At 43.4% G+C, this 71,775-nt stretch overlaps 1 protein-coding gene across 3 annotated transcripts; it reads left to right on the top strand.

Moving 5' to 3' along the window:
- The first annotated feature begins 21,410 nt into the window (after nt 1-21,410).
- On the top strand, nt 21,411-49,342 carry MAP3K8 (mitogen-activated protein kinase kinase kinase 8). Of its 3 annotated transcripts, none has more exons than XM_019035605.3 (8): nt 21,411-21,862; nt 26,408-26,766; nt 35,292-35,459; nt 37,763-38,024; nt 39,138-39,244; nt 45,602-45,754; nt 46,763-47,009; nt 48,215-49,342. In XM_019035605.3, exons 1-8 carry the CDS (start codon nt 21,439-21,441, stop codon nt 48,343-48,345), a joined length of 1,851 nt encoding a protein of 616 aa, XP_018891150.2. In that variant the 5' UTR covers nt 21,411-21,438; the 3' UTR covers nt 48,346-49,342. The 3 variants fall into 3 exon arrangements, with proteins under 3 accessions (XP_018891150.2, XP_018891147.1, XP_063566310.1); XM_019035602.3 differs by lacking the exon at nt 21,411-21,862 and adding an exon at nt 21,876-22,232; XM_063710240.1 differs by lacking the exon at nt 21,411-21,862 and adding an exon at nt 22,239-24,898.
- Nucleotides 49,343-71,775: the final 22,433 nt, after the last annotated feature.

Here is a 71,775-nt window from a genome sequence, read left to right as displayed (position 1 = left end):
TTTTTTTTTTGAGATGGTGTCACGCTCTGTTGCCCAGGCTGGAGTGCAGTGGCACAAATCTAGGCTCACTGCAACCCCTGCTCCCTGGGTTCAAGTGATTCTCATCCTTCAGCCTCCCAAATACCTGGACTACAGGTGTGCACCACCATACTTAGCTAATTTTTGTATTTTTAGTAAAGGCAGGGTTTCCCCATGTTGGCCAGGCTCGTCTGGAACTCCTGGCCTCAAGCGATCCACCTGCCTCGGCCTCCCAAAGTGGTGGGATTATAAGCGGAAGGCACCATGCCTGGCCAAAAGCTTATTTTAAAATCATATTTTCTTTCATTTAATCTTTATGAGTGGATTGTAGAAACCATGGAATTGCTTAAGATTGACATGTTTTCTGAACTAAAATGAGTGAAATGTGTATATTCATCATCTGACAAGCCAGTTGTTTAATGTAGTCAACATGCTTGTTATGTAATCACTTCTGGTTGTATTTCTAAATTCTGGGCCTCCCAACTTCTCTAGCAGGTCCAGCGAGGAGGCCTTTCATGAACTACATCAGCATGCCAATCCCAACCATTCACTAAGATTCACTCTTAGATTTTGCTGGGAAATATAAGATACAAATAAAATTGCCAAAGTGACTCCTCATGGTTATATTATGCAGAGAGATAGACTGTTGTTATGTTGTTTCCTTAGAAATCATTACAAGCTGCTTCATGTGTGTGTGTGTGTCACAGTATATTACATGTGCAATATATTAAAAGATACAGGTTGGTCACTGTGGCTCACGCTGTAATCCCAGCACTTTGGGAGGCTGAGGCGGGTGGATTACCTGAGGTCAGGAATTCGAGACCAGCCTGGCCAACATAGTGAAACCCTGTCTCTACTAAAAATACAAAAATTAGCCAGGCGTGGTGGCACACACCTGTAATCCCAGCTACTTGGGAGGCTGAGGCAGGAGAATCGCTTGAACACGGGAGGCAGAGGTTGTAGTGAGCTGAAATCACACCACTGCACTCCATCCTGGGCAACAGAAAGAGACTCCATCTTAAAAAAAAAAAAAAAAAAAAAAGATTAGCAGGGCCCATTATCTCTTTCCTGAACTTTGTCTGTATCAAATTATTCAAGAATCTCGTGGCCTGACACAGTGGCTCACGCCTGTAATCCCAGCACTTTAGGAGGCCAAGGCAGGCAGATCACCTGAGGTTGGGGGTTGGCAACCAGCCTGACCAACATAGAGAAACCTCATCTCTACTAAAAATACAAAATTAGCCAAGTGTGGTGGCACATGCCTGTAATCCCAGCTATTCGGGAGGCTGAGGCAGGAGAATCGCTTGAACCTGGGAGGCAGAAGTTGCGGTGAGCCGAGATTTTGCCGTTGCACCTCCAGGCTGGGCGACAAGAGCGAAACTCTGTCTCAAAAAAAAAAAAAAAAAAGAATCTCGGTCACAGGCTTTGGCCATCCAAATGGACAGTCCTGTTAACAAACACCAAAGAAAGAACTGATAAATCTGGTCATTTCTGACAACACGTGTTTTCTGCCACTGCTATTTCTATTATGGCCACATGGAGTCACTGTTGAAAACTGTCCAATGCTTTCTCACCCAATGCTAGGATGAAGCAATGCCCTGCCGTTTCAAACGTCCTCATAAAAATAGCTTACATTTACTTTGAACATACTGTGTGACAGTATTGTGTTGTGTCTAATTACATCACAATATGCCTGTGAATGTTGTTATTATCCCCATTTTATGGATATGAAAATTGAGAAAATTAAGCAAAATGACCAAGGTCATAGAATAAGTGGTGATTCCAACACAGATTTGACTGACTTTCTAATTATTGTGATTATAGGTCCATCTCTTAAACTTGTTCATGCTTTTTGATCTAGTAATTCCATTACTAGAAATCTATCTGAATTAGGGATGCACATGAAGGTACATACAGGACTATTCAATGCCATATATGTAGGAAAGTTAGAAGCAATCTACAGTTCCAATGTGAGGAGGGGACTACTTAATTTGTAATCTATCCACAGATTAGAATACTATTAGATTATAAATATAGATCTCTATTTATACATGTTACATATAATTTATAGTATATGTAATATATAATATGTATTATACTACATATTTATATTATATATAATATGTATTATACTACATATTTATATTATATATAATATAATTTATATGTAATATATGTAAATATAGATCTCTATTTATATATGTTACATATATGTATACATCATATGTATATATCATATTTATGTTACATATGTTATATCGTATTTACATGTGTTACATCTGATATATATTTTATGTAACAATATATAAACATGTGTAATATGTAAACATGTATATTATATATAACACATATATATGTATTACATTGTATGTAACACATATGAAGAGATCTAAGTTTATACATATATCACATATATGTATATTTACATATATACACACATATATACACATACACACACACATACACACACACACACACACACACACACACACACATATATATATATATTTTAGAGACAGGGTCTACTATGATGCCCAGGCTGGAGTGCAGTGGTTGTTTACAAGCACAATCATAGGTCACTGTGGCCTAAGACTCTTGGGCTCAAGTGATCCTCCTGCCATAGCCTCCAGAGTAGCTGGAGCTACATACATGCCATCATGCCCAGCTAACATATTACATTTATTAAGTGATTAATATTAATATTAGCCACTTACAGTTCTAAGCATTTTAGGTATATTGGCTCAGTTAACACCCACAAAACCCTAGGATACAGGTATTAATAGAATATTTTATCTAGCATAAGAAATCATCATTATGAAACACTTCATTATTTTGGCCAGGTGTGGTGGCTCACACCTGTCTGTAATCTCAGCACTTTGGGAGGCTAAGCCAGGGGGATCACTTGAGACCAGGAGTTCGAGACCAGCCTGGCCAACATGGCAAAACCCTGTCTCTACTGAAAATACAAAAATTAGCCAGGTGTGGTGGTACGCACCTGTAATCCCAGCTACTTGGGAGTCTGAGGCATGAGAATCACTTAAACCCAGGAGGCAGAGGTTGCACTGAACCAAGATCACGCCACTGCACTCCAGCTTGGGCGACAGAGCGAAACTCCATCTCAAAAAAAAAAAAAAGAAGTAGCATTAATAATTTTCTTATTTCCTCTGTGATTTCTTTTTCTAAGCCATTGTTGCTATGGAGACCATGAAGGATCAGTGAGACTGAAAGTCATGTACCAGTGCCCATAGGCAAATGTTTTAAAGTGTGAACATTGGATTTTGGAATCTGACACTAATGTTCTTGCAGTTTGGCTTCGTATATTCCCAAGTAAGTTTTCTTTCTGTTTTTGGGAGACTATAGTTTCTAAAGTTGGTCCAGGGAACTGATTCGTGAGTCAGAAGTATTTGGTGAGCTTACTAAAATATAGATTTCTGGGCTGCACCCTTAGAATTACTTCATCAGAATATCTAGAAGTGCGATTCAGGAATCTGTATTTTTTTTAAAACAAGGTTTAGCATTTATAAATGGTTTTAGCTAAAGCATGAGAACCATTGCTGAAGACCATCACTGGATGTGCGCCAATAATTCATGGAATTCTAGATTTACTTTTTAATTTACTTTTCTTTCTTTCTTTTTTTGAAACAGAGTTTCACTCTGTCACCCAGGCTGGAGTGCAATGGTGTGAACACAGCTCACTGCAGCTTTGAACTGGGTTCAAGCGGTCCTCCCCCGTCAGCCTCCCAAGTAGCGAGCCTCCATGTCTGGCTAATTTTTGTATTTTATGTAGAGACAGATTGTCTCCATGTTTCCCAGGCTGGTATCAAACTCTAGAGCTCAAGAGATCTTCCAGTCTTGGCTTCCCAAAGTGCTGGGATTATAGGCATGATCCACTACACCTACTCTTTGTATTTAATTTTCTGAAAAGGATATGGTTTTCTTTTTCATTTTATTTCATTTTATTTTATTATTTTATTTTTATAGAGACAAGGTCTACCTATGTTGCCCAGGCTGGCCTCGAACTCCTGGGCTCAAGGGATCCTTCTGCCTCAGCCTCCCAACGTGCTAAAATTACAGGCATGAGCCATAACGCACAGTGCTAAAGAGTATGTTTTACCACATGAAAAACATCTCATCGAATCCAGTTATTGCTGGAGTTAAGCACTTTTCTCCATGCAGACCAAGTGAATGCTTTTTTTTCTATGTTTGCTTCCATATTAATTTTTGACTTAGATTTCAGAGAGTTTTATTAATTTACTTACATGTGATTTTCAACTGTGATCCCCTCTTTAGTAATAAGTTCTCTGAACTTAGACCCCAATAATTCCATGAATTCAGATGCACAGTCACCGTACAAGTACAGCATTACTCATTTCTATTATTTTGTTTGTTTGTTTGTTTGTTTGTTTGTTTGTTTAAGATGGGGTCTGACTCTGTTGCCCAGGCTGGAGTGCAGTGCAGTCTGGAGCTCCCAGGCTTAAGTGATACCCTCATCTCAGCCTCAAGAGTAGTTGGCACTACAGGTGGATGCCACCATGCCCAGCTAATTTTATTTATTTATTTATTTATTTATTTGTAGATACAGCATCTCCCTGTGTTGCCCAGGCTGGTCTTGAACTCCTGGGCTCAAGCAATCCTCCCCACTTGGCCTCTCAAAGTGCTAGGACTACAGGAGTGAGCCACTGCACCTGGCCCACTATTCCTGCCACATTTAGTACTAACTCATGTCTTCTTTTCTTCCGAATAAGAAAGGAAGAAAGAAAGTATCCTTGGAAGAGACAAGAGAGGAGATTGCTGTCCCGTGTTTCTTTCCTCTGCAGGCTGTTGTATCCTGTCAGAGCCATCTGTCACTGGATCTCTTAGGAAATGCTACTGCTGCCAGACTGTCTTGTGGGCAGAAGTGCCTGTACCTGCCAGTGGTTGCAAGGCAGAGGAAACAGCCTCTAGTTGGATGGGGACCAGCATCTGGGAAATACTCTGACTCCGCTCCTGGGGATAGAACCCATGTTTTCTTCCTGGGTCAAGCCACTTCTCGTTGGTCTATGGCAATCCAGCTGGGTTAGGAAAAGAAAAGCCCGCCTGGGCAGCCGCATAGCTAAAGGCTCAGGACATTAAACACTAGGCTTGCTCTTCTTTGTCCCAGTGTATTAAAAAACAAACACTCCATGTAGTTCCCTGAGACACAAAAACAGGCGTTTAAACTGACCTTTCTAAAGAAACTGTTAGTTGGGCACGGTGGCTCACACCTGCAATCCCAGCACTTTGGGAGGCCGAGGCAGGCGGATCACCAGAGGTCAGAAGTCCAAGACCAACTTGTCCAACATGGTGAAACCCCATCTCTACTAAAAAAAAAAAAAATTAGCGGGGCATGGTGGCAGGCGCATGTAATCCCAGCTACTCAGGAGGCTGAGGTAGGAGAATCGCTTGAATCCAGGAGGTGCAGGTTGCAGTGAGCCAAGAACACGCCACTGCACTCCAACCTGGGTGACAGAGCTAAATTCTGTCTCAAAAAAAAAGAAAGAAAGAAGGAAGGAAGGGAGGGAGGGAGGGAAAGAAAGAGAGAAGAAAAGAAAGAGAAAGGAAGGAAGGAAGGAAGGAAAGAAAGAAAGAAAGAGAAAGAAAGAAAGAAAGAAAGAAAGAAAGAAAGAAAGAAAGAAAGAAAGAAAGAAAGAAAGAAAGAAAGAAAGAAACTGTTGCCAGGGGAGGTGACTCAGGCCTGTACTCCCAGCACTTTGGGAGGCCAAGGTGGGCAGATCACCTGAGGTCGGCAGTTTGAAATCAGCCTGACCAAAATGGTGAAACCCCGTCTCTACTAAAAGTACAAGAATTAGCCAGGCTGTGGTGGCGCACACCTGTAATTCCAGCAACTAAGGAGGCTGAGGCGGGAGAATCGCTTGAACCCTGGAGCTGGAGGTTGCAGTGACCCGGGATTGTGCCACTACACTCCAGCCTGGATGACAGAGGGAGACCCTGTCTCAAAACAAAAGAAAAGAAAAAAAAAAAGAACCTGTTAAGATCTCCTAAAGCCTCTGCAAACTATGTCAAACATTCAATAGTTCCTTAGTTGGGTATTTTCTTAAAATTTTCCTGTTTCTTATCAATGTTAGATATTTTTCCAAGAACTCAAGGGAGATTTGCAGTGGGATAATCCAGTTCACATGGTAAAAATGAAACCACTACCACATAGCTTGTGATGCAATAAAGTAAGTGAAATAAAAGAGGCACAAAAGGAAACCGGAAGTTTCCATATCTTAAAAAGAAAAGCCACAGTGATAAGGCTTCAACCTGCTGAGTCGGTTACCCAGGTTTCTCCAGGCACTGGAGAAACCTCCATGTGGGGTTTCTGTTACTAACAGAGCCCTATTGAGTTGAAAGAAAAACCCATCCACCACCAAGCGCTACTCTGTTTCTCTGGCATCAAGAAGGTTAACTTTTTTCACTCTATTTATGCCTTTTTTTTTTTTCCTATAATCAAGGAAAGTAAAGCTCAAAGGGATTAAATAGCTTTTCTAAATCAACAGCTAGTATCAGGCCAAAAAAGAAAAAAATTGGCATCTGGATGTTATATAACACTAAAGCCCATATTTTTTTCTTTTACCTCAGACTTTCCACCAGGGATGAAAACAGGTTCAAATACTGGGTAATTGATTATATTTGGACTAAAACAGGTTCAAATACTGTGTAATTGATTGTATTTGATTATGGTGTATTTATGGGGACTATGTAAAGCAACATTTCTTTATAATATTATTTTCTTTTCTTTTTTTTTGAGACCGAGTCTTGCTCTGTTGCCCAGGCTAGAATGCAGTGGCAAGATCTGTCCATATCAATTAATAACAAAATTGAAACACAGACTTAAGTGACAAATGTTTATTCATCCACAGTGACTTTTGACTCATACCAGGTTGCTATAATCTAGAACATTATGTTTATGTGAGCGTCACAGTCTCAGAAATATTCTCCCTGACCTAAGTTCTAGTCCCAAAGTATCTCTCCCCATCCCATTCACTTCCTTCACCTTGTTCATTTCCTCTTGAAAAGTGTCATAAATTGTGCACTTACGTGTATTTATTTATTTGTCCAGTGCCTCTCTCTCTCCCTGACTAAACTCTAGACTCCATGAAGGCCATTGAGTTTTGTGCACTGCTGCTCCCCAGCACCTAAAACTGTGACTGGCATATACTACACACTCAAATATTTGTTGAATGAACGGATAAAGGAGCAGAATTGTCTTTAAAACGATATAGTGGTTATTCTTCTCTTCTCAATTGCAAAGCTGATTTTAGAAGCAGGTGTCAGAGATAAAGGTTACAAAATCTTAATATCTGTGTTTTACAAAATCAGAACGATGTTCACTAAAATGTTGACAGCAATTATTGTTGATCTGAGTGTTGGGATTGGTGGGTAAATTTCATTATCCCTATTTTCTAGCAAGTCTTTAGTAAACAGGAATTGTTTTGAAATCAGATTTAAGCTTTTAAAAAGTATAAACTCTTGGTATGCTCTCTAATTTGCTGTTCTTCTGAGAGCAGTTAGAGCTATAATCTGTGCATCAGGATGGGGAGCATCTGAAGTTTCCCCAAATGTAACTAACTAGAGCCAAGAAGGTACATCTCAATATTCCAGTATCTCCTGCCAGGAGGTCTCTGCACCCAGACTATGCTCTGTGAATCTTGGATCTGAGAGATCCGACTGGGCAGCAGTTGACTTAGCTAGAACCACTCATGGTGGTGGGTTTCAGCAAACAAGGATGTGGGAGGCAACTTGGTGTCAACTGAGGACTGCATGCAGAAGTGAGGAGGGCTGGCCAGTGGCTTCGTGGTTGACAGCAGCCCATGAGTAATGTGGGCTGTACCTCCAATACCTATAGCAATCCCTGGGGCCCACTGATGTGCATAAGTGTCTTTTGAGTGAGTGGGTGACCTAGCATCTGCGAAGTCCAAGAATATAATAACCTAATGGCTATATAATTTTGAAGGCAATATATTTGAGTTAGAATTTTGGCCATGTGTATTATAAGTGATCTTGGACAAGTTACTAATCTCCAAATTTCAGATCCCTCAAATACAAAACAAACCTTGTAACAGCAACTTTCAGGGTCACTGCATCAGGGATATTAACTGAGTAAATGAAAGTATGTTTTTCAAAAACATTTTAGTACAGTATAAATACATGCAGTACATGATTTCACTTTTCTCCTATGGTTAGAGCTGTAGGTTAAGAGGTTTTGATATTATGAAAAGTAAAATGAAAACAGGATAGCTTTTCTTTTTTCCGTTATATAATAAAGAAACCAAAGCTCTACGAGTTTAAGTGACTTGCCCAAGGTCACATGGACAGAAAATGGGGAAGCAGAGATTTGAATTTAAAAAGTGTTCTTTCCACTTGGTTAGTATTTCCAAGGAACAGTCCCTTCTTGCTTTCTGAAGTTCAGATTTCAGGGGCCCAAGCCTACCTCTACTGAATGAGAATTTCCTAGGTGATACTTATAAGGCAAATGGGAATCACTGGTCCTAAAACCAAGCCATCATCAGCATGGAGTTAAGATTCTGAGTGAATGTGCCCCTTCACTGCCCCCCTGTGACAGGCTGGCCATGCCCATGAGGGACTATCCTAAGGCGACAGCCTGCCCCTCAAGACAGATGATGGATAATCTCCTCTTCCCTTGATTATGTTGTTGGAATAAGGATGGAGCTACAGTAACTAATGAATTGAGGCCACAGTCACCATTTATTGCCTGTGATTTTGCTACACAGATAGAAGGAAGGTAGGCAGATGTGCTATTAAACATTAGAAAAGGGCCAGGTGGCTGGGCACGGTGGCTCACGCCTGTAATCCGAGCACTTCTGGAGGCCAAGGCGGATGGATCACCTGAGGTCAGGAATTGGAGACCAGCCTGGCCAACATGGTGAAACTCCGTCTCTACTAAAAATACAAAAATTAACCGGGCGTGGTGGCTCATGTCTGTAATCCCAACACTTTGGGAGGCCAAGGTGGGTGGATCATGAGGTCAGGAGTTTGAGACCAGCCTGGCCAACATGGTGAAATCCCATCTCTACTAAAACAAAAAGTACAAAAATTAGTCGGGCATGGCGGTGGGCACCTGTAATCCCAGCTACTTGGGAGGCTGAGGCAGGAGAACTGCTTGAACCCAGGAGGCGGAGGTTGCAGTGAGCCGAGATCGTGCCACTGTACTCCAGCCTGGGTGATAGAGCAAGACTCCGTCTCAAAAAAATAAATAAATAAAAACTAAAAATAAATAAATAAATATACAAAAATTAGCTGGTTGTGGTGGCAGACACCTGTAATCCCAGCTACTTTGGAGGCTAAGGCAGGAGAATTGCTTGAACCCAGAAGGCAGAGGTTGCCGTGAACCGAGATCGAACTTAAAGGCAGGAGAATTGCTTAAACCCAGAAGGCAGAGGAGAATTGCTTAAACCCAGAAGGCAGAGGTTGCCGTGAACCGAGATCGAACTTTTTTTTTCTGTCTCAAAAAAAAGGGCCACACTTTGGGAGGCAGGAGGATTGCTTGAGGCCAGGAGTTTGAGACAAGACTGGGCAATGGAGATCCTCTTCTCTAAAAAAACTGTAAAAAAAAAAAAAAAATAGCAGGGCGTGGTGGTACGTGCCAGTAGTCCTAGCTGCTTGGGAGGCTGAAGACAGTGGATTGCTTAAGCCCAGGAGTTTCAGGCTGCAGTGAGCTATGATCACCACAGCACTCCAGTCTGGGTGACAGAGTGAGGCCTCGTCTCAAATAAATAAATAAATATTAGAAAACATAAAGTAGGTCAAAAGTACCAGAAAATACAAACTCTGCCCATTGGCAGTGGTGTGCTAGTAAATATTTAAGAATCAGCTTTCTGAAAGCCCTGCCCTGATGTGCAGTATTTGCTGATTTCTGTGATGTAAATTCTCCCACCACGACGTATTTCAAGTTACCAATGCGAGGCCACAGAATGCAATGTTGGAAAGAGAAGTACGTCATTATGCAATGTTTCCACCACACAGATATGACAGACCTAACTAACCTGGAGAGCCTCGAGAAGGGACAAATGTAACACAATTATCAGGAAGTGGTGAGTTTTTTGTATTTATTATCTTTGTCTTTAATATATACTTTACTTTTTTGGAATTTTTAAATTTTATTTTATTTATTTCTGAGACGGGTTCTCACTGTGTTGCCCACGCTGGAGTGCAGTGGTGAGATCTCAGCTTACTGCAACCTCTGCCTCCTGGGCTCAAGCAATCCTCTTACCTTAGCCTTCCAAGTAGCTGTGACCATAGGCATGAGCCACCACGCCTGGCTAATTTTTGTATTTTTTGTAAAGACGGGTTTTCACCATGTTGCCCAGGCTGGTCTCAAACTCCTGAGCTCAAGTGATCCACCCACCTTGGCCTCCCAAAGTGCACCCAGCCAGGAATTTTATTTTTAATAACGGCTATGTTTAACAACTCATTCTCACAGTTCCCTGAAAAGTTTAATGCTGGCTCTGGTTAAGGCCTTAACAAGGGATTGCAGCAGGCCACTGCCTTTAGGAGTCTCTGGGCAGGTAACTGTTGTTGTAGGGAAAGTGTGGGCCTGGAAGACTAGGATTTGTGCTAGATCTGGCTGGGCAAATGGGAAAGATGCCTCCCTCTCCCTCAAACATTCTTGGGAACACCGTAGAAATAGGCCTGAAGCCCCAGCAATACCTCCTCCCACCTCCTATTGTCCCATCCAGAACTTCCTCAGCATCTCTGGATGAGAGGAGGCAGCACGTCTCTTTGTGTTCCTGCAAACCTGGAGAAATTAAGGCAGGACTACTTTAAGGGTGAGCCCTATTTCGAAGGTGTCCTGAGCTCAGCCCTCCCTCACATCCCTACTCCCAGGAAATAGCTGAAATTCCTTGACAGCCCCTCCCCTGAGTTAGAGATCAAAGATTAAAACATTAGACCTGCAAACTGCCTGAAACTCATTCACATCTTCAGCCCGCATAGGAAAGAAGCTGGGCTGGGAGAGCAGGCTGAGGCATTTCACAACCGGCGCATGGCAACCCTGTTTTCCTCCAATGGGCACCAACAAACACCAGCTGCATACAGAGTTGCCTTTGCTGCAGGAGGCAGAGTCCCTGCCCGTAGATGCAGGAAGTTGTTTGTTTGAGTTTAGAGTCAGCCAGACATGGATTAGAATCGGGTTTCCCTGGACACTTAACCTCTTTAAACTCATGTAAATCCCACGCGTAAATGGAGAGAATAGGACCCACCTCAGGACTGTCGTGACAGTCAAAGGAGATAATCCATCTACAAGGCTTAGCAGAGTCCCTGGAACACAGTATGTGCTCAAAATGCAGTTGTTATTAATAGTTTTCAAAAAATTTTTATTTATTTATTTATTTTTTAGATGGAGTCTTGTTCTTGTTGCCCAGGCTGAAGTGCATTGATGCAATCTCAGCTCACTATAACCTCTGCCTCTTGGGTTCAAGCGATTCTCTTGCCTCAGCCTCTTGAGTAGCTGGGATTACAGGCGCCTGCCACCACACCCGGCTAATTTTTGTGTTTTTAGTAGAGACGGGGTTTCACCGTGTTAGCCAGGCTGGTCTCAAACTCCTGACCTCAGGGGATCCGCCCACCTGGGCCTCCCAAAGTGCTGGGATTACAGGCATGAGCCACCACGTCCAGACTTAATATTATTTCTAATACAGTCAGAGTGTATGATGATGCTTCATTATTACAAAATTGATCAATCGAAGCATCTAAATATTAAGGAAAAAATCCTTCTGGGCTGAGTGCGGGTGGCTCATGCCTGAAATCTCAGCATTTTGGGAGGCCAAGCAGGAGGATTGCCAGAGGCTGGGAGTTCCAGACCAGCCTAGCCAATATAATGAGACCCCTGTCTTTAAAAAAATAATAAAAATTTAAAATATTGTTTTAAAAAGGAAAAAAGTTCTGATGGGCATTACTCCATAGATTTAATTTAAAAAGGCAAGCAATCTCCCCTCACCACACTAAAGAAACTGAATTTGCTGGCAATTGCTTTTAGTACTGCAGCATAACTGCTATGGTTTGGATATGTCCCCTCCAAGATTCAGGTGTTGCCAATGTGATAGTGTTGCTGGAAAGAGGTCCCAGTCCAGACCCCAAAAGAGGGTTGTTGGATCTCATGCAAGAAAGAATTCGAGACAAGTTCATAGAGTAAAGCGAAAGCAAGTTTATTAAGAAAGTAAAGGGGCCAGGCATGGTGGCTCACATCTGTAATCCCAGCACTTTGGGAGGTCGAGGTGGACAGATCACCTGAGGTCAGGAGTTCAAGACCAGCCTGGCCAACATGGTGAAACCTGTCTCCACTGAAAATACAAAAATTAGCCTGGCGTGGTGATGCATGCCTGTAATCCCAGCTACTCTGGAGGCTGAGGCATAAGAATCGCTTGAACCTGGGAGGCAGAGGTTGCAGTGAATTGAGATCACGTCACTGCACCCCAGCCTGGAGGATGAGACTCTGTCTCAAAAAAAAAAAAAAAAAAAAAGTAAAGGAATAAAGAATGGCTACTCCATAGGCAGGGCAGGGGCTCAAGGAAGGATACCTATAGTTATTTCTTGATTATATGGTAAACAAGGGGTGGATTATTCATGAGTTTTCGGGGAAAGGGGTGGGCAATTCCATAACTGAGGGTTCCTCCGCTTTTTAGACCATATAGGATAACTTCCTGCCATTGCCATGGCATCTGTAAACTGTCACGGTGCTGGTCACATGGTGCTCTTAACATGTGAATGCACTGTAATTTGCATATAATGAGCGGTGAGGACGACTAGAGGTCACTTTTGTCACCATCTTGGTTTTGGTGGATTTTGGTCAGCTTCATTATTGCAACCTATTTTATCAGCAAGGTCTTGTGCCAACCTCCTATCTCATCCTGGAACTTAGAATGCCTAACCTGTGAATGCAGCCCAGTAGGTCTCAGCATTATTTTACCCAGCTGTATTCAAGATGGAGTCGCTCTTGTTCAAAAGCTTCTGACAACAGGATTAAGAGGTGGGACCTTTAAGAGGTGATTAAGCCATGAGGGCTCTTCCTTTGGGAATAGGATTAAAGCCCTTATAAAAGAGGCTTCAGGGAGCAGCGGCTCCATTGTCCTTTGACAATCCATCATGCAACAAGGCACCATCGTGGAAGGGGAGAGCAGCCCTCACCAGACAACCAAATATGCCCAACCTGCCAGTGCCCTGATCTTGTACTTCCCTGCCTCTAGACCTGTTCTTTATACATTCTCCTCTTTATAAATTACCTGGTCTCAGGTATTTTGTTATAGCAGCACGAAAAGGGACTAAGAAAGGAAAAGTCAAGGAACAAAATGTGTTTAGCTCAGCTTAAAACAAAGTCTCACATGAAGATAAGCACACCACATCCTTTTAAATCCGTTTCCCAAACCATTGCATGGGGAAAACACCATTTCAAAAAGACTAATAAATTATTTTTGAAGGGTATAATATTCTAGTTTTATTTTGTTCGTTTTTTTTTTTTTTTTGATAGAGTCTTATGCTGTTGCCCAGACTGAAATGCAGTGGTGTAATCTTGGCTCACTGCAACCTCTGCCTCCCAGGTTCAAGCAATTCTCCTGCCTCAGCCTCCCAAGCAGCTGGGATTACAGGCGCATGGCCCCACACCCGGCTAATTTTTATATTTTTAGTAAAGACAGGGTTTCATCATGTTGGCCAGGCTGGTCTCAAACTCCTGACCTCAAGTGATCTGCCCGCCCCGGTCTCCCAAAGTGCTGAGATTACAGGTATGAGCCACTGCACCTGGTCACGCATGTTCTTTTTTTTTTTTTTTTTTTAAGACAGAGTCCTGCTGTGTCACCCAAGCTGGAGTGCAGTGGCCTGATCACAGCTCACTGCAGTCTCGACCTCCTCAGCTCAGTCGATCCTCTCACCTCAACCTCTTGATTAGATGGGAGTACAGGTACCCCCACCACATAGGCTAATTAAAAAACAAATTTTTTTTAGAGATGGGGTCTCACTATATCGCCCAGGCTGGTCTCCTGGGCTCAGGTGATTCTCCCAGCTCAGCCTCCCAAACTGTGGGATTACAGGGTGAGCCACCATGCCCAGCCCTTTTTTTCTGTTTTTATGTATTTACACTTGCATGTACAGGATGGGGATCAGATTATATATATATATTTTTAACCAATTCCTCTCCCTGCCCAAACAATATGTTGACAGCAGTTCCCTCCCTTCACAGGCAGAGCCTTCACTGTGCAGTATTTTCAGGCCCTGCATTGTACTGGGGGGAGAGAGGACTGTGAGGTTAATATGTAAAGGAGTGAGAGGAGGCACTTAAGATTGCATATGGGAAATCTCCACCAGCTCAACTGGGGCTACACAATAGCATTTAGCCCTAGGCAGTTTAAGGAGATAGGGAGTTGGAGAGAGCATGATTGCTGAGCCTTTCTCCCCCTTTAAAAGTTTAGCAAGTGAGGCCGGGTGTTGTGGCTCATGCCTGTAATCCTAACACTTTGGGAGGCCGAGGCAGGTGGATCATTTGAGGTCAGGAGTTCGAGACCAACCTGGCCAACTTGGTGAAACCCTGTCTCTACTAAAAATACAAAAAATTAGCCAGGCGTGGTGGCACATGCCTGTAATCTCAGCTACTCGGGAGGCTGAGGCAGGATAATTGCTTGAAACTTGCAGGGGCAGAGGTTGCAGTGAGCTGAGATCACACCACTGCACTCCAGCCTGAATGACAGAGCAAGGCTCCATCTAAAAAAAAAAAAAAAAAAAGTGTGGCAAGTGAAAGCTACTGCATGCGCATGAGGACACAGCCTTGCACAGTTCTGGGTGCTAGCAGTCCTATGCCATGTGGTCATTTCGGAAGGCCATGATCAAGAAACGCTGCACAAGGAGTTTCCATTTGGGAGGTGGAACACAGGAGCACAGACCAATAGTTCTGTTTTTAAAGTGCAGTTCGAGAACCTCAAATTTGGGGAAGCCACAACACTAAGTAAGTAATAAAATTCTTAACATTTAGCATACAGAATAATGCTATTTAGGCCCTTTGAGAGACCTACATTTTAGTTTTCTGCACATGAGAACAGATGGTCTTGGTTCATATACAGGCCCAATTTACACCCAGCCTTCAAGATAAACAACAGCCACAGCTGAGTGAATTTAGGAACTCCCCTTCCTTTCCCAGGGTTACCGGGGACTTCTCTCCCCTTCCCCCACGGGAGGACCTCATCTCTGCCTGGGGCCCCATTTCCCTTGCTCAGTTGCTATTTTCACTTTACACAGGAAAGGCAAAAGCTGGTGAGCTACCTCCCAAAGGGGAGGAGAAGGAAAACGGAAGGAGGAGGATGGAGAAGACTGTCCCTTTCAACCTTGTCTGCATTCCTCCCCCATAGTCCTAAGGTGGATGTGAAGGGAAGAGGGTTGTAAGAGCTGAGGGCATAGCCTTGCCTATTGCTGTACCATGAATGCATTATAGATACTCATCTCTATTCCTTAAGGCAGGCAGGTGGGCTTGTGGCTCCAGGGCCTGGTGTCTTTCCAATCTCACCTGGGTTGTCTTAGAGGGCTGCTGGGGGACAGCAGAATCTAATGAAGCACCCTGTGGTCCCCACAGGTCTGATGGATGGCTCTGCTCCACCTCAAGATGCTGAGGCTGAACAGGTTCTCATGACTGCATGGTCATGAATAGAGGGCCTAGCCTGTGTTAGAGGAAGGAGTTTATGTTTTAGGTATTGGAGCAGATGGCCATAGTCCAAGGAGCAGTCAGTGGCAGAGGTGAGGCATGGGGTGGAGCTGTTCGTTCCCACAGTGGAAAAGGCAACCCTAAATCTCTACCTCCATTGCATACTTCATTCTTTGGGCCGATGTGCCTTTTCGGTGGTATCCAAGGTAACTGCTCTAAGGATGCATGCATTTTCTGCATGTTACTTTGTCATTTTGAAAATCCCGCCCCTCTTTTTTTTTTTTTTTTTTTTGAGACAGAGTCTCATTCTGTCACTTAGGCTGCAGCACAGTGACATGATCACAGCTCACTGCAGCCTCAACATCCTGGGCTCAAGAAACTGAGGACCAGAGAGACCGATATGGAGAAGAGGAGGATTGTTTATTTTAGGTATGCACCAGCTCAGTGGATTTGCATCCAAAAAGCTGAGCATTGAACAAAGACTGAGTGGGGTTTTTATAAGCAAACCTACAAAAGCCAAACAAAAGCAATTAATCATACAGTGACAGGTCACATAATCTATAGCATAACTGTTGACTTAGCATAACTTGTGGCCTTGCATAGCTAGTGACCTTATAGCTGCGTCAAAAGAAAAATAAGAACTGGCTAAATACAGAGATTTGTAAAACATAATCATGCTTAAGAAACCAGGGAAAGGAGTAACAGTAAAAGAATTTGTCTTTTTCTTCTTTTTTTTTTCCTTCAACCTTTCTCTGGAGGGGGGTGTTGTCTGGAGCCCATTCCTTTGTCCTTGGCTTTCTGGACAGCATTATCTTATAACTGTTCTTGAAGTGAGCTTGCTAGGCAGAGGAAAACTTGAAACTTGTTCTTTTCTTTTTAACCTTTGCCGTGCCTGTTACTTTTCTTACAGTGAATGAATGCATATTTATTTTTAAATTTCTGCCTCATCTCAGCCTTCCGAGTAGCTTGGACTACAGGTGTGTGCCACCATGGCCAGTTAATTTTTAAAATTTTTTTTTTTTTTTTTTGTAGAGAGAGGATTTTGCCATGTTGCCCAACCTGGTCTTGAACTCCTGGGCTCAAGAAATCCTCCCCTGGCCTCCAAAAGTGCTGGGATTACAGGTGTGAGCCACCATGTCCTGCTTGAAACTCTTAATATAAAAAAAAATTGCCAGGTGTGGTGGCTCACACCTGTAATCTCAGCACTTTGGGAGGCTGACGTGGGTGGGTCACTTGAGGTCAGGAGTTTGAGACCAGCCTGGCCAACACGGCAAAACCCCATCTCTACTAAAAATACAAAAATTAGCCTGGCATGGTGGCATGCACCTGTAATCTCAGCTCCTCCAGAGGCTGAGGCAGGAGAATCGCTTGAACCCGGGAGGCAGATCTTGCAGTGAGCTGAGATTGTGCCACTGCACTCCAGCCTGGGCGACAGAGTGAGACTGTGTCTGGAAAAAAAAAAAAAAGAAAGAAAGAAAAGGGAAAAAAAAACAGAAAAACTTTAATTATTTTTATTGTATTTTTTATTTTTGAAATGGAGTTTCGCTCTTGTCACCCAGGCTGAAGTACAATGACATGATCTCAGCTCACTGCAACCTCTGCCTCCCAGGTTCAAGTGAGTCTCCTGCCTCAGCCTCCCAAGTAGCTGGGAGTACAGGCATGAGCCACCACACCTGGCTAATTTTTGTATTTTTAGTAGTGACGGGGTTTCACCATGTTGGTCAGGCTGGTCTCAAACTCCCGACCTCAGGTGTTCCCACCTGCCTCGCCTCCCAAAGTGTTGGGATTACAGGCGTGAGCCACCACGCCCGGCCAGAAAAACTTCAATTATATCTGAAATCCACTCACATTATCATAAGAAACTTACACATATCAATGAAAAAAAAAGAGATACTAAATTTTTAGAATCCAATTTCAAATTGTTTACAATTTAAGACAATAATAATAGTTGTAAATGTATTACCTACGTGTCTGTACAGCTTCTCACCTGAAAGTTATTATCAAAAGTATAAAGAAGTTGTTGTTGAAACATCTTAATCTGTATAGCTGTTTCAACATGAAACCATAAAGAAAAAGTTATGATCATGAAATCAGGCTCAAGTTCCTCTTAACTTTAAAAATATCTCATTTAAAGCTTTATTCAAATTATCTACCTTCAATACTTTGTATTTTATTGTTTTTTTTTTACAAAAAAGAACATATTTTCACCAAGTGACCTATAGCTATGCTCCCAATTTATTGCAGTTATTTTATTCACAAAATTTCATATTTTATGAATATAAAAATCTGAGAAACAATGCCCCATATCATATTAATTAATCTAGAGCACAATTGTGGTTACATCGGTTAATGGGCCAACAGGGTTACCTACCCATTGTTAATAATTTTCTTTCTGTGAGTAAAATAATTTGGATTTCCAAACTACAAATTACAAACCCATTAATGTCCCAACCTGTGAGATGGAGCAAGCTTCTTCAGGTAAACTGCAATCGGTTACAGCCTCATTTGCAAATGCATTTTGCTTGCTTCAAACAGCTTCTAGAGAGCTGTTTCGTAATGTGCTTTAGGATCACTTCCAGAATAACCCCCTATGGTTGTGTGCACTGTGGCTCAAGGCACTTCTCATTGGTAGGTTTAAAACTCACTTAGCTCGCCCCTAGAAGAGCAGGATTGTTTTTGTAAGCCTGCATAAAAAACAAAAAGCCAGACCAGAAAAATGCAAGGAGTCCAGGCAAGGTGGCTCACGCCTGTAATCCCAGTACTTTGGGAGGCTGAGGCGGGCAGATCGCTTGAGCTCAGAAATTTGAGACCAGCCTGGGCAACATGGCAAAACCCCGTCTCTAACCCTACCCAAAATACAAAAATTAGCCGGGTGTGGTGGCATGCGCCTGTAGTTCCAGCTATCTGGGAGGCTGAGGTGGGAGGATCACTTGAGCCAGGGAGGTGGAGGTTGCAGTGAGCTGAGATCGCCCCACTGCACTCCAGCCAGGGCGACAGATCCAGAACCTGTCTCAAATACATCATACATACATACATACATAGATACGTATATACATAGATACATACATACATACATACAGGGAGTCCACAAACTTTTTCTTTCTTTTCAGTTGCTCTCTCCCTTTTGGCCTCCTTGTTAAAAACTTTACATATGTTTTCAAGTAAAACCTTCTAATTTACCCCAACAGATGAACCTGCTCTGGATTAAGCCAGAAGCAAGAGAGAACCCTGCTAGACCAGCCATTTCACCAGCTCCCTAAAATGCAGCTATATTTGGGAGACTTGTGTGTAGGAAGTAAGACTAATAATGCAGTTCCCAGAAGATTAGGTGTGGTTTTAATGAGCTCACTCAAGGCGGGTGGGGAGGGGAGTGGTTCCATGGTTCTATTTTTAAAACTCGTGTAAAGATCATCCTTTGTTGTCTAAACACGGCAGTAGAGAAAGAGACGTCTCTGTTTCTCACGTTACAATCAGAGGTAACAACGTGTGCTAACCTGGTTTCCAGCGAAAAGGCCAAAAGTGTACTGATAACTTCGGCTTCAGCTGAGACTGGGATAACCCGCTTGAGCCAGTGCCAAATTCCACCCATCCGGCGCGCAAGCGAGCGGGGCTTCTCCTCCCCAACCCCGGCCCAGGCTGCTTCTGCCGGGTCAGTGCTGCCGGGTTGGTGGAAGCTGCCTTCCCTCCCTCCAAGATCAGAAAGGCGGAGGGTTCAGGAAGGGGTTCTCCTCTAGGTGCAAGGGACTGCCTGGATATTTGGAGGGAATGGCAAACGCCCTGCTTCATGAGGTGAATGAATATAAATTAAATCGCTCTCGTATTTAAAATAACTTGACGGATGACAGTGCCCATTCAGTCAATCGGCCCTCGACGCTGGATTTGCTACCTGGGCTTGTTGTCTGCGAGTTAAGGTCCTGCAAAAAGCCCCTGGCTTGTCACCTCAACTAACCTATCTCCTCCAGCAATTCTCTCAATACATCCTCGGGTTGTATTGTAATCATTTTCCATAGCAGAAATGTGGAGGGCTCTAGAGAAGGTACAAGGCAAATTTTTTAAAAAAATTTTATTTTTGGTTGGCCGCGGTGGCTCACGCCTGTAATCCCAGCCCTTTGGGAAGCTGAGGCGGGCGAATCACCTGATGTCGGGAGTTTGAGACCAGCCTGACCAACATGGAGAAACCCCATCTCTACTAAAAATACAAAATTAGCCGGGCGTGGTGGCGCATGCCTGTAATCCCAGCTACTCGGGAGGCTGAGGCAGGAGAATCGCTTGAACCAGGGAGGCGGAGGTTGTGGTGAGCACAGATCGCTCCATTGCACCCCAGCCTGGGCAACAAGAACGAAACTCAGTCTCAAAAATTTTTTTGTTTTATTTTTTAAATTTGAGACAAGGCCTCGCTCTGTCGCCCAGGCTGGAGTGCCATGGCGCAATCATAGCTCACGGCAGACTCGAACTGCTGGGCTCAAGGGATCCCCCTACCTCAGCTTCCGAGGAGCTAGGATGACACGCGTGAGCCACCATGCCTGGCTAATTTTTAGATTTTTTGTAGAGACGGGGTAGCTATGTTGCCCAGGCTGGTCTCCAACTCCTGACCTCAAGTGATCCTCCCGCCTCGGCCTCCAAAGCGCTGGGATTACAGGCGTGCGCCACCGCGCGGAGGCAATCTAGAAACTGCAGAGGGAGCACGGACCTGGGCACTGGGAAGAACAGGGCGTGGACTTGGAGTGTGACCGCGTTTGAATCTGGGTTGTGCCTGGGACACCCCACCTCCTGGGCCGTAGGGCAGAGAGAGAGAGAGAGAGAGAGAGAGAGAGGATGTCGACCTCACACGGTTCCTAGCTCTCCGCGCTCTAGCCGAATGCCTGGCTCCTAGTGGGTGCTTGATACGTGGGAAATGTAGGGGGAGGGGGTGGAGGGGCATTGGGAATGTCCCGCAGAGTGGATTTCGGGAGAGCGGCGCTTTTCTCTAGAACTCTCTTCCGGTTACACCTGGAGTAAAAGCTTGACACTCAAGAAGGAAAACCCCAGATGAGCAGCTAGGACTGAGGGTTAGCGGTAGGCGGGAGCGGGGAGATAGTACAAGCACGCTTCCCAATGAGGCGGTGCCGCAAAATAACCAATTTTAATAAAGACTGCAAAGAAGAAAACCAGGTTCTGCTGGCGGAGTGCACAGGCTCCCAGCCGAGCGCCCAACAACCAGGTTCCGGGCCCACCCTGCCGCAGCCTCTTGGAAATCTCTAAGCTGGAATGTGTGCGTGCGCACCACGGGTCACTGCCCTCTTTGTGTGTGAACTTGAAGCGAAATCTGGGCGAGGCGGGGCCGTGCTACTAGCAATCGGACCCACAGTCGCGGTTCCAAGAAGCCCCGAAGCTTCCCCGGCTTTCCGCAGCACTGCTGGGAGGGCACACGGCGCCTCTGTCCCCACCCCAGAGCGTGGGGCGCGCGGAAAAAGGTCTGGTGACCGCCCTACCCGCCGCCCCCCGGGAGCGTGCCCTCCCGCCGGTCCCTGGGACTCCAGAGAAGCGCGGAGGGCGCGAGTACACTAAGATATACGACCTTCCCTGGGGACCGGGAAGGGCACAACCACCTCTTGCAACTCCGCCACTAAGACGCCTTGGGTCACCAGGCCCGGGGGAAAACTCGTCCCCGTCCCAGGCTCTCGATTCGGGCCGCAGCTCACGTCCCGCGCTCCTCCCAGCGCGCCGCTCCGCTCCTCCCTAGTCCCGCCTCCAGCTCCGCCCGGGCGCCCAGAGGGCAAATGAGGGGCGGCGGGGTGGCGGGTCGGGGGGAGACGCGGAATTTCCCAGCGCGGGGGCTCTGGCTTACCCTGCAACCGGGCAGTCTCTTTCTGTTTACGGAGAGAAAGGGGAAATGGAAAAGTCGGGGAGGCGGTGGCTGGCGTCCGCTGCGCCGCCCCTGGGCAGGCTCAGACGCCGTGAGTCAGGGGCAGAGCAGGGCGGTCTGGGCGTGCGGGCGACGCGGGTCTCACTCGTCCGCTCCGCTCTGGACTGCGCGCCACGCTCTGGGGTCCGGCGCCCTGGCTCCTACTTCTGCCGCTGCCGCCGCCGGATCCCAGTGGCCCGGCGTGCCCGGCTCCCACAGGCCTGCAGCCAGCATCGCACCGAACCTTCGGGGGGCCGCGGCTGGAGCGCTCGGCCGGCGTGGGAGCGCCAAGGCCGCAGGTAATCCAGGGTTGGGGGTCTCCGGCGTGTCTTTCGGGTCGCGTCCCGCCTGGGTGCCCCGGGGATTCCCATGCAGAAATGGAGGGTGCCCCCAGCAGAGGGGAAAACTCTGGCGTGGGAAGAGGTGGGGGCGTGCCCACAGCTGCGCTCGCGGGTCGCCGGCTGCACCAGGCACAGCTGGAAAGCACCTTGCGCAAGGGTCTCACGGGGTGCAGACTCGCGACTCCTCCCCCTTCCTCCTCCTTCCCGTATCCGCAGCGCCAGGGCAGTGCTGGTCTGGGCAGTGCGCGGGGAAGCGGGGACCCGCTGTCACTGCGCCTCCCGCTGCCGACGCCGCCTGGACGGCCGCACTCTCCCTGCCCGAGACCCGGTGAGTGCAGCTCGGAGGCTGGAGGACCCGATCCTCCCAAATGCTGGGTGCTTTGATAATTTATAAGCCTTTTAGGCTCCCTTGACTTAGAGAACCAGGAGGAAAGGAGTGGGAGTGTGGGTTGGCGGAGCCCAGAGACTTGTGAATGGCTGGAACTAAATTCAAGTTTGTAACCCGGACTCTATCCCATGACTAAAGAGGTCATAGCAGAACACGAAGGCTGGGCTTTTGGTCTAAGAAAGAATACTAGGAGAAAAAAAAAGTTATTTTCACGGAAGTTGTTTTCGAGCGATAGTGCATGATCAGGACTCTGAAATTTTTCTGGCTCTGGGCGGAGAAGGACGCCTAGGGATTGTCTCCATAGTTAACAGGGGAAGGCCACCGGCTGCCTTTAAGAGAGAAACGTTGCAATGCTTGTCTATTTCACTTTTGGGAAGACAAGATTAAAGGCTGCTCTTGATAAAAAACAGGGACAGAAAGGCTCTTGCAGTTGCTTTACATACCTGTGGCCTGAGTCGTTTGTGCCAAGGAGAGTGTAATCCACTTCCAGCTGACGCCCCCAGCTCTCTGCGACGGATTGAGGTTTGTGTGCAGGACGTCTGGCATACGGCCCATGAGGACTTTGTCGTGTAAAGCAAATGGGAACGTTGAGGCATGTAGAGGTTTTGAAGCAGAGTGTCGGTCCTTCCTTCCATACGCCTGAAACGCATAATCCGGGGCTTTTTGAGAGCAAAAACATAGTCAGAAATGTGCCCTGAGGGAAAATGTACTATTTTGGCACACATATGTATATATGTATATATAATTTTTTAATTTTTTTTTGAGAGGGAGTTTCACTCTTGTCGCCCAGGCTGGAGCGCAATGGCGCGATCTCGGCTCACTGCAACTTCCACCTCCCGGGTTCAAGCGATTCTCTTGCCTCAGCCTCCCGAGTAGCTGGGATTACAGGCGCCCGCCGCCACGCCCGGCTAATTTTTGTAGAGACAGGGTTTCACCATGTTGGCCAGGCTGGTCTTGAACTCCTGACCTAAGGTGATGCACCCTCCTTGGCCTCCCAAAGTGCTGAGATTACAGGCATGAGCCACTGTGCCCGGCCTAAAAAAATATTTTAAATGAGAAATAACACAAGTAATAGTCATTATTTGTTAGGCAGAAGCATATGCTGTTACGCTGGCCATTTTCATTCACACTTGCCAGGAAACACTCACATTTTGTTTATGTATATGGAGGCAGCCAAGAGTATTATGTTAATGTTTAGGAAGAGAATTTCCTCGTGATTTTATTGCTGATTTCTGAAATAATTCAGTGTAACTAATTTTGACTGTATTTGCACATCTCTCCAATTCCAAAAGCTGGCATAATTTTCTGTTCGGTTAGGAAGTAGGAATTTTATGAGGACTTTTATTGTAAACTGTGTCAAGGGAAAAATCATCTTATACTAAACGTCTTTATTGCCAAACTAGAATACTTTCACAATCTGAACTTTCTCTAGATGGGCACAGATCATGAATAACTCAGAAACCATTAGCATATTGTGTGCTTAATTAAGGCTGGAAAGTGCTGAGGCTTTTTGCAGGCGCAGTTAGCAGGCGAACTGGTCAGCAGGGTTTCTGGGGAACATAGATTTGCGTGACAGGGGCCCTGTGTTGCTAAGGAATTAATGCAGGCACTGAGAAAAGTCTCAGCGTCAGACACTCCTCCACCTCCCGGGTCCTGCTTCCCTCCCTCTCCCCTTTCCAGGCAACTCACAGTTTAGGGGTGTGGTTGTGTGTGTTCAAGCTCTTGGGTTTTACATATAAATGCCTGAGACTTTTCTGCAGGGTTTAAAAACTAACATCTTGTGTTACAGCTCTTTTAGGATTTGTCTTTTAGAATCTCCAGTCCTCACAGGAAAACCCCCCAATTAAAAAAATAAAAGAATAAAGAATAAAAAGAATACCACTACTACTTTAAAAAAAAAAAAAAAAAAAAACCTCTAAAATTTGTCTTCCCAGATCAGCAGAGTGAATTTGAACTGTGTGGACTTTTTTCCTCTTTCTTTCTTGAGTCATGTTAGTACTGAGAACTTTTTTTTTTCTGTCAAATCATCTGTTTGATAAATAAGTCCAGGAGACTTGGATCCTTTCAACCCCTGAGGCCCTAAATTAGGCTGTTTTTTTTTTTTAACTTCTGTGTTTCCAGTAAATTCGACAAGCAGAAACTGCAACTAAACGGCTCAGTAAAACCGAAGTCAAATGTTCCTCCATTAATCTAAGAAGTTCCACTCCTAACTCAGTAGACTCCAAGAACCTGAATCACAATCTCCCTCAAAGATGTACAAGATCTCAGGAGGGGAAGCTGCCCCCTCACTCTAGATTTCACGGTGGTGATAACAGCCATGAAAGCATTTCATAGGTTTCTGCCTTTTTTTTCTCTCTCTTTATGTCTTGTTTTAGATGCAATCTTCTTACCGCGAAGAAGCCAGGGGAATAGGTAGCCACATCTCGTTTGCAGATAAGAAAGGAAGCTAACGCAGTATCTGCAAAGCCAGGAGTCTGACTCAGTACTTTTCTCACTCATGCATACAAAGCAGCTAAAAATGACACAGCTTATTTACCATGCCCCTGACACTGCACTGAGCACTTTATGAGCTTGAACTCTGTTAATCCTCACGACCACCTCATGAGGTAGGTGCTGTTATTACTTCCATTTTACAGATGGGGAAAATTGAGGTCGAGAGAGGTTACGTTACTTGCTCAACGTCATGCAAGCAGTAAATGGGAGTGTGGGGGGAGGCAATGAGATTTGACTCCAAGCAGTCTGAGACCAGAGGAATGTTGGATTGCAGGATGCTAAACTGCTTTCCTCAGACACAATTCATACGTCAGAAAATGACCATCAAGTAAGTGAATGATGACACTAAATTGCATGGTTCTTTTGTCAAATGAAATTCGCTGAGAGGCAGATGGCTGGGTCATGCGTGCAGGTGGCTCTGCAGTGGAGCATTTCCTGGAGCTTTGAAATGAAGCTCCAGATTGATCAGAGGTGCGTGGCTTTAGCCCTGAGTGTCCTGTGTGTTAAAGGCTTGTGCTTCTCAGAACTTGAAATACCTTTCAGAAAGAGGCTATGCTTTTGGGAGTGCAATCGGTGATTTAAGTAAACCAATGTGCCTTGAAATTCTCTTAGATCTCTTAGAGCCTTTTGTCTTTTCTCCTTCAGAACAGAGTTGTTCTAAAATCCTGAGTAACAACGTCAGTTTTTACCCTTGCTTTACTTTCTTTTTCTCATCTACAGATCTCCAAGTGTGGCAGCTGATTTGTATATAAGAGCTGAAATGCAATTTTGGTTAATATAGTCACTTGGCCTTGCTTATGATAAATTTGACTTTCCTGGCTTCTTTCTACTACTCACAGCTTCTAGAAGGCCATTTATGTAGATATTAATCTTCTGGGACCCTCAAGATGTTTGCTTTGCACTATTAAAGAATTCTGGTCCTAAGGGAGGACAGCTGAATCATAGGTTAAATGTAACATCATCTTTCTCATACTCATCACTGGGAGAACAAGGTTTCCTGTCATCCTTCCAATTAGCTGTTTAACTCATTTGCATAAGAATCATTCCTGAAACTTGACCTATTACCATCAAATTTGTGTAGATTGAAATCCATTTTTCCAGCTTCTGGCTTTCAGGGCCTGAGTTTTATTTGCCAAGTTAGCTCCTGCATTTAGTGAAGAGGTTATTTTTCTTTAAAGTCACCAGAGGCATAAAAAAGCCATAGCGATTCTTGCAGGGAGGGTGCCACTTTGGGGGAATAGCTGGGTTGTGTAAGGTTGGAAGCCCTAAAGAGCCGGTAGCCTAAGGTCTTCAAAGATTTCTGAGCTGCTCTTGATTCGTGTGTATGTTTAGTGAAAGTTTGTTTTCAGTGCCTGTAGCTGATACCACTGACTCTGTGAGTAAGAGTAAGCTCTCTGGATCTCAGGTTTCCCTCTGCAAAGTGAGCTGGACTAAAGGTTATCTTAGGTCCCTTTCAACTCTGCACTGTCAACTTGAATTCATACACACAGTTGACACAGAACCCTCGTTTTCTGAACAAAAGCATATAAAATCCTGTTGCCAATCCTTGTATGTCAGTTTCCCATTGGTCTTGAATGCAAATACAAATATCGTAAACTAAGCATTTGTGTTTTCTTTCCTAGACTCTCCGGAAAGAGCAACAGTAATGGAGTACATGAGCACTGGAAGTGACAATAAAGAAGAGATTGATTTATTAATTAAACATTTAAATGTGTCTGATGTAATAGACATTATGGAAAATCTTTATGCAAGTGAAGAGCCAGCAGTTTATGAACCCAGTCTAATGACCATGTGTCAAGACAGCAATCAAAACGATGAGCGTTCTAAGTCTCTGCTGCTTAGTGGCCAAGAGGTACCATGGTTGTCATCAGTCAGATATGGAACTGTGGAGGATTTGCTTGCTTTTGCAAACCATATATCCAACACTGCAAAGCATTTTTATGGACAACGACCACAGGAATCTGGAATTTTATTAAACATGGTACGTTTCTTTCCGATCAGTTGGGTGCTATGTGCTCAGCTTTCCTACTGCAGCTTCATTTAATGCAGAGTGGTGTTTGAATTTGGTTTAGACGGGCTGGCAGGCATGATTTTAAAAAATGTAATCATCAGTAAGAAGTACTTCCATGTTAAAGATGCAAAAAAAAAAAGTCTTCATTAAAATTTCTATTTAAAGATTCTTGATCATATTTTAGTAGCATTTCTACAAATAGGTAATTAAGAAGAATGTATTTTGGCCGGGCGCAGGGGCTCACGCCTGTAATCCCCACACTTGGAGAGGCCGAGGTGGGTGGATCACTTGAGGTCAGCAATTAGAGACCAGTCTGGCCAACATGGTGAAACCCCGTCTCTATTAAAAATACAAAATTAGCCTGGCGTGGTGGCGGGTGCCTGTAATTCCAGCTACCTGGGAGGCTGAGGCACGAGAATCCCTTGAACCTGGGAGGTGGAGGTTGTGATGAGCCGAGATCACACCACTGCACTCCAGCCTGTGTGACTGAGTGAGACTCTGTCTCAACAACAACAACAAAGAAGAATGTATTTTAATTTAACAATTCACTAAAAAGTTTATTCATCAGTTATGCAGAAAAGAAAGGCTTAATGAGACTCCTTCGTCTGAGAGGGGAATAAACACTTTGTCACTAATTAATCTTGAAGGCTGAATTATTTGTTCCTTTCTTGTCACATCTTGAAATGTTATTAATTCATTTCTTGCAAAAATGTAGTATGTAGGCAGTAAATAGCTATCCACAGATTCACTCTCTTTCATTGGCAAAGTATGAATGGCAAGTGATATATTTGCTTAATCATCGCAAGTATGCAAATCATGCAAAATATTGTGGCAACATTTTGTTGCCATAATAGTAGATCAGGTGATGTGTTTAGGTGTGCCTGGGATTTTGTCAGGCTTTTAGTATGTCAGAGGTGAACATAGGTGCTGGCTAAAGGTAACCTAATATTTTTAAAAAGAATAATTTGCAAAGGAGTAGGTGGTAGCTTGCAAAACATGCTTATTGATGAAAGTGACGCCCTTTCTTTTGGTGTATCTAAATGGCAAAATGGCTAATGTTGGGGGAAAGTCGGTGCTGAATGAGTGCGGAGTCCAGAAAAAGTACTTAATTATTTTGTTTTTTTGCATACCACATTCATTTAATTAAAAACAACAGAGTAATTTAGGTCAGGTATGTAGTGAATTGTTTTGTCAGAAGCCAGTCATACTCAACCATAGCTCACAATGGAGCAAGATAATATTTTGCATTGTTGTGTGACTGCTTTGGTCTGGCTCTATCGAGCTCTATTTAATAGTCGACTAAGTACTTTACCTTCAGAAGATATTTCTTCCTTTTATAAATGAGAAATAATCATTTGAACTAGAAGCCATATCTGATTTTCCCAAATAAAGCAGAGTTGGAGAACTTGGGTTCAAAGTTATATATATGTCTATACCAAGAAATATAATTGTTTGTGTATTTCTCTCATTTTTAACGTATTTATTTGTTAAAATGGGAATTAAATTTTTTTTAAATCCCGCTCCTTCTATAAAAATGAGTATTTTAAATGAAAATATGCAGGAAAAAAACCAAAGTATTCTTGCTTGTAAATATGCAAAGACTTAGGTATGTTTGCTTATTCCGTGGCCTATCTGGGAATGTACAGAAAGGAATTCAGGAAATTTAGAAGAAATACAAAGAAGCAACATTCTGAAGTCTTTTAGGAATGGGACCAGAAAAGTTAATCCTAAAAAGAAGAGAGACTAAGACATTAAGATGAGGATAAAATTGTATCAGCAAAGGGTTTGAGTAAAATGTTGTCATTACCTGCTGTGGGTCCTGTGCTCTTTTAAAGAACAAGTACATAATTAAGGAGAATTCTTTTTTTTTTTTTTTTTTTTTTTTTTGAGACAGAGTCTCGCTCTTTCACCCAGGCTGGAGTGCAGTGGCGCAATCTTGGCTCACTGCAATCTCTGCCTCATGGGTTCAAGCAATTCCTCTGCCTCTGCCTCCTGAGTTGCTGGGATTACAGGCCCCTGCCACCATACCTGGCTAATTTTTGTATTTTTAGTAGAGACGGGTTTTCACCATGTTGGCCAGGCTGGTTTCGAACTCCTGACCTCAGGTGATCCACCTGCTTTGGCCTTTCAAAGTGTGGGGATTATAGGCGTGAGCCACCGTGCCTGGCCAGGAAAAATTTTAAGAATAAACAAATACATAAGTAAAGGCAGGGATCTTGAAAAACTTTAAAAAGATTTTTATTTTAAAATGATCAAGAATATAACATATAAAACAAGAAGACTAAAAAACAGAACAGAATAAGAGGAGGACCTTAAAATCCATTGGATCTTAGACATGGCCTCGCTAGGCAAATCGACCCAGTGGTCGATGGCTCTGGGGGGCTGCGGTTGACTTCCCTGCCACTCACATTAAAGATGGACTACATTGCTCTGCCTGCTAGGTAACCCACCAGAGCTCCATGCTTCATAAATGATAGCCTAGGAATTGGGACTGTCATCTCTGATCGTAGTCACTTCAAGACAGTAGTGAGGGAGGCAAGGCTTGCTTTCGGCTCCCTTTCATCCTCACGTGGAACATTGGAACCACCCAGTGTTCAAGATCTTTCTGTTCCCATCATCTTCCACTCACTACCCTATCAGAACTTTAGTCACTGGGCTTCATTTGCTGCTCTCTAACTCTTGGCTTTAGGAAAATAGCAGCTGATTGGTTCCTAGGTAAAATCCATCTATGTGATGTATCTACATAGGGATGGGGAAACTTTCATTCAAGTATTTACCTATTCATTTGCTAGACACAGCTTGGACATCTGCAGTGCGTCGGGTGCTAGAGATAGTATCGAACAGTCTGTGCCTCTGGGAGCTTGCTGCCTGGTGCATGCAGGATGCAGTTGAATAGGCAGTTATAGTAGAGTGTGCTGCTTCCCAGCACATGTGCATGCTGTTTGCTCTGGCAGTGCACAGGCAGGATACTTTGCATAGCCATGAGTGTGGTAGAAGGAAGGAGAATGTCAGCACAGCCTTCCAAGAAGGATTGATGCCTAAGCCGAGGTCTGAAGTGTTGAGTTGGAGTCAGCTAGATGAAGTGGACAGGGTCCAGGTGGAGAAAACAGCATGTGCAGAGGTCCAGAGACATGGAGACCTGATGTATTCAGGCAGCCAACAACCACAACACCATTGAGTTATTTAGACAGGGTGCAGAACCAGGAATTACAAAAGCATCCTGAAGAACAGGCATGTTCAGTGATTGTGTGTGTGATTTGACTAAAAATAATATTAGTTAAAGATCCCACCAACATCCAGCAAGACCTGGGGAAGAAGCTTTGGGAGACTAACCTGGGAATTGCTTTGGGTAAGAGTGCTGCATGTTATTTATCATCTACGCTGATTCATAACCTGGTCTGGGAACAAATAATCTAAAATAGGTTCCAAACACTCAACTCTTTGGTGGTTTTATGGGGACTGAAGGACCCCAAAACCTTCACCCGTTTTTTACAACTTTATAAGTGTGAGAGCTGAAGATGTTCCTTAGGGGTTAGTCATGGAGTCATGGCTTCTCAGAGTTGAAAAAGCCTTTAAGATACTTGAGTCCAGCCCTCTGTCTAGTACTCAAATCACCCTGTTCATCATCTCCAATAATTGGTAGAACATTTTGGTATGTTCTTGAAAATCTACTGTGACAAGGAGCTCATTACACACTGGGACACAAAGTTTCCTATTTGTCCAGTCCTGACTGTAAGAAAGTTATCTTCCTTATATAGAACCAAAATTCATCTCTGACCGTTTAGTGCAAGCCCTACTTATTGGCCATTAAAAAAAGTGCATATGATGAGCAGTGGTGAAGACGATGGGTCCTGAATTAAAGTACCTGGGTTGTGTAGTTCAGCTCTGAAATGGATTAGCTGTGTGACCCTGGGCTGGTCATTTCACCTGTCTTTGCCTCAGTTTACTCATCCATAAAATGGATAACATCATGACACTCCATAGAGTTGATATTTGGAGCAATTAATGAATACATGTGACCTGGTTACACATAGTGAGTGTTAAATGAACTCCAGGCATTGTGGGAGTTACTGTTGTATACAATTGTTACACCTCTTCCTTATGACAGTCCTTCCAAAATTTTTTAAATTGCATGTTCCCCAGATCTTCTCTCTTCTTTCACATGCATTTCCAACTGTGTGCATGACTTCTCATGAATTGTACTATTAACTCTCTCATCATCTGGGCAGGACCCTGTGAACTCAAGCTTGTATTAGTGTCTATCTTAGAGCCATATTTTGAATGTGAGGATCCATTTGTTGTGATCAGCAGAGTAGGACAGAGCTAGCTTGGCCTTTGTGCTAGATAATATGCCTGCATGAATATAGATCAATACCATGTCTGTTTCATAGTAGCATATCACACCGGTCACTTGTGGAATTTATTCTTACTATAATACTTAAAAAATTTTCTCAATATGCTGCTTCTTGGCCCAGTGTTGTTTAGTATAAATGACAGTGATCTGGATGAGGAAATAGAAAGTGTGCTTATAATGCCTGCCCTTAGAGGTGATTTTGGTAAGTTGAAGAACTGGCAGAGATAAGCAGCATAGAGTTCCCTAAGATGGTTTGATAGCGCTGGGTGTGGTGGCTCATGCCTGTAATCCCAGCACTTTGGGAGGCTGAGGCCAGAGGATCACTTGAGCCCGAGTTTGGGACCAGCCTGGGCAACATAGTGAGACCCCCATCTCCACAAAAAATAAAAAAGTCAGCCAGGTGAGGTGGCACACACGTGTAGTCCCAGCTACTTGGGAGGCCGAGATGGGAGGATCGCTTGAGTCTGGGAGGTTGAAGCTGCAGTGAGCTGTGATGGGGCCACTGCACTCCAGCCTAGGTGACAGAGCAAGACCCTGTCTTAAAAAAAAAAAAAATTTACACGGGCCCCTAGAAAGAAGAAAAATACCCATCTAAAATTGAAATACAGGGTTCGAGACCAGCCTGACCAACATGGAGAAACCCCATCTCTACTAAAAATACAAAATTAGCTGGGCGTGGTGGCACAGGCCTGTAATCCCAGCACCTTGGGAGGCTGAGACAGGAGAATCGCTTGAACTCAGGAGGCAGAGGTTGCGATGAGCTGAGATCGCCCCATTGCACTCCAGCCTGGGCAACAAGAACGAAACTCCATCACAATAAAATAAAATAAAATTAAATTAAATTAAATACAGGGGATCCGGGGCTAGGGGAAGAACCAGGCATTTGCAGAACTACAAACTGGTCGGGACTTGCACATTACACTGGAAATTCAGGGCCCATCATGAAAAGAGCCTAGGAGAACTCATAGGCATTGAAAGCTGGTCCCCAGAATCTGGGAAGCTATAAAATAGGGGTGAATGGGGGTGAAGGAACTTGCATTATTTGATCTACAGAGGAGAAGGCTAAGGTATGCTCAGAAAATATGTAAACACACAAATAACTGAGTTATTTTTATAACCCGGCATTTAATAACTGGGTTTTCATCTTAGCTCAGCTTTAATTATGGCCTTCTGGAATATACAAGGCTCTTACCCAGACTAGGAGGTATGCTTTGGAGTCAGACAGATCTGAGTTCAAATCCTAATGCCAGCACTAACTAGCATGTTCCTTAACCTCTTGAAGTCAGTTTCCTCATCTGTGAAATGGAGATAAAAATAGTAGTTAAGCTCAGACTATTGCTGTAGACTTCGATGAGATAATGTATTAAAGTACTGAGCACATTGCTGTACTTAGAACTCAACAAATGGCTGAAATTATCTTTTGTCCTCTTGGACAGAATAAGAGGACACTGGTTCAAGGTGGGTTATAGGCCAGGCACAGGTGGCTCACACCTGTAATCCCAGCATTTTGGGAGGCCGAGGCGGGTGGATCACTTGAGGTCAGGAGTTTCAGACCAGCCTGGCCAACATGGTGAAACCCCATTTCTACTAAAAATACAAAAATTAGCTGGGTGTGGTGGCACGTGCCTGTAATCCCAGCTACTTGGGAGGCTGAGGCACAAGAATGGCTTGAGCCTGGGAGGCAGAGGTTGCAGTGAGCCAAGATCTGCCACTCCACTCCAGCCACTGCACTCAAGCCTGGGTGACAGGGCGAGACTCCATCTCCAAATAAAAACAAAAACAAACAAAAAAACCTAAATTGAGTTATAACAAATTTAGGTTGGTAAAACTTTCATGAAGATGAGTTAAACACAGAGATGGTTCACTGGAGGGTGCGGTGAAATCAGGCCTGTAAATATTTAATGACAAGAAAGGGAAAATCAGCAAGTGCTCTTGAGTGTCGTGAGTAGGGTTCTGTCTAAGTGTGAAAAGGGCCTAAATCTATCATGTTCTCAGCATGCTGCAAAAGAGGCCTCCAGCAACCAGAGGCAACATACAGGTCATCTTTCAAACAAGGCAAGACCGCCGTCTGCACTTATTCATGTTAGCTCTAGGGCCCTGCACAGGGTCTCACACAGCAGAAGCACCCAGTAAATAGTTTCTAAATTTAATGACTTCATATTTCTAAGCATTAGAGTTAGTCTCTGCTTTATTCCCTGACTAATAGTGAACACATCTGTTTGTGGGATGTGTAGCTAAAATTAGCAGTGGTGGAGCTGACTGAATGGCCCTTACAGTTACTAGAACTATTTCTGTAGCCGTGTCCCAAGTAAGAAGTCCCACGCATCTGCAGATGAATCAGGAGTTCATTCTCTTCCCATGTGGTAGATCTGGGGATTTGTCACATTCCCTTCAGTGGCTGCTGCTGCCTCTTTTAAATTTTAAACAAAATAGAAATGGGGTCTCACTGTGTCACCCAGACTGGTCTTGAACTCCTGGCCTGAAGCAGTCTTCCCACCTTAGCCTCCCAAAGTGCTGGGATTATAGGCGTGAGCCACTGCACCTAGTTGTTCAGCTTCTTCTGTTACTTGAAATAAGTTAAGGTCCTTTAATAGTTTCACAATTCCTGAGCCAGGCGCCGTGGCTCACGCCTGTAATCCCAGAACTATAGGAGGCTGGGGCAGGTGGCTCACTTGAGGTCAGGAGTTTGAGACCAGCCTGGCCAACATGGTAAAACCCCATCTCTACTAAAAATACAAAATTTAGCCAGGCGTGGTGGTGCGTACCTATAATCCCAGCTACTCAGGAGGCTGAGATGAGAGAATCCCTTGAACCCAGGAGGCAGAGGTTGCATTGAGCCAAGATTGTGCCATTGCACTCCAGCCTAGGCAACAGAGCAAGACTCCATCTCAAAAAAAAAAAAAAAAAAGAAGAAGTTTCATAACTCCTGAATTCAGAATCAGAAGCCATAATATTACTGATTACGTTGAGGAGAAACTGGTACTGAGGCGATTTATCCCTTGAAAGAACACTTTGGACATGTTACGGGCATGCGTTCCAGATTGCATTTCCCATGAACTACCATATTATTTTGTTTTAATTTTAATTATAATTATTTTCTCTTCTAATTTTTTCCTCTTTAAAAATTGAAATATATTTTATATATAGTCAAATACACAGATGTTAAATGTCCAATTTTACAACTTTTGACAAATGCATGTGCCCTTGAAACCCACATTGCTGTCAGTATTCTGACCTCTTAATTTTTGTTTTATTATTTTGAAATTTATATTGTGTTTTTATTTTTTTCTGTAGAAATGAAGTCTCGCTATGTTGCCTAGGCTGGTCTTGAACTCCTGGCCTCAAGATATCCTCCTGCCTCAGTCTCCCAGTATGCTAGTATTACAGGCGTTATCCACTGCTCCCAGCTGTCTCTCAATTTTTGAATCAACTAGTTTCAAAACTTCTAGTTCTAAGAGTTGGCTTGCTCATGAACCCTGGGAGGTCAGGGATCAGCCATCTCTTGTTTGTGGCTGCCTAGGCAGCACCAAACACAGTGCCTAGCACCTATTTTGCACGCAATAGATACAATGCATGCGATAGATATTAAGTGAGCAAGTAGATGCGAAGTAATTCTGCCCTCACTTAATTTACATAGCATTGTCAACTCATAGCTCTGACATACGCTGTGGTTTTCCAAAATCTTCCATGATCATCAGTTAATTTTGATGTTCTTTCTCTGTATGCGTCATGTGTGAGTAATAGCTATGTGGACTAACAGGTTCGCACATTGTAATAGAAACAAGTCAACCTGCAGGCACGGTTTATATTTACGCAATCTTTATTTTCAGCCTTTTGGTTGCCGTAGTCATGCTTTTTTAGATAAATAATTTTTAAAGTTCTATTTGGCAATTAATTACTCATGAGTAGGTGGAAATATGACCAGGTCTGACCAGGCACCTGTGTCTGTTACATGCTCTCTCTGACTTCCTCAAGCTCTAAATATAGTCTCTGTACAGTTGGTAGGATTAAGCACAGTGACATTAATTTCATAACTGTGTATCAGAATGCTGCTAAAATAACCAGCTTCCTAATAGGTGGGTCTCAGAAAAAGCCAGCTTGACTGAAGTTCTCACCGTCTCACATTTTTATTTTGTTGTAGGTCATCACTCCCCAAAATGGACGTTACCAAATAGATTCCGATGTTCTCCTGATCCCTTGGAAGCTGACTTACAGGAATATTGGTTCTGATTTTATTCCTCGGGGCGCCTTTGGAAAGGTATACTTGGCACAAGATATAAAGACGAAGAAAAGAATGGCGTGTAAACTGGTATGTGTTTTCTACCTAGATAACCCACACTGTGTGTTTGGCATTCTGGCTTTTGTTTTTTTGTCCATTTGCATTAACCAAAGGTTTTTATCCTTTGATTGGGTCTTATCTGAGGGTGCACTGCCTCAAAGCATTTGTTTTTCTGAATTTATTGGCTACTTGGGGCCATTCAGCCCTAAAATCTCTGTTTAGGTGCATAGTTGATTTTAATCTAGATGATTGCAAGGATAAGTGCTGGTTTTTAAAGCACTGATTTGGATAAATAACATCATCACTCTTGGAGAGAAGTAGAGAAGAGCCATCCTGCAAAGTAGGAGCAATTCTATGTGCTTCTCCTTTCATTCCGCCCACTGCAGAGGGGGCCAGGCAGAGGCAGAAACTGGGAAGGAGGTAGCCTTTTCAGGAAGGCAGATTTAAATGGCTGAATTTAAATACATCAATGATTGAAAAGACCCTATCCCAAATTTATTATTATTATCATTATTATTATTATTTGAAACAGAGTCTTGCTCTGTTGTCCAGGCTGGAGTGCAGTGTCGGGGTCTCGGCTCACTGCAACCTCTACCTCCTGGGTTCAAACGATTCTCCTGCATCAGCTTCCCGAGTAACTGGGATTACAGGCACCCGCCACCATGCCCAGCTAATTTTTTGTATTTTTAGTAGAGATGGGGTTTCACCATGTTGGCCAGGCTGGTCTCGAACTCCTGACTACAAGTGATCCACCTGCCTAGCCTTCCAAAGTGCTGGGATTACAGGCATGAGCCACCGCGCCCTGCCCTTATCCCTTCTTATTAAACAATAACTGCCAAGGTGCCACTACTTTGGAAAACTGTATCTACATAAGTTGAGCATTCACACCCCCTATGACTCAACAATTCCTCTCCTGTAGGTACACTCACTCCACAGAGACCTGTCCACGTGGCCACCAAAAGCTAAAAGCTATGTGCTAGCATGTTCATATCTGCGCTATTTGTAAGGGTCCCAAACTAGAAACTTCCAAAATGCTGAAATGGGATATATTTACTTAGTGAAATTCTGGATAGTAAAATGAATAAATGATTTACAACTATAATAATGTGGATTAACCTCATAACCATTATGTTGAGCCCAAATAGCCAGACACGAAATGGGATCTACTGTATGAGATTCTATTTATATAAAGGACCAAAACAGGCAAAACAAAATCTGTGCTACTGGATGTCAGGATGGTGGGTACCCTTGGAGAGTAGCGACTAGAAGGGGCCAAGAGGGGGGCTTCTTGAATGCTAGTAGACATCTGTGTGTTTTTTCTGGTTTGTTTTTCTTTTTGAGACGGAGTCCAGCTCTGTCGCCCAGGCTGGAGTGTAGTGGCGCAATCCTGGCTCACCTCAACCTCTGTCTCCCAGGTTCAAGCGATTCTTCTGCCTCAGCCTCCCAAGTACCTGGGATTACAGGCACTCACCCCCATGCCTGGCCTGACATGGTTTTTCATTTTGATTTAGATGGGGGTTACATTTGTACGTTCAGTTGATAATTCACTGAGTTGGACCCATCATTTTTACACTTTTTTGTATGTCTGTTTTACTTTAATTAAATTTTCAAAAGTATAACAAAATAAAATACACTCACTTTTGATTTAACAAAAAATAAAATAAATAATTGCCAAATATTATGTCTTGGTTTCTCTTATTGTAATAAGAGAGTAGCTGGGACTACAGGCATGCACAACCAATGCCTGGCAAATTTTTGTATTTTTTGTAGTAATGGGGTTTCGACATGTTGGCCAGGCTGGTCTCGAACTCCTAGCCGCAAGTGATCTGCCTGTGTTGGCCTCCCAAAGTGTTGGGATTACAGGCATGAGCCACTGCCCAGCCTCAGTGCTTATTTTAAATACATTGCTATAATAGAGTATGAACTGTGGCAACAAACACTTCATATTATCTCACAACCAACTAAAATATTGAAAATACAACCTAAACTCAAGGTACCATAGATACTGTTGTCTAATAGGTGGGAAATTCTCTCTTTTTTGATTCATTCATAATTTTAAAACTTTGGATAGATTTCTGACTTCTAAATGAAAAGAGTAACTCATTATTTTGTTTTTTATTTTCTTGTTCTGAATTTTATACTTAAAGCTGACTAACATAGTTAAAGGCAGATCTGAGGTGAACATTAGTGTAACTGGGCAGTCCATTTTCACACAGGGCAGAGTATTCTTGAGGGCATTTATTTGCCTTTTGTTTTTTGCATTGACCTATATTTTATATTTTTAAGATGACTTTGGGGTTATTTAGAATCTCGCTCGTATTTTTGTGTTCTAGATCCCAGTAGATCAATTTAAGCCATCTGATGTGGAAATCCAGGCTTGCTTCCGGCACGAGAACATCGCAGAGCTGTATGGCGCAGTCCTGTGGGGTGAAACTGTCCATCTCTTTATGGAAGCAGGCGAGGGAGGGTCTGTTCTGGAGAAACTGGAGAGCTGTGGACCAATGAGAGAATTTGAAATTATTTGGGTGACAAAGCATGTTCTCAAGGGACTCGATTTTCTACACTCAAAGAAAGTGATCCATCATGATATTAAACGTAAGTATCTTTGGACGTATACCTTTTTGGCTCAAAGAGACTAGTTATTCAGGAGACAAACAAGCTCCTTCCTGTAATCTGAAGACCCTCCATGGAGGGTGGAAAGCTCCCTGAGAGCACCGTCTGTCTTCCTTCTCCAGAGACATATCTTAGAATCATGCGGGGTTACTAGAGCTTTCAAAGTCATAAGGAAAGATTACTTTCAACAGTTGTTGAAAGGTTATAGCTACATACCTATTAGGTACTGCTCTGTTAAAAAGGCTTTTAAAATTGCAATTTAGGCTGGGCACAGTGGCTCACACCTGTAATCTCAGCACTTTGGGATGCTGTGGCAAGTGGATCACCTGAGGTCAGGAATTGGAGACCAGCCTGGCCAATGTGGTGAAACCCCGTCTCTACTAAAAATAGAAAAAAAAAAAAATAGCTGGGCATGGTGGTGGGTGCTGGTAATCCCAGCTACTTGGGAGGCTGAGGCCGGAGAATCATTTGAATCTGGGAGGCGGAGGTTGCAGTGAGCTGAGATGGCGCCATTGCTCTCCAGCTTGGGTGACAAGAGCAAAACTCCGTCTCAAAAAAAAAAAAAAAAGCAATTTACTTAAAAACATGCAAACACAGAGACAAGTATTTTTGAGTAACAAATACCTTTTTCATTTTTTATACCAATGTAACAATAATCCATTAAACACACCTTTAATAACTGTTTTCTAGGAGTCTGATATGATGAGGAAATAGGTAAACCTTTAACAGCCAGTACTAAATTAGAGTGGCACAACTTTCACTGGGAAAAAAGATGGGTATTTTACTTTTCTGTTTTAGAAAAGTGGCTTGACAACAGTATGCTTATGTCTTAGAGTTTGAAATTCAAGTTCTTGAACATTATTAATGGCTACAATCATTCATACCCACATTGGCTGAATTCTTGATGGATCCAAAGTGATTTTCACCTAAACTCTGAGATTCATTCTCCTCTTTTGAATATAATACAACCATCTCACTAGAGGAAGCATTTCAGTCTTTTCTGATTGGAGATTCATTATTGTTTTAGATAATGTTTTCATTTGACTTATGGGTATATAAAAAATTTTATCTTAAAAATATTTCCTCTCATTTTAGCTAGCAACATTGTTTTCATGTCCACAAAAGCTGTTTTGGTGGATTTTGGCCTAAGTGTTCAAATGACCGAAGATGTCTATTTTCCTAAGGACCTCCGAGGAACAGAGGTAATTATGTTCACATGAAAAGGGTTACTATTTTATTAAGAATAAAAAGGAAAAAATGTTCTAGAATTATTGTGGGAACGAAGGACAAAGAAGGGGAAGAAACCCACTGCATTAAATCATTATTTTCCTTGGAACACATTTAATGAGCACTTGCTCTGTGTCAAGTACTAAGTTTAGCACTTGATTTTTTATTGTATTTTTTGTTATGTTATTTATAATACATAATAGTATTTGTAATATAATATACATGTTGATATATATAATATAGAACATTTGTAAACAATGTCATGTCAAAATAGATCATATTGGCCAGGTGTGGTGGCTAATGCCTGTAATCCCAGTGCTTTGGGAGGCTGGGGTGGGAGGATCAATTGAGCCCAGGACTTTGAGACAAGCTTAGGCATCATAGCAAGACCCCATCTCTATTAAAAAAACTGGTTTAGGCTGGGCACGGTGGCTCAAACCTGTCATCCCAGCACTTTGGGAGGCTGAGATGGGCAGATCACCTGAGGTCGGGAGTTTGAGACAAGCCTGACCAACATGGAGAAACCCCGTCTCTACTAAAAATACAAAATTAACCGGGCGTGGTGGTGGGCGCCTGTAATCCCAGCTACTCGGGAGGCTGAGGGAGGAGAATCATCTGAACTCAGGAGGCAGAGGTTGAGGTGAGCCAAGATCGTGCCATTGCACTCCAGCCTGGGCAACAAGAGTGAAACTCCATCTCAAAAAAAAAAATTACTCGGTGTGGTGGTACATGCCTGTAGTCTCAGCTAGTTGGGAGGCTGAGGTAGGAGAACTGCTTGAGCCCAGGAGTTCAAGGCTACAGTGAGCCATGGGCATTCCAGCCTGGATGACAGAACGAGATGTTGCTTCAAAAAAAAAAAAAGCCCCCCAAAATAGATCATATCCACAGTTCAGCTTTATTTTGTGTGTTTTTGTTTTTGAGACAGAGTCTTGCCCTGTCGCCCAAGCTGTAGGACAGTGGAGCATGATCTCAGCTCACTGTAATCTCCACCTCCTGGGTTCAAGCGCTTCTTAGTCTCCTGAGTAGTGGAGATTACAGGCATGTGCCACCACATCCAGCTAATTTTTTTTTTTTTCAGTAGAGATGCAGGTTTCACTATGTTGGCCAGGCTGGTCACGAACTGTTGGCCTCAAGCGATCCTCCCACCTCAGCCTCCCAAAGTGCTGGGACTACAGGTGTGAGCCCCCGTGTCTGGCCCACAGTTCAGCTTTAATAATAATTATAGAATTATAGTTAACTTTATAATAAGTTTAGCACTTAAAAAGCAGTATGTTATTTAATCCTTACAACAACCCAGTTGTTGTAAATACTATTATTGTAAGCAGATATTATTGTTATTCTCATTTTACAATAAAGGAAATAAGTTTGCAGAGATTAAAATAAAGTGTCCAGAGTCACTCAGTGACAGACCCTGGACTTGAACCCAGTTCTTTCTAAGTCTAACCCTAAGGTCTAACTGCTACATAACTTTTAAAAATTATAATACTACGTACATTATTAAAATATATTACTGATATAACTAATATCACTGAGTTTTGGCTCAATGACAGTCTTAACTATGATCATTAATATTTATGAGGACTCTAAAGGCCTCTCTTTGAGCCTAGGAATCCTATAATAAACCTCAAGTAGTGAGCATAAATGTATCTTATTTAAAGATGCACTCATGTTTAACTCATCTGTGAAGCAAAAAACGACCCAGAAAAGCCTTTCTTTCCTGACTCTAAATGAGATTCTGAAAAATGCATTCGTGGGCTTCCAAATAATATATTTAACATTCACATCATTAGGCTGACTGGTTGATTTAATTAGCAAGTGTCCATTGAGCATCTACTATGTGGCAGGTTCTTGTGAGCACCAACGAGGAAGCATGACACAAGGCAATGAGGAGCAAGCCTTAGTGGTACTCCAGCGATCCTCACTCTTTGGTGGGAGGACTTACTTTAAATTACCTGAATTATTAAAAGAGCAACCATTTAGGGATGGGCGTGGTGTTCTCACACCTGTAATCCCAACCCTTTGAAAGGCCAAGGAGGTGGGGGTGGTTTGCTTGAGACTGGGGGTTCGAGACCAGCCTGGGCAATATAGTGAGACCTTATCTCTTTTGAAAAAAAAAAAAGAAAAAAAGAAGGAAGGAAGGGAGGGAGGGAGAGAGAGAAGGAAGGAAGGAAGGAAGAAGAAAGAAAGAAGAAGGAAGGAAGGAAAGAAAAAGAAGGAAAGAAAGCAAGCAAGCAAGCAGGCACAACAGTTTAGTTCACAGTTGATTGTGATGGGCACAAGGTTGGATGCAAGCAGGAAGGTAAATGGGTGTAAAAGCTGCCTCCTTGGCCCCTCACCACTACCGGAGGGAAGCTTCACTGCCTGAACCACTCAGCCCCATGCCCTTCTCTTTGTTGGAAGTGCCCATAGGAAATAGAGAGAGGGTCTTTGGCTGCACCTCTATGTCAGGGTTACCAGGTCAGTCTTGGTGTTCAATCAGATGACAACCCTTAGTCTAGTCTAGCTAGTATACATGTTGCACTGAACTGGATTGCAGCCACAAAAAAATTGTCTTCCTTTCAAAGCAAGATTCTTCCAGCCTGGGCAACATAGTGAGACCCCATCACTACAAAAAGTAAACAAACAAACAAACAAACAAAAACTTTACTTTTTGTAAAAATGGCATGGCGATGCATGTCTGTAGTCCCAGCTACTCAAGAGACTGAGGTGGGAGGATTGCTTGAGCCCAGGATGAGGCTGCAGTGAGCTGTGATTATGCCACTGCACCCATAGCCTGGAAAATAGAACAAGACCTTGTCCTAAAAAAAAAAAAAACCAAGATTCTATAAGTCCTTTCTCAACTCTCTCAAAGCCAGCACTCCCCGGGCAGCAGAAGAAATCCTTGCTTTTGTGAATATTACTGAAGTTATTATTGAAAATACTCGAGTGAGGATTCTTGACGGTTGTCTTTGAGCAGAGCAATATTCAGAAGGAAAGCTGTAATTTTTTTTTTTTTTTAAGAATGCTTAGTCCCCAGATCTTAAGAATACTTCACCAAAATGTGAGGTCTAATAAGACTTAATGCTTACGACATGTTTTCTTTGGAAAATGTTTCAGCATATTTGGCATTAGTCAGGAGTTCAGATATGTAATATTCCACCACCCTTTTTCCTGGAACCAGTTTGAAAAACAAACTATTTATGGTATTAAAGATGGAAAATACTTTTCTCTTCCTGGCAATGTGGCGAAGTTGAACATTTTGCAACATTGGAGAAAGAAGTGTTCTTTCTGGGGCTGTCTAGCAGAATGCATGGATAAGATATAATAACATATTTTACTCCTGAGTAGTATTTGGATCAGGTTATTTTTGGCAAATGCAAATTGCTTTTTGTGAAGTGCAAAACTGAGCCTTGGTGTTTATAAATATAAACTCTCTTCTAATCAGCCTGCATTTAATATCTGCCTAGTACACACGAGTTGAAGTTTGATAATGAACAAAGTTGTGAAGTGACCAGTGAAACCTTTCAACAAGCTTGCTTTTACCCTTCCTACTTAAAGAGCCAGGAGATCTAATTAGTCAACTGTGCAGATTGGCTGATGTTAGAATTTGATCATGTGGCTACTGCGCAGTCATAGACAATTTCTGATTTCTGCAGTATAGCTCCCAAATGCAAACCCTGGTTACCCCTGTTTGATTTCTCTCTCTAAGCATTGGTATTCAGAGCATTCTATTGTAACCATGTAATACACATCCAGGGTTAATCCAGCATATACAGAATAGACTGTTTTTGAGTTGCAAGGTACAGAGAGAGAATACATAGTGAATGTGAATAACAAATCAGAATTACTTTTAGAACTTGGTCCTTTTTGAAAAATCCTTCTAAGTCTGCTTGGTTTTACCTTTGTAAGTTAACATATAGTCATCACATGCACATATATGCACACACACGGTCTCTTTCCCTTTCTAATAAACATATTGAGAGGTGAAGGGTTCAATCGCTGACATCAAGGTTTTCTCTTCCTCCAGTGCCCCGCCCCGAGGGTGCAGAACTCTCAGAGAGCCCTGTGTTGGTCCCACCAGGGCTGTTTCATGCCTTCTAATCAGCCAGAGTGCTCGAACATCATGCCGTGCTGCTCCCTGATCTAACTGGTAGTTGGTAGAGCTTGAGGAACAAGAGCTCCGAGCCAGGAAGCTCTGGGGTTTCTACCTGAGGGGCAGCACCCAGGCCACCAGGCTTACAGATGTTCCATCCCCCCAGGCTGCCTAGGCGTGCAGTCACATAGAACCTGCAGAGCCACCTCTGCACAGCCCCTGTGGGCTACACCAGCAGTGGGCACTCCGCCCAATCCTTGCTTTATTGGCAGGGAGGAGGGGGTACAGGAGAGAAGATAGGCATCCTCTATGGACAGTTAATAATACCCATTGCATTTCTTTTTCTTTTTTATTTGATTGTGGTAAGAACACTTAGCATGAACTCTACCCTCTCAACACATTTTTAAGTATACAATACACTATTGTTGACTATAGGTACAATGTTGTGCATTAATTTTTTAAGTTTGTGATACATTTAGTAGCAAAGTCCTTCTGGAAAGTCCTCTGGCTCTGCTGCAGGGAAAGCTTGAGAACAGGAGCTCAGTTTCACCTGTTTGCTGAAAGCAAAAGGAAGCTGGCCCGGAAGTGGCTTGCAGGAAGGAGTTGAGCAGGGTTAGGGTGGGGAGACTGGGCAGTTTCTCTGGTTTTTGTAAGCTAGTTCTCTACTTACTTACCCTGAAATGTGTTCCGGAAACACTGACCTCCATTCTCTTATTCACATGGCAGACAGTGTACAAGCTGTTTCAAGCGAAATACTGATAATCAGGATATTAACTACTATATGTCTGCACCAGCCATGAATACAAATCACTGGTCACCAGTGTTTGCTCTGTTCCTTTTTAAAAAACTGTTTAATTAAATTAGGTAACTAATTAATTTGTAAAGATGGGGGGTCTCCATCTTGTCCAGACTAGTCTCAAACTCCTGGGCTCAAGCAATCTTCCTCCCCGGCCTTCCAAAGTGCTGAGATTCAGTGGCTCATGCCTGTAATCCCCACACTTTGGGAGGCCGAGGCAGGTGGATCACGAGGTCAGGAGTTCGAGACCAGCCTGGCCAACATGGTGAAACCCCATCTCTACTAAAAATACAAAAATTAGCCAGGCGTGGTAGCACATGCCTGTAATCCCAGCTAGTTGGGAGGCCGAAGCAGGAGAATAGCTTGAACCCGGGAGGCAGAGGTTGCAGTGAACCGAGATCGCACCATTGCATTCCAGCCTGGGTGACAGAGGGAGAACCCATCTCGAAAAAAAAAAAAAAAAGCCAAAGTGCTGAGATTATAGACATGAGCCACCATGCCCCACCTCTCTTTGTTTCTTTCTTAAGTTTAGAAATAAATGCTTGTTAGAGAAACTATTTATAAAACCAGCCCTGTTTATTCAGCATGGACTCATGAGACCAAATATAACTTATACAATGTTAATATGGCTGCATTTAATATTTAGTCACTGGGCTACATGGTAGGTAAAAATAACAGATAGTTTGTAAAAATGACTCTTTAGAATCACTTCTACAATATTACACTTTATTTTTTAAGTTTTTCCCTTTCAAGAAATTTGTGTTAATACCCTATAGACTTCTATCGCCTTTTATCATTGCAGATATTTAGAAGGTTAGCAGTGTAATGACAAACAGATAAAGAAGTCTGTTTGTAGTTCATTTAAATATAAAAGGAATTGTCGTTTTAGTTGAAAACTTAGCTACACCTGATCAGTGTACTGCAGAACTTTGATGAGTGGGAGTCCCTGATAGATTCCTGGTTCTAGGCTCTTTGCCACCAGATCAACCAGAAAAAGGTGGTGTTTTGTTTTGTTTTGTTTTGTTTTGTTTTTTGAGACTGAGTCTCGCTCTGTCTCCCAGGCTGGAGTGCAGTGGTGCGATCTCGGCTCACAGCAGCCTCCGCCTTCCGAGCTCAAGCGATTCTCCTTGCCTCAGCCTCCCAAGTAGATGGGATTATGGGTGCCCATCACCATGCCCAGCTAATTTTTGTATTTTTAGTAGAGACCAGGCTGGTTTTGAACTCCTGACCTCAACTGATCCGCCCACCTCGGCTGGGATTATAGGTGTGAGCCACCGCGCCCGGCCAGGTGTTCTTCATCAGACTGCAGGGACACCTCCAGCAATTGCTGCATGGTTCCTGGGGAATGCCTGCATTATTCTCCTAGCTTAAGGCGAATGAGCCAATTTCCAGAACTGGATTAGGGAAATGGAAACCCACACAAAGGAGGGGAATGAAGCTGAATGTTTCCCATTTCTTTTTCAGATTTACATGAGCCCAGAAGTCATCCTATGCAGGGGCCATTCAACCAAAGCAGACATCTACAGCCTGGGGGCCACGCTCATCCACATGCAGACGGGCACCCCACCCTGGGTGAAGCGCTACCCTCGCTCAGCCTATCCCTCCTACCTGTACATAGTAAGTGGGGTTCAACCAGGGCTGGGGGCGGCGGGGGGCATTGAGTTATGCATCCCTCAGGCTGGGAGGGACTGCTCTGCCTTCTATACCACCCCCATCTGAATGAGGCAATGGTGAAATGACAGGTAGCTACAAGTTCTTCCCATGTAGAAGCAAGCTCCATTCTTGCAAAGAAAACATAGCTATTTTAGTGGGAGCTTACTAAAATGTGCATTGGGCATAATTTATGCTATTCCATTGTATGTGTAATAATGCAATACTACTTAGTAGCATCAGAATAGCATAAATATTTCAGCAAAGGAAGTTGTATATGTTCTTTGAACACTTAAAACATTTTTTATTATTAATGTTCACACCAGCGTGGCTTGTAGTGGAACATGCAATTCCCATTTTACTGTTGATAAATTCAGGAGCAGACACTTCCCTGTTACTGCATAGTGACTTTTGGGACACTGATTTGAAGCTGTCACTGACATTCAAACCTATCACTTATCTTTTGTAACATTAAATCAGAAGATGGGTTTAACCTGGTATCCTTTAAAGTGGGCCAAGCACGGTGGCTCACGCCTGTAATCTCAGCACTTTAGAAAGCCAAAACAAAAGGATCTCTTGAGCCCAGAAATTCAAGACCAGCCTGGGCAAAAAAGCAAGACCCCATCTCTACAAAAAATTTAAAAAATTAGCTAGGTGTGGTGGTGTATGGCCTGTGGTCCCAGTTGCATGGGAGGCTGAGGTGAGAGGATCACTTGAGCCCAGGAGTTCGAGGCTACAGTGAGTTGTGTTGGTGCCACTGTACTCCAGCCTGGATGACAGAGCAGAGACCCTGTCTCAAAAGGAAAAGAAAAAAGAAATTAAAGGGAAGCTTGCTTGCTTAAGGGCATGAACTGCATTCGTTGCAGGGCATGTGGTGGAAAACGGATTACTTTCTAGGTCCTGTTACTAGCATGCTTTTGCTGTTGAGGGTGTATCTCCATACCTTTGATGCTAAGAGAGCTGGTTTGTTGATAGATCCACAAGCAAGCGCCTCCACTGGAAGACATTGCAGATGACTGCAGTCCAGGGATGAGAGAGCTGATAGAAGCTGCCCTGGAGAGAAACCCCAATCACCGCCCAAGAGCCGCAGACCTACTAAAACATGAGGCCCTGAACCCGCCCAGAGAGGATCAGCCACGCTGTCAGAGTCTGGACTCTGCCCTCTTTGAGCGCAAAAGGCTGCTGAGTAGGAAGGAGCTGGAACTTCCTGAGAACATTGCTGGTAGGGACACCCTGCTGTGTGCCGCACACTTACTTCCCTTCTCTTTCTGTCCACATCAAACCTCTGATGTAGTTCATGAAAGCACTTGGAAAAAAAGGAAATGACTTCTTGAGTACCATACCTTGCTTGAGAAATTTCAGCAAGATTAGCAGAAGCATGTTTTTTTTTTTAAATTGGCTAATATAGCACCAAATTATAACAGATTTTCAGTGCAAGTGTAAGTAGCACAGTCACTGGAAAATGCTTCTGACTTGCTTTTTTGCAACTTGCTTTTTTACAACTTTTGTCTTTGAAAACAGATTGAGCATGACAGCTTTGCAGTTGGTTCTTCTTAACTCACTTTTTTTTTTCTTTTTTTTTGAGATGGAGTCTTGCTCTGTTGCCGAGGCTGGAGTGCAGTGCCATGATCTTGGGTCACTGCAACCTCTGCCTCCCGGGTTCAAGTGATTCTCATGCCTCAGCCTCCTGAGTAGCTGGGATTACAGGTGCCCACCACCACATCTGGCTAATTTTTGTATTTTTAGTAGAGATGGGGTTTCACCGTGTTGACCAGGCTGGTCTCGAACTCCTGACCTCAGGCAATCCACCTGCCTTGGCCTCCCAAAGTGTGGGGATTACAGGCGTGAGCAACCATGCCCAGCCTAACTCATTTATATTAAGCCACCCCACTCCTTGGTGGGGGAACATCATGGCACTGCCCTGCACAGATAGAATACTCAGTTTGAAGTCAACTTGCATTTCCATCTTCCTCGGCTTAAAATCTTGCCAGTTGTAAATTTTTCCCACTTAGGAAAGTCAGTATGCTTTCCAGGAGCATTGAATATGCATAAAGAGGGATTTCCATTTTTATTAAAAGTCTGTGGCATTCTTAATCCATTTAGGTCAAAACCCAGATGTCAAGCCTGGTGCACTTGTTTATATTTCTTTGCTGCTTGTCTGACTTTTGTGTATTTAAAGAGAACAATCTGGCTGTTGGAAAAATATGCCAGGATTTCTAACTAATTTCTTGTCTCCATTGACTCCTGTTTGAACTTTTTGTTCTATGTCATATTATGTGAACTTAGCCATAGTGTTCAAAGACCTATCTTTCACGCTTAAGACACTGTTTTATTAGGCCCCAAAGATTTATTTCACTGCAGAAGGAACAGGTATTTATCATTTGACACGTTTTCTTGTTACTTACTTTGTAATGTTTTCCATTTCAGATTCTTCGTGCACAGGAAGCACCGAGGAATCTGAGATGCTCAAGAGGCAACGCTCTCTCTACATCGACCTTGGCGCTCTGGCTGGCTACTTCAATCTTGTTCGGGGACCACCAACGCTTGAATATGGCTGAAGGATGCCATGTTTGCTCTAAATTAAGACAGCATTGATCTCCTGGAGGCTGGTTCTGCTGCCTCTACACAGGGGCCCTGTACAGTGAATGGTGCCATTTTTGAAGGAGCAGTGTGACCTCCTGTGACCCATGAATGTGCCTCCAAGCGGCCCTGTGTGTTTGACATGTGAAGCTATTTGATATGCACCAGGTCTCAAGGTTCTCATTTCTCAGGTGACGTGATTCTAAGGCAGGAATTTGAGAGTTCACAGAAGGATCGTGTCTGCTGACTGTTTCATTCACTGTGCACTTTGCTCAAAATTTTAAAAATACCAATCACAAGGATAATAGAGTAGCCTAAAATTACTATTCTTGGTTCTTATTTAAGTATAGAATATTCATTTTACTCAGAATAGCTGTTTTGTGTATATTGGTGTATATTATATAACTCTTTGAGCCTTTATTGGTAAATTCTGGTATACATTGAATTCATTATAATTTGGGTGACTAGAACAACTTGAAGATTGTAGCAATAAGCTGGACTAGTGTCCTAAAAATGGCTAACTGATGAATTAGAAGCCATCTGACAGCAGGCCACTAGTGACAGTTTCTTTTGTGTTCCTATGGAAACATTTTATACTGTACATGCTATGCTGAAGACATTCAAAACGTGATGTTTTGAATGTGGATAAAACTGTGTAAACCACATAATTTTTGTACATCCCAAAGGATGAGAATGTGACCTTTAAGAAAAATGAAAACTTTTGTAAATTATTGATTATTTTGTAATTCTTATGACTAAATTTTCTTTTAAGCATTTGTATATTAAAATAGCATACTGTGTATGTTTTATATCAAATGCCTTCATGAATCTTTCATACATATATATATTTGTAACATTGTAAAGTATGTGAGTAGTCTTATGTAAAGTATGTTTTTACATTATGCAAATAAAACCCAATACTTTTGTCCAATGTGGTTGGTCAAATCAACTGAATAAATTCAGTATTTTGCCTTAGTTGTTGTGAAGCCTGTGATTCTCAGCTGGGACTGAGGATGGGCTATAGGAGTTGAGTTATAGATTGGAAGGAAATGTGTATCATAAGAAGGCAGAAAATACCAGGAGCTTTGCAAATTGTATTAATACACTCCTTTTCTATTGCTCTTGTATGAAGCTATTGTCAGCTGGAATGGTTTGCATCCCCCGGTACATTGAGGTAGAAAAAACAATTGTGGTTGTGCCTGTAATCCCAGCACTTTGGGACGCTGAAGCGGGAAAACTGGTTGAGCCCAGGAGTTCAAGACCAGCCTGGCCAACATGATGAAATCCCATCTCTACAAAAAATACAAAAATTTGCCAGGTGTGATGGTGCATGCCTGTAGTCCCAGCTACTCAGGTGGCTGAGATGTGAGGATCACTTAAGCCTGGGAGGTGAAGGTTGCAGTGAGCCAAGATCATGCCACTACACTCCAGCCTGGATAACAGAGGGAGGCCTTGTCCCCCCTAAAAATAAAATAATAATTGTGTGCCACTGGTTTAGGGTTATGTGGTTCTATTTTGCACCCTGTTTTTATACATTTATACTATCCTTGAATACACGCTTGCATACTCTGCGCATTGTTATGTGGCAAGCTAATAACTAGCCATTGTAGAAGGTGGCTTTAACTCACATACATCAACTCTAGTGAAAACTGTTGAATGGAAGTCTGTCATCTACATAGCAAATAGTATTAAACACTTTTACATGTGTTGTGTAAAACATGCCATCCCTTGTAATCCATGTAAACACACATGAAATATGCATTGCTACCTCTTTTTTCTCAGAGAAGGAAATTGAGGCATAGTGAGGGTAAGTAACGTTATCCTCAAGACCACAAAGCAAGTGAAGAAACAGCTGGTATTTAAACCCAGTCCTTTCTGGCTCCAGTACACATGTTCTCCCTCGTACGTTGCTGCTTGTAAGTGAGAGATCAACACTGCAGAGGAAACAATTTCCTTTTCTGCCCCTCTGGTAAGGGCAGAGGCAGACTGACCATGAAGCTAATGAAGCTTCAGCCTCAGGGCCCCTCACTTGCATGGGCCCCTCCATAGCCCTGTGCCTGATTTTTTTAAATGTATTTTTTATTTCAATGACTTTTGGAGTATAAGGGGTTTTTGGTTACACGAATGAATTATGTAGTGGTGAATTATAAGACTTTAATGGGCCCATCACCTGAGTAGTGTATGTTACACTCAATGTGTAGTTTTTCATCCCACACACCTCCCCCCTTTTATTTTATTTTTTTTGAGAAGGAGTCTCACTCTGTCACCCAGGCTAGAGTGCAGTGGCATGATCTTGGCTCACTGCAACCTCCGTCTCCCAGGTTCAAGCAATTATCATGCCTCAGCCTCGATAATCCCAGTAGCTGGGATTACAGGCATGCACCACCATGCCCAGCTAATTTTTGTATTTTTAGTAGAGACGGGGTTTCACATGTTGGCCAGGCTGGTCTGGAACTCCTGACCTCAAATGATCTGCCCACCTTGGCCTCCCAAAGTGCTGGGATTACAGGTGTGAGCCACTGTGCTCAGCCCCACCCTCCCCCATTATTTCACTCTGTATGCCTTTGCGTATTCACAGCTTAGCTGCCTGTGCCTAACTTCATATCACCCTAGATCAGGCCCAACAAAACTTGGACCTGCTCTTGGTTAAAGATATACAGCTTTTGATAATTTTCATGAGATACTCACATAGTCAATATGAATTGAGTTCTAGTTAACAAATTCCATTTGGAGAAAACCATTCTCTTTTTTTTTTCTTTTTCTTTTTCTTTTTTTTTTTTTTTTTTAAGACAGAGCCTCACTCTGTCGCCCAGGCTGAAGTGCAGTGGTGCCATCTCGGCTCACTGCAACTTCCGCCTCTGGAGTTCAAGCAATTCTCCTGCCTCAGCCTCCCGAGTAGCTGGGACTACAGGCATCCGCCACCATGCCTGGCTAATTTTTGTATTTTTAGTAGAGATGGGATTTCACCATATTGGCCAGGCTGGGAAAACCATTCTTTTGAAATAAATTGGAACTCTAATGGAGAGAAATGGGTATGATTGCTAAGAGCTGATCAATAGTGTTGGTGGCTGAGGAAGTGGTCATGAGAGAGAACTATGAGGGGAAGTTCGGGGTTGAGAGCTCTGTGTGCACTGAGGACTTGCAGAACTGTTCACCTGGGAGGCCAAAAGTTGCAGTCTAGGATGAGTCACTAGAGAATCAGCTCAAGAGAAGCAAGGAAGCCCCAAGTGAATTCCAAAGGAATGCACTACTCACCCCCTTATGAGAAGATGGGCAGTGGGGCTGTCAGGCTTGAGTATAGTTAGAATAGAATAATCATGTCCTGAAAGCTCAGCCTGGGCAACATTGCAAGACCTCATCTCTACAAACCAAAATTAGCTGGGTGTGATGACTCATGTCCGCAGTTCCCAGCTACTTGAAAGACTGAGGCAGGTGGATTGCTTGAGCCCAGGATTGCAAGTCTGCAATGAGCTATGATCATGTCATTGCACTCCAGCCTGGGCAACAGAGTGAGACCCTGTCTCTAAAACAAAAAAAAAACGAAGAAAGCAACTTCCAGCCACTTTGATAATTCCTGCTTCGGGAATTGGATGGAAGCACTGGAATGCACTGCAGAAGGTATACAGAGCTTTTCCAGCTCAAGCCTTAGAGATGATCTTATTTAAGCACCTGGCACGTTAGATGGGTAGATGAACGTGCTTGCTGGAGGTCCCACAACCAATGCTAGTGCCTCATCTTCTGATTGTCACCACCTCCTTTGTGTTTTCCTTGAGGTCTGTGAAATATTCAAAAGCAGATGATGGAGATCGTACCAGGAATTTACTGGACCTGATGGGAATTTGCCTAGCCTTGGAGAGATGCTTCTCATCTGGGGATCAGCCAGTGCCCCTTGAGCTAAGTTTCTACTGATGACTGCCATGTCACCGAGCACCACAGTGGGACCTGGAAGGGATTCTGTCAGTCCCCTGGGTTCCTTGCTGATGCATGCCCACTGTCTGGCAGACACAAGGAATTTGGTCTTTTATTGACAGCAAGTTTCTGTGGTGTAACTCAATATGAAAGCCAGTGTTTTCTGGCGGGCCTGGGGGATATTTTTCATAGGTCTGCAATGTGACTAGCAGTAAAGATTGCTTGATGCCCTGCCCCATGGGCACCCAGGAGGGAATGTGCCCAGCAGGAGAGCGGGCCTATTAATGGAGAGTTGAAGTCTTATGAGGACCAACTCTGGGCAAGCAACTGTGCTGGGCCCTGAAGGAGACACAAGTGAGAGAAGATTCTAGTCTCTCTTACTTATCCACTCTCTGCTGAAAGGAAGCACGTTCCATTTTGGAATTGTTAGAAGATTCTTTGATTTACTGCATATTCCCATCTGCCTCCAAAACGGCTTTTTTCATCAAGTATTTACTTGCAATTTTACCTTTTGCCTGTGAGCTGGCTTTCTAAATGTCCATTGAATCGCCAATGCATAAGAAGATGGTGACTAAAAGAACATGGTTTAGGCATCAGCACCAGGTTTCAAAAGCTTGCTTTGTGCCGGGCACAGTGGCTCACACCTGTAATCCCAGCACTTTGGGAGGCCAAGGCAGGCGAATCACCTGAGATCAGGGGTTCGAGACCAGCCTGGCCAACATTGTGAAACCCCGTCTCTACTAAAAATACAAAAAACTAGCCAGGCATGGTGGTGCACGCTTGTAATCCCAGCTACTTGGGAGGTTGAGGCATGAGAATCATGTCAACCTTGGAGGTGGAGGTTGCAGTGAGCCGAGATGGCGCCACTGCAGTCACTGAAGCCTGGGCAACAAGAGCAAAACTCCATCTCAAGAAAAAAAAAAGGTTTGCTTTGGGCCAGAGAGAGGAGGAATGCAAAGCAGTCATTTACCAAACTTTTTTTTTTTATGTTTTTGTTATATGTTATATGTTTTTGTTTTTTTATGCTTTTGTCAATTTTGTCTAAGATCAGTTGGCTATAGATGTATAGCTTTATTTCTGGGTTCTCTATTCTGTGTTCCATTAATCTATGCAATGGTTTTTATACCAGTACCATGCTGTTTTGGTTACTACAGCCTTGTAATATTATTTGAGGTCAGGTAATATGATGCCTTCAGCTTTGTTCTTTTTCCTTAGGATTGTTTTGGATACTTGGTGGTTTCATATGAATATTAGGGTTTTTTTTTTAATTCTGTGAAAAATGACATTGGCATTTTGAATTGCACTGAATCTGTAGATTGTAGATTGCAGATTGTTTTGGGCAGTATGGTCATTTTAACAGTATTAATTCTTCCAATCCATTAGCATGGGATATTTTTTCATTTGTTTGGGTCATCTCTGATTTCTTTCAGGAGTGTTTTGTAGTTTTCCTTACAGAGATCTTTCACCTCTTTGGTTAAATATATGCCTAGGTATTTTTTTTTTTTAGTAGCTATTGTAAATGAGATTGTTTTCTTAATTTGTTTCTCAGCTTGATTGTTACTGATATGAATAAATGGTACTGATTTTTGTATGTTTATTTTGTATCCTGAAATTTTCCTGAATTCATTTATCAAATGTAGGAATTTTTTTGGTGGAGTCTTCAGGGTTTTCTAGGTATAAGATCCTATCATCAAGCATTTTTGTACTCATCTGTGAAACACCCTTATCCGGATTTGTGCTCAGCTCTCTTCAGGCAGGGTGTGCAGATACAAGCGTGGACAGGAGAGAGAATCATGTTCCTGTTCTGTTGGACAATGGTCCTCAGCCCCAGGAGCAACAGCTGCATTTTCAACAACTGGAACTTGGAGTATAGATTCCTTCCCACATTGCCTATGTTTAACCCCTTTGTGGGAAATCTGTTTTGTCACACTTCAAAATCACAGTGAGAGATGACCACTCATAGCCAGCACACATAAGAACACAGCATGCACTGCGTTTATTTTCAAGGCTGGGATAAATTCTGAGTACTTAACCAATTTCGAGACATCTGCTTCACCACATATTACAGAACCAAAGGTGATAATAACTGGCTATCTGGCTGCCTGGAGCATAATCGCTGATTGAATGACATCTTGTCCATCCTGGTGACTGTACAAGGAGGTCAACTGGAAATACAAATCAATGCATAATCAGCTAAGAGCATAGCGGTCTCTCATTACGGCTCTACACCAAGGTACCCTGAGTTGGCCTAGCAATTGTATCATTATACAAATAACATTAAAGATTAGAGGAGATATGGAATTTCCCTACAAATGTTGGCTATTATTATTGTTTTAATTCATTAATGCTAAATATTCTTTCTATGAAGCTTAATGAAATTCCACTTTATCTTTCCCATATGTATGTAGAATTTCAGACAGCATTTCATTGGAGCATATCTTCATACTGGTCCATTTATAAATTTGAATAGGCTTGACTCTTTTCAGCCTAATTCATTCTTCCAAGGCATCAAGGGAGATGAGAAGGAAGAAGAATATTTTCAGCAAAAAGAGGGGTAATAGGCACTACTGAAAGAAGGCTTGGAGCTTGCAGTGGAGTTAACTTTTGGTTCATTCTTGCTTTTTGCAAACGCACCAGTGACAGTGAGCCCATGGGACTGATGCTAATGGAAAGAGGGCTGAGAATGGTGGCTCTTGCCTATAACCCCAGCACTTTGGTAGGCTCAGGCAGGAGGATCGCTTGAGGCCAGGAGTTCAAGACCAGTCTGGGCAGCAGAAAGAGACCCTGTCTCTACAGAAAATAAAATAAAAAATTAGCCAGGCATGGTGGCATGTGCCTGTAGTCCGAGCTACTTGGGAGGCTGAGGCAGAAGCTTTTAGCACAGAAGTTCAAGGGTGCAGTGAGACATGCTCATGCCACTGCACTCCAGCCCAGGCAACACAGCAAGATCCTGTCTCAAAAAAAAAAAAAAAAAAAAGATAATGGAAAGAGGCTACAGGATGGCAACAGCTGGCACTAGGACAGTCTTCTGTCAATGGGCTTGTGGGAAAAGGAAATGGTGTCAACCTCACATACACACACAACTCACCTCTTGCTGCTTAGGTCTTTCTTCTAATTGGAAATTTGCATCTTGCTCAAGTTTTGCTCCCAATAGGACAGAGGGCTGGGAGCTGATTCCAAGCCTAGGAGGCTCCCAGAATCTCTCACAACTTCCCTACGTGGACTAATTTGTGATCCCTTGCCAGGGCCAGCGAGCAATAAGGCACCAATTGTTTCTATCTTAATTAAGTTATTTAGGGAAGAAAGAGAAAGAACAAAGGAATTAATTCAGATTTTCTCACTGAAACTGAAATTTCTTTTTTTTGGTCTGGCCAGTAAGCAAGAGGGAACACAAAGATTTGGCTCGTGCCTTCCTCATTCGCCTCTTCAGCTTGTCCCTCTTCCTCTATACACTCCCCCACATTCTATATGCCCCAGTTCTGTTCTCCAGAAGCAATTGCCGCTAGCAAAGATAGTCTATGCATACACAAGCATATGTGATGATATAATGATTATATAACACTCTTCTTTATAAGCAACAACAAATGTGCACATGGTAGCATACTTTATACATAGCTCTCTCTATTTTTGTTTGTTTTGTTTTGTTTTTTGAGATGGAGTTTTGCTCTTTTTGCCCAGGCTGGAGTGCAACCTCCGCCCCCCAGGTTAAGTGATTCTCCTGCCTCAGCCTCCCAAGTAGCTGGGATTACAGGTGCATGCCACCATGCCCAGTTAATTTTGTATTTTTCAGTAGAGACAAGGTTTCACAGTATTGGCCAGGCTGGTCTCGAACTCCTGACTTTGTGATCTGCCTGCCTGGGCCTCCCAAAGTGATGGGATTACAGGCGTGAGCCACCGTGCCCAGCCCATCTTGTTTTTTTGACAGACTATTTCCCAAAAATTATGAGGAAGTATGTAATTTAATTAGACGAATTCATTCATTATTATTTTTTTCTTTTTTTCTTTGAGACAGAGTCCTGCTCTGTCACCCAAGCTGGAGTGCAATGGCACGATCTCGGCTTACTGCAACCTCCACCTCCTGGATTCAAGCAATTCTCCTGCCTCACCCTCCCAAGTAGCTGGGATTACAGGCGTGCACCACCATGCCCAGCTAATTTTTGTAATTTTGGTAGAGATGGGGTTTCATGGTGTTGGCCAGGCTGGTCTTGAACTCCTGACTTCAAGTAATCCGCCCGCCTTGGCCTCCCAAAGTGCTGTAATTACAGGCTTGAGCCACCACGCCTGGCCCAGTTTATTGTTTGAGATAGGGTCTCACTCTGTTGCGCAGGTTGGCGTGGAGTGTTGCAATCACGGCTCACTGCAGCCTCAAACTCCTGGGCTCAGGTGATCCTCCTGCCTCAGCTTCCTGAGTAGCTGGGACTACAGGCATGCACAACCATATTCAGCTAACTGTTAATTTTTTTGTAAAGACAGGGTCAGCTGTGTATGGTGGCTCACGCTTGTATTCCCAGCACTTTGGGAGGCCGAGGCAGGCTAATCATGAGGCCAGGAGTTTGAGACCAGCCTGGCCCATATGGTGAAGCCTCGTCTCTACTAAAAATACAAAAATTAGCAGGGCATGGTGGCATGTACCTATAGTCCCAGTTACCCAGGAGGCTGAGGCAGAAGAATCGCTTGAACCTGGGAGGTGGAGGTTGCAGTGAGCCGAGATTGCACCACTGCACTCTAGCCTAGGCGACAAAATGAGACTCTGTCTCAAAAAAAAAAAAGAGCCTCGCTATGTGGCCCAGGGTGGTCTGGTGTCAAACTCCTGGCCTCAAGTGACCCTCCTGCCTCGGCCTCCCAAATTGTTATAAACATGAGCCACCATGACTGGCCTGGAACTATTTTAATAAGAGCAATCCCCTGACACAAGTCTTACTTTGTAGACAGAGCCTTTTCCCAATCATTTCTGCCATGAGGTTGGAAGTTTTCGTTAGGCTTCCCTCGTGCTTCTTCTCTTTCCTTTTCTGGAAAATGAGACGTAGAACAAGATGACTTTTCAAGTTGCTTCCAATCATTGATTTATCTTATAGGAAAGGAAATTGGATGGCGACAAACTTGTTGATTTCCTGAAAGTCCAAATGTAATTGTCTGCAGAGCAAGGGTGGGAACCAAAGTCCTTGACTTCTAACCTGAGGGTTTTGCCACCAGACCATACTGCCATTGCTGCTTACCATTCCTCTTCTGATGCCTACAGCCTGGGAAGTCCCAGAGCAAAAGTTTACACTTAGGCTAGCTTTTGAGTGTGGGGAAGTGGTAGGAATTACCGGGCTGGATGGATCAAATTTCCTTTCTGTTGTTAGGAAGAGGCTGGATCCTGTCTTAAGTCAATGTCATGAGATCTGATATAGGTGGATGAGAATAGGCTCTGGGGTCAAGGATGGAGGGAAGAAGAGACTCTAGGCCAGATGCGGTGGCTCACGCCTGTAATCCCAGCACTTTGGGAGGCCGAGGCGGGCAGATCACGAGGTCAGCAGTTCGAGACCAGCCTGGCCAACATGGTGAAACCCTGTCTGTACTAAAAGTACAAAAATTAGCCAGGCGTGGTGGCAGGTGCCTGTAATCCCAGCTACTTGGGAAGCTGAGCCAGGAGAATCGCTTGAACCCAGAAGGCAGAGGTTGCAGTGAGCCGAGACCATGCCATTGCACTCCAGCCTGGGCAACAGAGCGAGACATCGTCTCAAAAAAAAAAAAAAAAAAGAAGAAGAAGAAACTGTATGCATGAATGCAAAATCAAGGTGATACTAAAGAAGAGGAATCAATGAGGTTTGGCGCAAGAAAATAAAGTCACAAGCTGCTCATTAAGGTGAACAATGACATAGAATGTTGCCATACCTGTAATGAGCTCAAGAATTGTGGGATGCAGCCGGACGTAGTGGCTCACTCCGGTAATCCCAGCACTTTGGGAGGCCAAGGTGGGTGGATCACTCGAGGTCAGGAGTTCAAGACCAGCCTGACCAACATGGTGAAACCCCATTTCTACTAAAAATACAATACGTAGCTGGGCATGGTGACACATGCCTGTAATTCCAGCTACTCAGGAGGCTGAGGCAGGAGAATCGTTTGAACCTGGGAGGCAGAGGCTTCAGTGAGCTGAGATCGTGCCATTGCACTCCAGCCTGGGCGACAGAGTGAGACTTTGTCTCAAAAAAAAAAAAGGGGGAGGAATTGTGGGATGTGTTTATGGGTAGATACAGTGAACTAACTCTATGGCACTCAAATTCCTTTTTTTTTTTTTTTTTTTTTGTCAGAGTCTTGCTCTGTCGCCCAGGCTGGAGTGTGCAGTGGTGTGATCTCGGCTCACTGCAAGCTCCTCCTCCTGGGTTCATGCCATTCTCCTGCCTCAGCCTCCCGAATAGCTGGGACTACAGGCGCCCACCACCATGCCCGGCTAATTTTTTGTATTTTTAGTAGAGACGGGGTTTCACCGTGTTAGCCAGGATGGTCTCAATCTCCTGATCTCGTGATCCGCCCGCCTCGGCCTCCCAAAGTGCTGGGATTACAGGCGTGAGCCACCGCGCCCGGCCCAAACTCCTTTTTTTTTTTTTGAGACGAAGTCTCACTCTGTCGCCCAGGCTGGAGTGCAATGGCACAATCTTGGCTTACTGCAACCTCTGCTTCCCAGGTTCAAGCGATTCTCTTCCTCAACCTACTGAGTAGCTAGGACTACAGGCAAGGGCCACTATGCGCAGCTAATTTTTGTATTTTTAGTGGAAATGGGGTTTCACCTTGTTGGTCAGACTGGTCTCGAACTCCTGACCTCGTGATCCGCCCACCTCAGCCCTTCAAAGTGCTGGGATTACAGGCGTGAGCCACCATGCCCAGCCTCAAACTGCTTTTTTTTTTTTTTTTTTTTTTGAGATGTAGTTTCACCATTTTTGTCTAGGCTGGAGTGCAATGGTGCGATCTTGGCTCACTGCAACCTCCACCTCCCGGGTTCAAGCAATTCTCCTGCCTCAGCCTATCAAGTAGCTGGGATTACAGTCATGTGCCACCATGCCCAGCTAATTTTTGTATTTTTAGTAGGGATGGGGTTTCACCATGTTGGCCAGGCTGGTCTCGAACTCCCAACCTCAGGTGATCCACCCACAGCCTCCCAAAATGCTGGAATTACAGGCGTGTGCCACTGTGCCAAGCTCAAACTCCTTTTAAAAAAAATTATTTATTTATTTTTCTGAGACAAGGTCCCTCTCTGTTGTCCAGGCTGGAGTGGAGCAGCATAATAATAACTCACTGCTGCCTCGATCTCCTGTAATCAAGGGATCCTCCCACCTCAGTCTCTCAAGTAGCTAGGACTACAGATGCGCAGCACCACAACTTGCTAATTAAGAAAAAAGTTGGTAAAGATGGGGTCTTGCCATGTTGCCCAGGCTGGTCTTGAACTCCTGGGCCCAAGTGATTCTCCTGCCTCAGCCTCCCAAAGTGTTGGGATTACAGGTGTGAGCCACTATGGCTGGCGTCAAAATTCTTTAATTAAATTAAAATTAATTAATTAATTAACTTATTCATTTATTTATTTTTTGCTAGTTAGAGTCTTTCTTGGACCAGGCTTCCTAGAAAACTGAGCGTCAGGCAAAGCTTAAGTGCTAACATTTCATGGGAGGCCCAATTCCAGGTCAGTGAGAGTAAGGAAAGAGGGAAGTGGGAAGTGGGAAAAGGGAATCGCCTCAGGAGAGGAGGGGAAGCAAATAAAAGAAGACATGTTCCAGAACTGGCCATGGCTTCAGGAAAACACACAGCTAGTTGCTTAGTCACATGGGCTGTCTTCAGAGGAGCCATAGAGAACACAGCATCCCAGTACAGCCCATTGAAGGGGAAAAGGGAGAGGAATCTATTTTTTCTCTCTCTCCTCTCTCCTGTCTCCCACTGGTCAGGGTTCTCCCACGAGTATTCACTATCCTGCCTTTCGGGATTGTGTCTCCAGACGCTTTTGTGCAGCTGCTGGGGAAGCCAGTTTCCACATGCTACAGTTCAGCACTTCCTCCAAATCCATCAGTGAAAGGAAAGACCAGAGCCTTCCAGGTCTGATCATGCCTGGGCATCAGAGCTGCTGCAACTCCCATTGGAGTGGGAGCAATGCGGGCTGTGTTGGAGCTGGGCATCCCCCTGGGTGGAGGCCTGGGGACTGTCAGTCTAGCTGATGATGTGGCACTGAGAGTAGTGGTGGCCGGTGGTGGGGGTCTCCATGAGTGAGCAACCAAGGGCACGGGAGACAGCTGGGGCCAGGGGAACCTGAGGAGGTGTATAAACTGTATCTGATACAGAGTTCCAAAAGAAAAGTGATAAGACATTCAAATTAAGGTAATGTTAGAAAAATCTATTCATAAAGGCACTCTTTCTAGAGATAGCAGTGTAAGGGAAGCATGAGGGATAATTTGATAGCTCTGGGCTGGTAGTAGCAGAGCTGTTACCAAGTCCAGGCTGGAGGGATTTAGGGAAGAGCGTAATTACTGGAATCAGAAGGACATTCATGTAGAAGAGGCCACCTTAAAGGGAACAACGACCTTTGGTCAAGGGACACCACCAATCCCAGGACAATCTCACAAAGTAGGAGTTAGGGCTGGTACAGTGGCTCACACTTGATATCCCCGCACTTTGGGAGACTGAAATGGGAGGATCGCTTGAGCCCAGGAGTTCGAGACCAGCCTGGGCAACAGAGTGAGACCCCATCTCTAAAAAAAAAATTAAAAATTAGCCGAGCATGGTGGCTTGTGCCTGTGGTCCCGGCTACTCAGGAGGCTGAGGCAGGAGGATCTCTTGAGCCTGAGAGGTAGAGGCTGCAGTGAGCCATGATCACACCACTGTACTCCAGCCTGGACGACAGAGAGCCCTTGTCTCAAAAAAAAATTAGAAAATTTAAAAAAACAACAAAAACCCCATAAAGTTTGAGGGTGAGAATTCCAACTGGAAGCCAGAGAGTAAGAGACTACTGGGGTAGTTTCTACAGGTCAGTCTCCTAGGGCTCAGAGCTGGGTGGGGAGGTGAGGAGAGTGGACCTAGGGGGCGTATGGAGCATCTAGTCTAGGTCTTTCTCACTCCCGCCACTTTTTTTTTTAATTAAATGAGAGCTGACATAGCTGTTTGCAGGGTGAGTAGGACGAGTAGGGTGGCTGGGCAAGGGAAGAGTGTCCCAGGCAAGAGAAGAAAGGTGAGCAAACGCCCAGGGGCAGGACCAAGCAAGGCAAGTTCAGGGAACATTGTGGGGGGTGGGGAGTTGTCCTATCCACTGGAAGTTGAAGAATTAGAAGAATTACTGGTAAGTGGGTGGGGTTGTACTTTGAAGAGCCTGGAAATAAAGCAGGTCAATTTCCCTTTGGTGTGGCAGGAAAAAGGTTGCTATTAAGGTTTTGAGATGAAAGCAGAATTAAATTATATCAGCATAGGCAAAATAATTAACTTTATTTTATTTTATTTTAATTAATTTATTTATTTTTTGAGATAGAGTCTTGCTCTGTCGCCCAGGCTGGAGTGCAGTGGCACCATCTCGGCTCACTGCAACCTCTGCCTCCTGGGTTCAAGTGATTCTCCTGCCTCAGCCTCCCGAGTAGCCGGGATTACAGGTGCTCACAACCACGTCCAGCTAATGTTTGTATTTTTAGTACAGATGGGGTTTCACTATGTTGGCCAGGTTGGTCTTGAACTCCTGACCTCAAGTGATCCGCCCACCTCAGCCTCCCAAAGTGCTGGGATTACAGGCATGAGGTTCCCCGCCCGGCCACTGTTGGCTTTTAATAATGTATTTAGGGTTCAAGTTAGTACATTTCAGTTACTTATCCTTAATTAATTAATTTATTTATTAGAGACAGGGTCTTGCTCTGTCACCTAGGCTAGAGTTTAGTGATGCAATCATAGCTCACTGTAGCCTTGAACCAGGCTCAAGGGATCCTCCTGCCTCAGCCTCTCAAAGCACTGGGTTTCAGGCATGAGCCACCGCACCTGGTCACTTACCCATTAATAAACATTGTATGGTAACAGTAACTAATTTGGGAAGCTAGTTATAAAGTTATCCCAACTCAGCCACATGTGTTTGTTTCAAGAGTGAGTTCTGGATGTCATGTAACTGTTGAAGTTTACTCAGGGATGTAGGTATCTGTACTCCTCTGTGGGCTTATACATCCCTGTGTTTGAAACAGATTAGCCCAGTAGTTTTAAAGATGACACAGAACTTGCATCACTTCAACTCTGTCATTCAATGTGGAATTTTTGTGTTTAAAATTTAAAACTGTGAAACAAAGAACAAACTGTGAGGTGATTTTTTTTTTTTTTTTTTGGTCTGGTAAGTACAAACTTTCATACATGAAGTATTTTAAATCTGACTTAACATCTTTAAAATTAAGATTTATTTTTCTAATTTTAATAAATAATTGTTGGTTTAAAACTGATAAATTAGTCAAGAAAATAACTGGTTTTCTTTGTGTGTGTGTGTGTGTGTGTGTGTGTGCACCGATATTAATAGTGTATGACATGAGCAACAACCTGGTGAAGAGGGAAAATGAGTCTCTCACAATAAAGAAAGCTTTTTCAGCCAGCACGGTGGCTCATGCCTAACCCAGCACTTTGAGGGGCCAAGGCAGGCAGATCACATGAGGTCAGGAGTTCAAGACCAGCCTGGCCAACATGGTAAAACCCTGTCTTTACTAAAAATACAGAAATTAGCTGGGTGTGGTGGCATGTGCCTGTAATCCCAGCTACTTGGGAGGCTGAGGCAGGAGAATTGCTTGAACCCAGCAGGTGGAGGTTGTAGTGAGCCGAGATGGGGCCACTGCACTTCAGCCTGGGCAAAAGAGCAAGACTCTGTCTCAGAAAGAAAGAGAGAAAGAGACAAAGAGGGAGAGAGAGAAAGAGAGAGAGAGAAAGAAAGGAAGGAAGGAAGGAAGGAAGGAAGGAAGGAAGGAAGGAAGGAAGGAAGGAAAAGAAAAAGAAAGAAAGGGAGAGACAGAGAAAGAAAGGAGGGAAGGAGGGAGGGAGGGAGGGAGGAAGGAAGGAAGGAAGGAAGGAAGAGCTTTCTCTACTGTTCAAAATAAAAAAGAAAAGAAGACAATAGGCTGGGCACCATGGCTCACGCCTGTAATCCTAGCACTTTGGGAGGCCTAGGAGGGTGGATCACTTGAGGTTAGAAGTTCAAGAACAGCCTGGCCAATATGGTGAAGCCCCATCTCTACTAAAACGCAGAAATTAGCTGGGCGTGGTGGTGCATGCCTGTAATTCCAGCTACTTGGGAGGCTGAGGCAGGTGAATCCTTGAACCCAGCAGGTGGAGGTTGCAGTGAGCCGAGATCTTGCTACTGTATTCCAGCCTGGGCAACAGAGTGAGATTCTGTTAAGGGAGGAGACCACCCCTCATATTGTCTTATGCCCAATTTCTGCCTCCAAAGAAAGAAGAAGTAAAAACTAAAAGGCAGAAATGAAATCCACAGGCAAACAGCCTGCTGCCGCGCCCTGGGCCTGGTGGTTACGACCTAACCAGTTATGTTATCTATAGATTCCAGATATTGTATTGAAAAGCATTGTAAAAATCCCTGTACTGTTCTGTTCTGATCTGATTACAGGTGCATGCAGCCCCCAGTCACGTACCCCCTACTTGCTCAATCAATCATGACCCTCTCACGCAGACCCCCTTAGAGTCGTGAGCCCTTAAAAGGGGCAGGAATTGCTCACTCGAGGAGCTCGGCTCTTGAGACAGGAGTCTTGCCGATGCTCCCAGCCAAATAAACCACTTCCTTCTTTAACTCTGTGTCTGAGGAGTTTGTTCTGCAGCTTGTCCTGCTACATTTCTTGGTTCCCTGACTGGGAAGCGAGGTGATTGGCAGATGGTCGAGGCAGCTCCTTAGGCGGCTTAAGCCTGCCCTGTGGAACATCCCTGCGGGAGACTCCGACACGAGCGACGCAGATCCTGAGAGCGCTCCCGGGTAGGCATTTGCCTGGTGGGACGCCTCGCCAGAGCAGTGTGTGGCAGGCCCCCGTGGAGGATCAACTCAGTGGCTGAACACCGGGAAGGAACTGGTACTTGGAGTCCAGACATCTGAAACTTGGTAAGACTAGTCTTTGGAACTTGCCTACTCCATTTGAGTGGAAGCGTGGCCTGATCACACACCTTTATTGGTACTTTGGTTTGGTTTTGGTTTTGGTTTTGACTTGGTTTGAATTTCTTGACAGACCCGGTCTTGGGAACTTGCCCACTTCATTTGAGTGGAAGTGTGGCCTGATCACCCACGGCGTGCCTGTACCAGAACTTTGGTTTTTGTTTTTGACTTGACTTGGATTGCTTGATACTTTGGTTTTGGTTTTGAACTGGCTTGGATTTCTGGATACTCTGATTTTTTTTATTTTGGTTTGGTGTAAACTGCAAAAGTGTGTGTGTGCCCTTTTCACCTGTTCTTTGTTTTGTGGTGTGCGTGTGGTGTGAGTGTGGTGTTTTGTCTCGAAGAAGCATGGGTCAGGCACAAATAAGCCCACCCTCCTAGGAATTATGTTGAAAAATTTCGAAAAAGGATGATTTAACATTAATCACTGAAAATTCCCTTAACCCAGCAGGTTTCCTAACAGGGGATCTAAATCTTAATTACCATACAAAGGTCCAACCAAACCTAGGAGGAACTCCCTTCAGGGCAGGACGATGGATAGTTCCTCCTGGGTAACTGAAGGGAAAAAAAAGCCATCTATACCAATTCTAAGTTAATTTGGACAAAACAAGGTCTTATTAATAGCAAAGGATAATTAAAATCCCAAACTTAAAAGGTTTTCAACAAAAGTAAAGTTTGCTAAAAGTTAACAGTGTAACATGTATTATGCTAACTTCTATTCTTGTGGCCTTGGAGTCTAGTGCACAGACATAAAAGAAGTTTGCTTTGGAAAAGAATGGTTATCATCTTCAAAAAAAAAAGGAAAAATAGGGGGGTGGAATTTATGTAAAAATAGTATTATATGGTACATTCTTGTCCTGAAATAAATTAACTGGTTGTTTAAAGAAAGAAGTATTTGTAATAAGTCAGAAAGTTGAGGCATGTCGAAGAATTGTCTGCGAAAGTTGTGAAAGAGAAAAATGTTATAAAAATAAAAAAGAATTTATGCAAGAAGTGTTGTATAATTTAAAAGTAACTATGCCCCCTGAATGTAAAACTATTAAAAAAAAACCAGTTTATGTGCAAGGTGTATAAGGAAAGTAAAATATACCTTTAGTAAAAGTATTATAAGAAGGCATAAGAATATAAATTTTTACCTACATTAAAAGGTTAAAAATATGTATATTTTGTTTTAAAGGTTTAATCAAGTTTTAAAATGTTAATTGGAAAGAAAATTCTGTGTGTAAACATTGGCTAAAGTTAACAAGGTATCATCCAGTTTTTCTGTAAACTGGACATTAAAATAAAAGCATAGCAGGTTATTCTTAAAGCACCAACCTGCTCTTTAGCAAAAGTTATAAAAGGTTAAACAGAGTATATAAAATCTTACCTTATGGTCAAACATTAAAAATTGGATAAATATGTCTACAAGGTTTTATTAAAATTAGGTTTAACATTAATAACACACTAATATAAAGGTAAAATTTAGCTTGTCTGGTATAAAAATCATACAAAAAGCATTGCTAAATGTAAAATGGTATTTGGCTTTCTTTGGTTTAAAAACTAATAAAAATAGGTGCTAAAGGAAATTTCTCAGTAAAAAGGCACTAAAGACTATAAAGTCCACTGCCAAGGTCCCCACATTTAAAACAAAAGATCAATTTCTTAAAAATTATATACTTGGTTTATCTTCCACTTTCCTTTCCCTCAAAAACTAAAAGTATTTTAGCACATGTACCACCCCTAGAATTTCCGGTAAACCAGCACCAGCCTGAAGATCACGTTCTCATCAAAGGGTGGAAAGAAGAAAAACTCGAGCCAGCCTGGGAAGGACCCTACCTTGTGCTGCTAACCACCAAGACTGCTGTTCATACAGCAAAAAAGGATGGACTCATCACACCCGAGTCAAGAAAGCACCACCCCCTCCAGAGTCGTGGGCCATAGTCCCAGGTGAAAACCCTACCAAACTAAAGCTAAGAAAAATTTAACTTTTTTCATCTATTCTATTACTCTTTCTTCTTTCCTTGTTCTATTGCTGACCATCTAGTTATTAACATAACCAAGTCAATTTTGCCTCAAACTATTGCATTTAATGCTTGCCTTGTTATACCCTGTGGAGACTTGCCAAGTCAAAGACAGCTTTCTACCTCAGAAAAGTACTTCTGTCCCTCCTGACTCTCCTCACACTGGGCATTAGTAAACTAGGACCATTTAATCCGGGGAGATTTCGATAAAGATCCCAGTGCCAACCAGGAGTCTTGCCCCCAGTGTAGAGCTTTTATGCCGTAGTTGGTCCAACATTCTATGGACCACTAAAGAGCAAGGATGGACTGCCCCAACCGGTTTCTGTAATTTGCTAAAATCATACATTCATTTTACTAGAGGATCATAGAAGTTAAAGACGTAAAACAAACTTTAGCAATTAAGACAGGATACCAAGATGCAAACGCCTGGTTAAAGTGGATCAAATATTCCACCTGCACGTTAAACAAAAGCAATTGTTATGCTTGTGCACATGGCAGGCCAGAGCCCCAGATTATCCCCCTTCCACTAAGGTGGTCCTCCAGTCGACCAGGCATAGGCTGCATGGTAGCTCTTTTCCAGGATTCTACAGCCTGGAGTAATAAGTCATGCCAAGCTTTCTCTGCTATATCCCGAAGTCTGGCACCCTGTGGGTCAGCCCCCGAGGGCCACCCAGCTTCTGTCTCCCAACACTAAGTTCACTTCGTGTCTCTCACGAGAGGGAGGAAACTTAGCATTCCTTGGAGACCTGAAGAAATGCGATGAGCTTAAGAATTTTCAAGAGCTTATCAATCAGTCAGCTCTTGTTCATCCCCGAGTGGATGTGTGGTGGTATTGTGGTGGACCTTTACTGGGCACTCTGCTGAATAACTAGAGTGGCACTTGTGCTTTAGTCCATTTGGCTATCCCTTTCACCCTGGCATTTCATCAACCAGAGGGAGAAAAAAATAAGACATCGTAAAGCGAGAGAAGCCCCTTATGGTCTTTCAACTCTCACATCTATTTAGATGCAACTGGAGCCCCACAAGGAATACCAGATCAGTTTGAAGCTTAAAATCAAATAGCTACAGGATTTAAGTCAATATTTTAGTAGGTGACAGTTAATAAAAATGTAAATTAGATAAACTACATCTATTACAACCAACAGCAACAAGCTTTTCATGAGTTAAAAAAAAAAAAACAAACTCCTGTCAGCCCCTGCCCTGGGGCTACCTGACCTGACAAAACCCTTTACACCCTATGTGTCAGAAACAGAAAAAATGGCAGTTGGAGTTTTAACCCAGACTGTGCGGACCTGGCCAAGGCCAGTTGCCCATCTCTCAAAACAACTAGACAGGGTTTCCAAAGGCTGCCCCCCGCCCCCATGTCTAAGGGCCCTGGCAGCAATGGCCCTGTTAGCATAAGAAACAGATAAACTAACCCTTAGGCAAAACCTGAATGTAAAGGCCCCCCATGCTGTGGTAACTTTAATGACTACCAAAGGACATCATTGGTTAACAAATGCTAGATTAACCAAGTACAAAAGTTTGCTATGTGAAAATCCCCGCATAACCATTGAAGTTTGCAACACCCTAAACCCCACCACCTTGCTCCTGGTATCAGAGAGCCCAGTTGAACATAACTGTGTAGAGGTGTTGGACTCAGTTTATTCTAGCAGGCCCAACCTCTGAGACCATCCTTGAACATCAGTAGATATGAGCTGTACGTGGACGGGAGCAGCTTTGCCAACCCCTGAAAAGTGATTCTGAAGAAGACGACAAGCCCTGCTCCAGTCACACCCGGAAGCTGACTGGTCCACGCACGGCCGAAGCATGAGGAAACTCATTGCAGGACTCATTTTCCTTAAAATTTGTACTTGTACAGTAAGGACTTCAACTGACCTGCCTCAGACTGAGGGCTGTTCCCGGTGCATACATCAAGTCACTGAGGTAGGACAAAACGTTGCTATGGTCCTATTATTTTACGGTTATTATAAGTGTGCTGGAACTCTAAAAAAAAAACTTGTTTGTATAATGTTATTATATACAAGATATGTAGCCCAGGAAATGTGTGTGTTATGACCACACATTTGTGTGTTATGACCCACCTGAGCCTCCCATGACCACAGTTTTTAAAATAAGATTAAGAACTAAAGACTGGTGGGGGCTCATAAACGATACGAGTAAAATGTTAGCCAAAACAAAACAAAACCAAAAAAAAAGAGGTGTCCAAGCAAGTCACCTTGAAATTTGATGCCTGTGCTGTCATTAAAATAAGTTAGAAGTAGGATGTGGTTCTCTTAATTAAAAAAGAGGCTATATGGCAAAAAAATAGGTACATTTATCATAAATTAGGACTGTATAAAAATAAATGTGGATACTGATCTTGTGTCATTTAGGCTACTTGGATAAAAAATAAAAAAATCCTGTCCACCTTCAGAAAGGGAAAAGTGGCCCTTCCTGTACCAGTGGTGAGTGTAACCCCTTAGAACTAGTAATAACCAACCCCCTTAATCCTCACTAGAAAAAAGAGGAACGTGTAGCCCTACAAATTGATGGGGCTGGACTGGATCTTCAAGTAAATATCGTGGTTTGAGGAGAAGTTTATAAACATTCTCCTGAGCCAGTATTTCAAACCTTCTATGATGAACTGAATGTGCCAATACCAGAAACTCCAGGAAAAACAAGAAATTTGTTTTTGCAATTAGCCGAGCATATAGCCTAGTCTCTCAATGTCACTTCATGTTATGTATGTAGAGGAACTGTAACAGGAGATCAATGGCCATAGGAAGGCTGAGAATTAGTACCTACAGACCCAGTTCCTGATGAATTCCTGGCTCAGAAAAATCACCCTGATAACTTCTGGGTCCAAAAAGCCTCAATCATTAGACAATACTGTATAGCAAGAGTAGGGAAGGACTTTACCCTTCCTGTGGGAAGACTCAGCTGCCTTAGGCAAAAACTGTGTAACAGTACTACAAAAACAGCCACCTAGTAGAGTTCACAAGTGTACTACATGAATGACTATCCATCTGTCATGCAGGAAGACATAGTGAAAATGAAGGTGAGAACTCCCACTGACAAAATAAGTGAGAGTCTCAAAGGGGGAAAATAAGGGAGGAGACCCGTCATATTGTCTTATGCCCAATTTCTGCCTCCAAAGAAAGAAGAAGTAAAAATTAAAAGGCAGAAATGAAATCTACAGGCAGACAGCCCAGCGCCGTGCCCTGGGTCTGGTAATTAAAGTTCAACCCCTGACTTAACCGGTTATGTTATCTACAGATTCCAGACATTGTATGGAAAAGCATTGTAAAAATCCCTGTCCTGTTCTGTTCCGATCTGATTACTGGTGCATGCAGCCCCCAGTCACGTACCCTCTGCTTGCTCAATCAATCACGACCCTCTCACACGGACCCCCTTAGAGTTGTGAGCCCTTAAAAGGGACAGGAATTGCTCACTCGGGGAGCTCGGCTCTTGAGACAGGAGTCTTGCTGATGCTCCTGGCTGAATAAACTCCTTCCTTCTTTAACTCGGTGTCTGAGGGGTTTTGTCTGCGGCTTGTCCTGCTACACTGTCTCAGAACAAAACAAACAAACAAAACCACAGTAGTGTTTTATTTGATAACTTCATGGCTGCATAAATGTCTTCTAAATACCCTCCCCCACAAAAAAAAACACCTGCTCCTGGCTGAATAAACCCCTTTCTTCTTTAACTCAGTGTCTGAGGGGTTTTGTCTGCGGCTTGTCCTGCTACACTGTCTCAAAACAAAACAAACAAACAAAACCACAATAGTGTTTTATTTGATAACTTCATGGCTTCATAAATGTCTTCTAAATACCCCCCCCCCAAAAAACACCTGCAAAGAACATAGATGGCTTATTTATTTTATTTTATTACTATTACTTTTTGAAACAGAGTCTCAGTCTGTCACCTTAGTGCAGTGGCGTGATCTTGGCTCACTGCCACCTCTGCTTCCCTGGCTCAGGTGATCCTCCTGCCTCAGCCTCCCAAGTAGCTGGAATTACAAGCGTGCACCACCACACCTGGCTAATTTTCAATAGAGATGGGGTTTCACCACATTGGCCAGGCTGGTCTCGATCTCCTGGCCTCAAGTGATCTGCCCTCCTCGTCCTCCCAAAGTGCTGAAATTACAGGCATGAGCCACCATACCCAGTAGATGGCTTATTTTAAAAGGTTAATTTTTTGTACTGTTTTTGTTGGAGACTGCTTGCTAGTAAGATTTTAAAAACGGAACATGCTAGCCATGTAAGAATGGCCTGATTAAAAAACAAAAAACAGAACATGCAACTTGATAACTGGTATTCAAATTTGATAGAAATTAAATATTAGAGTTTCTGAACCATGAGATTGCTGAATCACATCTCCCCTGCTTAGAAAAATGGGAAAGTTTGGCAATGGAATGTAAACTCCTAAACACTATTGATAAAATCTATTAAGTCAAAATACATTAAAAACAAAAAATAGTGAGAAAGTTTGTATCATCATTTGGACTTAATTATGTTTCTAGCCAAACAAAACTTTTCTATCTGTGGTTATAAAGCAGATATACCATCAGCAAACAAAAGAAATATTTTGATGCTGGTAGAAAGACTTAAATTGCAATCTAGTTTGAAGGGTCATTTTCAAACTAGATTAATAAAATTAAACATATTCCTTTAGAACAGAGGTCCCCAACCCCCGGACCATGAACCAGTACCAGTCCATGGCCTGTTAGGAACAGGGCCATACAGCATGAGGTGAGCAGTGGGCAAGCCAGTGAAGCTTCATCTGTATTTACAGCCACTCCCATTGCTCACTTTACCACCTGAGCTCTGCCTCCTGTCAGATCTCTGGCGGCATTAGATTCTCATAGGAGCACGAACCCTATTGTAAACTGCACATGCAAAGGATCTAGGTTTCCTGCTCCTTATGAAAATCTAATGCCTGATGATCTGTCACTGTCTCCCAACACCCCCACATGGGACCATCTAGTTGCAGGAAAACAAGCTCAGGGATCCCACTGATTCTACATTATGGTGAGTTGTATAATTATTTCGTTACATATTACAATGTAATAATAATAGAAATAAAAGTGCACGATAAATGTAATGAGCTTGAATCATCCCGAAACAATCCCCACCACCTGCCCCCATTCATGGAAAAATTGTCTTCCACAAAACCAGTCCCTGGTGTCAAAAAGGTTGGTGACTGCTGCTTTAGAAGATGGTTTTATTCAGTATGTATTTCCAAAAAAATTTAGAATTCATTCATTCATTTTTTGGGAAATTGCATTAAAATAGTGGTAAATGTTAAAAAAAAGCAAAATCGTAGTCTTTTTGGTGGAACTCCTAATATTTCATACAGTTATTAAATATTTGAAGTGACCAAATGTGTTC

Source organism: Gorilla gorilla, chromosome 8 (genome assembly GCF_029281585.2).
Source record: "Gorilla gorilla gorilla isolate KB3781 chromosome 8, NHGRI_mGorGor1-v2.1_pri, whole genome shotgun sequence".
Taxonomy (NCBI): Eukaryota; Metazoa; Chordata; class Mammalia; order Primates; family Hominidae; genus Gorilla; species Gorilla gorilla.
The sequence above is the reverse complement of the archived record's forward strand: the minus strand, read 5'-3'. Positions and strand labels throughout refer to the sequence as shown.

Excerpts from the sequence above, each read along its gene's own strand:
- MAP3K8 (XM_019035605.3), top strand. The coding sequence starts at position 21,439 with ATGAGGGGCGGCGGGGTGGCGGGTCGGGGGGAGACGCGGAATTTCCCA. Across the intron at positions 35,460-37,762 it reads AAAGAATGGCGTGTAAACTG|ATCCCAGTAGATCAATTTAA; the intron begins GTATGTGTTTTC and ends TTTGTGTTCTAG. Across the intron at positions 39,245-45,601 it reads AGGACCTCCGAGGAACAGAG|ATTTACATGAGCCCAGAAGT; the intron begins GTAATTATGTTC and ends TTTCTTTTTCAG.